Source organism: Chiloscyllium plagiosum, unplaced genomic scaffold (genome assembly GCF_037043375.1).
Source record: "Chiloscyllium plagiosum isolate Xiang-an unplaced genomic scaffold, Cpla_swu_hap1 HiC_scaffold_30, whole genome shotgun sequence".
In the NCBI taxonomy this organism is placed as follows: Eukaryota; Metazoa; Chordata; class Chondrichthyes; order Orectolobiformes; family Hemiscylliidae; genus Chiloscyllium; species Chiloscyllium plagiosum.
In genome coordinates, this window is record NW_028270168.1 from 20,408,411 (window position 1) to 20,480,499 (window position 72,089).

The 72,089-nt window shown below is 41.7% G+C and overlaps 1 protein-coding gene and 3 long non-coding RNA genes across 5 annotated transcripts in view; 2 read left to right on the forward strand and 2 right to left on the reverse strand.

Moving 5' to 3' along the window:
- Positions 1-4,419: 4,419 nt before the first annotated feature.
- Positions 4,420-7,927, forward strand: LOC122563595 (uncharacterized). 2 transcript variants are annotated; one of them, XR_006315665.2, is made up of 3 exons: positions 4,467-4,942; positions 7,105-7,250; positions 7,596-7,927. It is a non-coding gene; the product is annotated as an uncharacterized LOC122563595 (long non-coding RNA). The 2 variants fall into 2 exon arrangements; XR_015752137.1 differs by having other exon boundaries at positions 4,420-4,942; positions 7,105-7,927.
- A 2,022-nt stretch (positions 7,928-9,949) lies between these two features.
- LOC148142155 (uncharacterized) lies at positions 9,950-18,314 on the forward strand. The gene is made up of 3 exons (XR_015752138.1): positions 9,950-10,219; positions 12,599-12,693; positions 17,249-18,314. It is a non-coding gene; the product is annotated as an uncharacterized LOC148142155 (long non-coding RNA).
- On the reverse strand, positions 12,705-28,008 carry LOC148142156 (uncharacterized). Its single transcript, XR_015752139.1, has 3 exons — positions 27,942-28,008; positions 20,550-20,605; positions 12,705-14,316 (listed from the first exon to the last, which is right to left on the reverse strand). It is a non-coding gene; the product is annotated as an uncharacterized LOC148142156 (long non-coding RNA).
- Positions 28,009-46,601: 18,593 nt separating this feature from the next.
- The window catches only part of ythdf2 (YTH N6-methyladenosine RNA binding protein F2), a 26,562-nt gene continuing 1,074 nt past the window's right edge, over positions 46,602-72,089 (reverse strand). Inside the window, exons 3-5 of the mRNA XM_043717522.2 lie at positions 69,697-69,776; positions 61,831-63,396; positions 46,602-47,491 (exon numbers count right to left, since the gene is read on the reverse strand). Of these exons, the coding sequence (XP_043573457.1) occupies positions 47,468-47,491; positions 61,831-63,396; positions 69,697-69,776 (1,670 nt within the window). The 3' untranslated portion in view covers positions 46,602-47,467. The remainder of the gene's footprint in view (positions 47,492-61,830; positions 63,397-69,696; positions 69,777-72,089) is intronic.

Here is a 72,089-nt window from a genome sequence, read left to right on the forward strand (position 1 = left end):
CGATATATTCCAGTTTGTTGAGCGGTTTGCATGTCAGCGTCTTCGAAAGATTTCCCAGAGCCGGGGTGGCAGGCTGGGAATCCCGGACTGGCGGGGGGGGGGGGGGGGGGAGAGGGGGAAGGGGCTTCGAGTCAGGATAGTTCCCGGTGCATTCCTGCCGATGGGAAAGGAAGGGGACTGGCTTCACGAACAGAGCAATAACAAAATGTTCAAATTATGTAAACTGCAAGTGTGTGAAATAGTATGAAATAAAAATGAACCACTGTGCAGTGGCTCCATAGGGTGGAACGTGCCAATGGTGCAATGACGTAATGCGCAATTGTCGAGTGTGCAAATGGTGCAACAAGGTCAGATACAGTGGGTTCACTAAAGGTAATTACACAAGTGGGTAATGCGGGGTGGGGTAAAGGTACAGTGATAATTTACTTGGACGAGTGATGCATAACACAGACAAACGTTTTGGGGATGTGGGTGCAAATCTCCCCAGGGAAGATGGTCAAATTTCAATTCAGTAATTTCTAAAATTAAAAACTAATCTAATGTTCACCATGTGATCGCTGGCAATGATCGTTTCGAGTGGGCGGTGAATGGTCCAGTTCGAGGCGATTTCATGAATTGTGACCCCCTCGCCCAACCCGCCGTGTATGGGAAGCCGCCAACTCACTGAAACCGGGCTCCCAGCAACAGGGTTAAGAGAAGGCTTACATACGAAAGGCCGGGGTCACAGTTCACATCAATGCAAAGGGGGGAGGGGAGGGTTGGAATTTCCTTCCATCATTCTGGCTTGCTGGCCTGGCTCCTTATTTTGTTGGTGCTGCATATGAAAGCGCCAGCGGCCACCTTTCTGCAGTGGGGCAGCACATGGCTCCAGTGTTGGCGGCTCTCTGATAAAGGAGAAAGTGAGGTCTGCAAATGCTGGAGATCAGAGCTGAAAATGTGTTGCTGGAAAAGCGCAGCAGGTCAGGCAGCATCCAAGGAACAGGAGAATCGACGTTTCGGGCATGAGCCTGAAGAAGGGCTCATGCCCGAAACGTCGATTCTCCTGCTCCTTGGATGCTGCCTGACTTGCTGCGCTTTTCCAGCAACACATTTTCAGTTCGGCTCTCTGATAAAACCCAGCTAATTACTGGGTAGGCGACTACAGAGGCGGCCACCTTCCAGATCAATGCTCCTCAGCTCGCCCTCCCTTTAAAAAGTGGTCAGTTTAGCCGTGTTGTCAGGGTCTCAAGGCTTGTAGCAAAATGTTGTTATGGTCCCGTACAAATATTGAAACACTGGCAGAGACCCACAGTAATATTGACAAAAATGGTAAAATAAAACTTGATTTCTTGTCTATAGCTTACTAACTTGCCTTGTGTCACTGCTCACTCGGAACGGTCAATGCCATCGGTCACATGGTCAACATAGAACAGTATAGCACAGTTCCTCGATGTTGTGCTGACCTTTTATCCAAACTAATCTACATATCCTTCATTTTACTATCATCCATGTGCTTATCCAAGAGTCGCTTAAATGTCCCTAATGTATCTAACTCTACCACCACTGCTGGCGATGCAATCCACGCATCTGTGTAAAGAAGCGACCTCAGATATCTCCCCTAAACCTTCCTTCAATTATCGTAAAAATATGCCCCCTTGTGATAACCATTCCTGCCCTGGGAAAAAAAGTCTCATCATCTTGTACACCTCTATCAAATCGCCTCTCACTCTTCTTCACTCCAATGAGAAAAGCCCTACTCAACCTTTCGTCATTAAACATGCTGTCCAATCCAGGCAGCATCCTGGTAAAATCAACATTGGATTAATTTTTAATTTTAGAATTTACTGAATTGAAATTTGACCATCTGCATTGGGGAGATATACATCCAAATCCCCAGAGTATTTGGTCTGTGGTTTAAATTCATCGTCCAAGTAAACGATCGCTGCACCATCACCTCTCGCCCCCCACTACCCACTTTTATATTTACCTTTAGTTAACACTCTGTATCTGACCTTGTTGCACCATTTGCACATTACGTCATTGCGCATTGCGTCATTGCACCATTGGCACGTTCTATCCCATGGACCCACTGCACAGTGGATCATTTTCATCTCACACTACTTCACCAACTTGCACATTACATACTTTGACTACTTTGTTATTCCTCTATTTATAATTTTCGTTGCACAATTTACACATTACACATTATTGCATTAATGCGCCATTGGCACATGAGATCAGTGTAGCGTATTCCCTCATTGCACCGTTTGCACTTTGCATTTTGAAGGTATCTTCATAGTACAACTTACTCACTGCACCTTACCGTATTACAAAACTGCACAATGGCTCACTCCATCACTGTACTGACCTAATGTCTTATGTCCTTACCACTGATGCCTGACATCATTGCCCTGCTGGTATATTAGAACAGCATCACCGACTTTCCCTCATTATTATCTGTAATTTTCCAGCTTGCTATATCTTTTTCTGCCTTGAAAACCCTCAAGTCCGAACACCATATCCAATTCTTCTCCCAATTCTCACATTACACACTGACCTCAAACCACAACACCTTAAATAACTTCTGACCACATTAAAGACACATTATTCTAAGTTGTTGTTGCATCATTGTGACACAAAAGATTGCACCGCTTATCTCTTCCAACCAAAAACACATCTTGTCAAACTCAGAGGAACACCTTGAAACGAGAATATAGCAAAAACTCATCTCGAAGATGTCATTACAATCTGGACTGATTACGATCTTAATAAATAAATCTACCAGATAAGCTGTGATTTTTTAAAAAATAGGTTTGCAGATGACTTCAGTAAACACCACTTAGGGAACCTGCGATAAAGTAGCAGGTTGGGGAGGAAAGAAATGAACAGGGATTTCCAGCTTTCGTTATGTTGTTATTCCCTGTTGGTAAGTGCATGTTTGCATAAATACTGAGAACGCTGGAGGAATTCAGCAGGTCTGGCAACATCCCGAAGTTCTGAGGAACATTCAGACTGTAGTCGAAAGTTAACTCTAGATCTCTCTCCACAGACGCTGCCAAACTTGAGTTTCTCTCGCATTCTCTGTTTGTTTCAGATCGCCACCACCTGCAGTATTTCGCTTTTGTTCAAGTCTATTGGGAGTTCTTCTACTCTCTAATGCTTCCTCACTGTTGGAAAGCCTATCAGTGCTTACTGCCTTGATTCCCAGATGAAGAGTGGCCATCTGGTGAGGCAGGGGCGGTAGCTGTCAGTTAGTACCCAGCAAGATAAAAAGGAGAGAAAACTGGAGGTCGAAAAATATTCTAAAGTATGTTTCTACTTTCCGGTAATAGTGCCTCCTGGTAGGTCAGCTATCAACACATATGGAACTACATAAAATAAACACTACAAATCTGGGCCATTTAACCCCATCGATATTAATGTTTGTGTTACCTACCAGCCCACTCGCTCCCTCTACATCTTTCCCTATCAGTTAATCCTGTTTTCCCATTCTATCCCAGCTCCCGTCCCCACCCCCCAAAATATATAGATGCCATTTACCTAAATTGGCCCATGGGGTAGCAAGTTCCATGTCTGAACCACTTTCTGGGGAAATAGGTTTCTCTAACATTTGTTATTGTACATGTCAGCGACTGGCTATCTTTTATTCAGAACTCCTCGAATAGGTCTGCGCACAAGTAGAATTTACTTTCAAAGAAAACAACGTAGAACTGCAACGCGGGTATTATGGCAACGTGAAGGGGACAGAGAGAGTTTAGACCAGTTATGGAAACGAGAAAGAAAAAAAGAGAGGCACAAGTAAGATATATTAAACAGGTCGATGAACCGGACAGATTAGGAAAGATGGCAGGAATTTTCTGCACAGGAGGAACTCCCGTGTACTTTATTTAATCCAAACAAAAATGAAAGCGTAGTATGTTTCTTTTTGTATTGTCTGAAAATTCCACTGATACGAACAGCGGCTTTTTTTTGGGGGGGTTGGTATAAGGGATGGGAAAATGCTCATAAAACGTCCCTGCATCCCTGCCTCTCCAAAACAGTGATGCAAAACTTATTCCCCCTCTTCCATTAATAAGAACACAACCCCACTATTAACATCGAATGGAGTTTCAATTTTGAATGATACTGCCTTAATTTGTGTTCAAAGTGTATGTTTTAACTCCCAGGTGGGGGAGGGGGCGAATGTTTCAGGATAATGTTGACTGCAAGAGTCGGAATAATCTTAAATCTCGGATTCCCAAAGATATTTTCTCCTTCTTAACATCGAATCAATGTACATTTTTCTGGAATCGGTGTTATTATTGCTCCAACCCAACTCACTCCATTTTCTAACATTCGGGAATAAACACTGGATTGGGAAGATTTGGGCAGAGTGTGGGGTGTCAGCGTCTAATGAGGTTTAAAGGATTCACGACCGCTTATATTTTAGTTCTGTTTAGACTGGGACCTCTCATTGCATTTTAAGACGTCTCATTAAACCGAATATGTCAGGTGAGGTACCAGGGCTTGAATGGGGTTTGGTTTTGTAAACAGAGCACCCGTTCAAAACCTAAAGCTCAAGTATTCTGTGTTAGGAAGAAAAAGGGTTAATTAGAAATGCATAGCCCCCACCTCTGGGGAGGGAGAAGAACAGAAAAGGAAACGGAGATTGTGGGACCCGGCTCGCCTACCTAATCATCTCCTATCCCAGAACCCCCTCTCTGTTTCTCTACCCCCCGCCCCGTCTTTGTTCAGTGCGGAATCTGTTCCGCTCAGATTCTCTCCTGGTTCCAAAAAATAATGTGTTCAAGCTTTTACAGCGTGGAAAAAGAAAACGAAATACCCGAACGGTTGGAGCTTGATTCCTATGCACTGAGCCGCTGAGAGACAGTGTAATCACTAAAGTAGCAGTTTAAACAAAATACTCTTAAATGATGCCTGCTGGACAAGAAGAACTTCGTCTCGTTTGTTTCCGAGTCTGGCTGTAAGTACCACAAGTCTATTAAATGCATAAACGTTAAACGATAACTAATTCTTTTCGATGTTTTATTTCTCTCTCCTAATCTGCATTCATTGACTACATTCAAACGTATAGCAGTTATATTAATTTGATCCAAACATTCCGCCCCCTCCCACGAAGAAAAATCAGAAATTACCACGAAAAATTATTTTGTGCAGATTTAATCAATTGCGCCGATAAAGCGTTCTACAATGATTACCTTCTTAGCACTAAATTGGCAAATATGCCTTAATGCCGTTTTTCTTTGATTTGTTTTGCTTTCCATATTGTCTTTCAAACACGAGGAAGCAGCGGGGTTAAAACGTGCGGCTGAAAATGCAGGAACTGTGCACCTTCTGTCGCAGTGGGAATACTCACCACCCCAAAACAGATCAATGTGCCTTTTGTCAGCTTGCAGATGCTCATTTATTGCTCTGTGTGTTTTAAGAAAGTTTTCTTTTCTCTCACTTGGGTTTTAAAAACCCTAAACTGGAGAACAAGTGAAAGGTGAACGCTTGTCACAAACACTCACCCCCAATGTAAAGAGCGCACAATTTTAAAAGATAACTTTCGTGCCTATCCGCTGCCCTTTCATGAAATCTTGTCGTTGTTACAGTACAAGGTTTATCATTTAAACTTTCATTGCTTGTCTTTGAAAACAACCGGAGAGCTCTACACTCCTTGACTAAACAAGGTCAGTTTATCCCAGGCAGTAAAACAAAACAGATTTTGCTAACAAGTGTTGGGGTTGAGCTAAGTTTTAAGATTATTTTATTTTCACGCCTTGAAGTATCATTCGCGGCTTTTAAAAATCCCTAACCTTTCAGATTATAAAACTTTTTATCTGAACCTTGATACTCTGCTGGGTTTATATCTGAGGCTAGAAATCGTTAAATGTATTTCTTTCCTTTGAAATCATATTTCCCTTGCGTAATCGTCAAAGGCAATCTCATTATTCGGATGTAATTGAAGCTGCGGTCCGTTTAATAACTCAAAACATTCTTCTCAATTTCCCCTCTTTTTGGTTTGCATGGAATTAGCATCTGAAGAGAAGCCTCAATTTAAGTCATTGACATTGACGCCTATTAATATAAAAGATAGAGACCAGCTTGAATCTGTAGGTCTGTTGTTTGCTCTGTATACGGTGCTGTTAGTTTCAAAACATTACCTTAAATACTGGACGCAAAGTGTGTTCAAATATTGAAACAGTTTGAATTTAACGTTAAAATATTAAACGGAATCAATTGGAAAGAACCAGATGAGGTATGTGTAAACAAATTGTGTTTCGTTGCAATTTGTCCCTCGGATGTTCATATTTCCTTTTTATATACATATCAGTAAGAGGAACATGAACGTAGTTGGCGATTAAGTCATTATTTGAATTATCTTCCTCCAATGAAGTCAATACCATGTCGTTCCCAGCTGAACAGCCGGCTTGCTGCAGAATGCTGTTCTGCCCTGTGCACCAGTGCAGCTCAGACCTTGGAGGCTACAACGGTCCCCCGCCATTGGGATGGACGAATTTGTATCATCTCTGCTACCACCCAACAAAGCAGCAATGGACACAGTTTGGGAGGTGCGGAATGGGGCTTTGAGCCCGCGAGGTGACGGCAGAATTCAGTGCTCTGGAGTTGGACCATCTGGTGTCCGGTGTCAGATTTGTAGAGGACACGCGTCAGGCAGCTGACTGCAATTATTAGTCTTGTCTGAGCAACTCCCATCTCTTCCAGTATTGAAAAGACCCCTCAACCACCCAACCATTAACACCCCCTCCCCTCACACCCATCAGACTTCTGACCCGAGCTCAGCGCATCAATTTGTGCAGATGGCGAGAGCAGGCGATAGAATAAAAATTAGGAACAAAAGCGCAGTAGGGAGGTGGAAAGAGTGGAATAATTCAAAGAGTCCGCTTCAGTGCCATGACCCACAACAAACCGGTCTGTAATCTCTGGACCGGGATCAGAAAGGTGTCAAGAAAGGGGTGGGTGGGTTATGGGGGTATGTCATAAGAAATCTTAGAATTTGGTGCATCGGAATACCGCCTCCCGCTGTTCCTCACCAGGGCGCCATGACAAGGAAGAGGTCAGAGTCTCAATGCTGCAACTCTTCGATTTCTCAATTGGAAAATCTTGTTGTTATTGCGGCAGGTAGCTCTCGGTAAGGTCTTCGGCCGTTTCTACTGCGGATCAACCCGGCTTTGAGGTGGCTGCGCCGTTTGTACTGCACGGAGTGGACATTCCACGGATCTCATGCAAGTTGGCGAGGCGGTTATATTACATTCCTACGACAAGAGGTCAGTCAATAGTTCAATATTTTCAATGGACGATAAGGACCATTTAACTCGGCCTTAGTCAGTGGTAGTTTCAAAAATCTATATTGTGAAAATTTATTTGGGAGTGAGGGGATGCAGGGGCATTGAGAATGTTTCTTCCGTTTAATCGCTTTCTGTTGGAAATATAGAATTGTTACTGTTCAGAAATATTCTCCCTGGTTTTGCTCTAATCTTCACATCACTGTTTTCCTTGTTCAATATCATCTGTTATAAATGTGTTTGACCATCTATCTATTTCTTTTAAATTGTTTTGGGGACATGTGCCTCGCTAAAATGAATTGCTCACCTCTGGATGCCCTTGAGAAGATGATGCTGTTCCCATTTCGAAATGGCCCCGTTAATGATTCTTTCTGGTTCACAACTTGCAAGTTGCAGGGACAGTTTTAACACAGCGCAGTGAGCGTTATCCAGTGTAACAGCCCTCAGCACCACGGAGAGCGCACCGAGCACATTCTAAAGAACACGCAGGCCGAACAATGAGGAACAACTCCCGGGTAACCCCTGAGTGTGGTACATCAGGGGATTACACTTCTAGGATCGAAAGGGGGCAAATTATACTTTTTATAATCAAGTCGGAATGATGGATGACTTCCCTTCAACCCAAGAATAGAGTTAAATAAATTAATTGCATGTATCGATCCCCGCTTCATCTGCCTTTCTCAACTCTCTGAGGGCCGCAGGATAGAGGGTTAATTTGTAAAAATAATTGGCGTCAAGTCTATTCTGTTTTCAATCAATCATGACCCTGACACTTCGGTATACATCTATATATCTGATGGCGTGTATACATACACACACACACACACAATAACCATTTCCACACATTCAGCCACACACATGATGTGTGTATGTTAGCAAGGGAACATGCGCAATTTGTAGCCGCAGGGGTTGGGCCCTCTTAAATGCTTAGTTGGAGGATTAACAGATAATCGTTTCTGCTTAAATCCTTGCCGAAACAAAACATGTTTTAATCCTTGGTTAAAATTTGCAAAAAGAAAATGTCATCCCGCATCCTGCAGTCAAGTTGGAAATAACAAAATGCACCAGTTGTGATTAATTCAGGGGTTCCTGCAGCAACTGGCTGGGAATAAGTAGAAGGAGCAGATAAAAGGCAAAATCCTGGAGAGCTATATGACTATATTATGTATCTTAATGGATACATGCATTCCTACATTACAATTGATACCCTTCGTAAACTCCACTTAACTAAATATATGGAGCTGTACACTAACCGAACAAACTCCTCAGTAGCTCAGTTATAAACATCATCCGAGTTATTTATTCGGCAGTGTGCAAGGCTGTTTCTTGTTTACCCCGCTGAATCCTTTACAATACTTGACAATTTTCCCCCAACTATTCTGAGATTAGAAGCGATCAGAATAGGCACTATTGGACAGGTGAGAAATTAATGTCAGTCGGTTTTCAAAGGCGCCTTATTCTTTTTACAAAAAAAGTAGAGTTGTTTTGGATCATTCGGTTAACATTAGTTCTGGAGTCGCCGAAGATAGAGAGGAAACAGTTTCTGATCCAGGGTGACTGTCCTGAAATGTTAACTCTGTTTCTCTCCACAGTGGCTGGCTGACCCGCTGTGTTTTACCCAGCTTTCTTTTTGCTGGGGGTGGGGTGGGTGGGGGGGTATTTCTGGTTTCAGGAAATAGTTCCTGTTGGGTGAGAGCCGTCCTGCAAGAGACAGCACTGGTGCTGACGTCAGAAGCGCCCAATAATCCTTTGGGGGTAGAGTCTGATCCCACCAGCTGCGGTCCTGAGGCTCGGACCGAGCTGCAGTGGGATTGCAGTGAGTGGACGCGCCCCGCTTCCCCACTCAAAAAGCGACAAGCACAACGGACGCACTGAAGTTAGAAGGTCTCCTCCTCTTTAAAAAATAAGGCAAAAATGACCACCCTCTCCAAATGAGAATACTCTTCAAGATCCACATATTCCGTCAGCAACAAACGGCAAAATGATAGCTGACCACTTTCCACGCGTTGGCTTGTTATAAATGAGGGGAGCGGTGGTGGGCTCAGGCGCATTTTGGGAGGTGAATTTCTCGGGTGAATTTTGGAGGGTGGCGATTGAGATGAATATCTGCCGCTGCTTTCAATTGGATCTAAAATGATCGGGTAGAGGACAGAAGCGCCGTCAGTTACTGTGGGATCTTTTGTTTGGTGATTCTGTGTGTGTGCGCGCGCGCGTCTGTGTATGTGTGTGTGTGTCTGTGTGAGTGTCTGTGTGTGGGTGTGTGTGTGTGTCTGTGTGTGGGTGTGTGTCTGTGTGTGGGTGTGTGGCTGTGTGAGTGTGTGTCTGTGTGTGGATGTGTGTCTGTGTGTGTGGCTGTGTGAGTGTGTGTCTGTGTGTGTGCCTGTGTGTGGGTGTGTGTGTGTCTGTGTGTGGGTGTGTGTCTGTGGGTGTGTCTATGTGTGTGTCTGTGTGTCTGTGTGTGGGTGTGTGTCTGTGTGTTTGTCTGTGTGTGGGTCTGTGTGTGGGTGTGTGTCTGTGTGTGGGTCTATGTGTGTCTGTGTGTCTGTGTGTGGGTGTGTGTCTGTGTGTCTGTCTGTGTGTGGGTCTGTGTGTGGGTGTGTGTCTGTGTGTGGGTGGGTGTCTGTGTGTCTGTCTGTGTGTGGGTCTGTGTGTGGGTGTGTGTCCGTGTGTGTGTATTTCTCTGTAGGATATTGCGGAGCCGAAACGACCAGATGGACCGGGAACCACCTGGGACACTGCCCTACTTTCAACGCCCTCCTTTTTAAACCGAGAGACGGACGGGAGCAGTAAGGACCCACAATATTAGCTCTTCATTTCGCCGGGGCTGGAAAAAATGCGTTACCCGAAAACTAAAAAAAAAACCCTGCGCAATTAAACTTGCAAGAACGAAATCGGTGCAGCAGAGGAACAGCAGAGGCGCTTGCAGCCAGGGGAAGCTTATGCACAAACAGGTAACGGCGCAAGGGGTGGAAGCCTAGCCAGAAAACGCAATGCTCCGATGCCCAGGCGGGGATTGAGCCGCTAGCCCGGGGTGTGGAGAGAGAATTCGGTTCTCACCCTCCGTGTTCACGGCGGACCTTGATTTAATTTTATACAATTAAGGCACGCGGTGAATGCCAAGGGAGGAATCGGGAACAAAATCTGGACTATCCCATTAGTCTAAATTAGAAACAAAGTCCAAACTGGTAAGAAGATTTTACGCACAATATTGCTCCTCGAATGCACTCTGCATGTTTCTCGAATACAGAGGCCAAGCAATAAATGTATCAGTGCCAGGGCAAGCTGGAGATGTGTCTCCTGCTCTCGGTGATGCGGTTTCTGTGTGGTTTGTATAAATCTCCCTGTGACTAGATGTAGGTTATATACCCAGTATCCCTCCCAAAAAAAAACCATTCCTCCCGTGTAACTCCGAAAGCACAAAGCCGCCGAACTACAGTCTCCCGTAGCTCCCTTGCCCGCAGCATCTCGGTGCCTCGTGGGGTCCGGGATGGGAATCGAGGCAAGAGTGTGAGCGTTTCCCCAGTCCCAGCGAGTTCAGGCTCTGAAAGGAGCTTTTTCATATTAAAAAAAATCTCCGTATATATGTTAGAAGAGATGGTTATTAATTGGCACCGAACATTTTCATGTGGTCAGAGCGGATTCAGAATTAGAGCTGAACAGTAAAGCAGCAAATTAATTTGGAACTTGAATTATATTTTGTGGGTTTTATGTGTCAAATATGTTAAACCTGGAAGCTACCTGGCAGCTGAGCCCAATCAAAGTTTAATGGATTTTGTTGTCGTGGGTTTGAGATTTTTCCCGGGTCAGCAACAGACGGAGGCGCAATAGCGCACACTTGTACACAGACAGGAACACACACACAGAGGATCTCACACACACACACATACACAGACTTACACTCAGACTCTAGGCAACGACACACACAGACAGGGACATGCACACAGACAGGCATGGTCACACTTATACACAGACAGGGTCACATACACACGTACACATACCCAGGGATACACACAGGTCAACACACACGCACGCACACACACAGGCACAATCACATTTACACACAGATGGACAGGCGGACACAAATCCACACAGATAGACAGACACACTTACAGACAGAAGCACACAGACAGGGACATATATATACACACAGGCAGAGGGATCGACGGACACACATACACAAACAGGCACAACCACATTTATGCACAGATAGACAGACGGATACAAATATACGTACACACAGATAGACACGCGTAGACAGTGGTGCGCACACACTTCCACACAGACAGGGACACTTACACGAACAGGCAGGCACGTTAGACACTCATACGGACAAACAGACTTACAAAGAGGCATAGTCACAACGCTTACACACACACACAAACTTACAGAGGACGTGCGCGCACTCACAGACAGGGACACAGACAGGCACACATACAGAGGCACACAGTCAAACACGTACGTAGAGGCATACACAGAAGCACACGCTTACACGCAATCAGACACACACGGAGATAGAGGAACACGAACATATGTACAGACAGAGGCGCGCGCATATACATGCACAGACACACAGAAACACGTATCGTCTGCTGTAATAGTATAACTTCGTATTAGTAGTAAGTTCTTGGTAAATAGATAAATCCTCAGCCCAAGATCCCAGAGTCTCTGATATCGCTATCTGCTGCTTCATCACAACTTTGTGAACGAGGGGAAATTGAAATGTGCATTCATTGGGACGTTGCATTACGTTAAATTCGCTACATAAAGATGAGTTTTGTTGCAATCGAAATTATAATACAGCTGGTGTTACGAAAATGACGTAAAACATCTAGCCACTCTTTGATTGTTTCAAACATGTTCCTAGTTATTGGTACTTCCATCACCAGTGTCCCCTCACAGATACAATCGGCACTGGGTTTGCTAGGTAAGAGTACAAAACTAAAACGGAACATTTAACCTGAAGCTCCTCGGATGCTGCCTGAACTGCTGTGCTCTTCCAGCACCACTAATCTAGAACCTGGGGATTATGTCTGCCCCATATTATGGATTGACCACAGACAGTTTTGAACGGTTTAGCTCAGAGAGGTGGCTACGTTTTGAAATTAAACGCAGTGCTGAGACTCTCAAATACACAGTCAACATGTTCACACAGCGGGTACAAAGCGGACCGAATGCAGCCAAATCTTGCTCTGATTATACCTGAGCTAAAACATCCTGAGATAGGCAGGGCATGAGCTGTGGGGAGAATTTATATCTTCAAACCTCTTTAAAAATTAACTCGGCTAACTATGTTTATGATTAAATTCTTTGTGTACATGCGATTCTTGCAGGCGTGCGGGCGGACTGTGCCGGACTACGTTAAATCTCAGGGTAAATTCAATCACCGAGACTTTCCGGGGCGAGTTTATGTTCTCAGCGAGTTAACGTGAGTAAAGGTGGAAGTTATACCGAACCACGTGCTAATCTGGATTTTCTTTAAAAGGATCCGTGATGTACAAGGAGATTGACCAGATCTATAACCTTTTGTATGTTAATATTCAATTGTGCTCAGGGAAGTGTGGACCGCTTCCGCTAGATTTAAGTGTCCTTCAGAGAACTGCCCTCAATGACAAATCAAAGTCAAAGGTATTTGTTGTCAACACACGGCGCAATTTGAGTTTTCATCAAAATTACTGGATTTTCTCTGTATATCGGAGCACTACTAAAAGAAACACGAGTAAGTTATACTGAGTAGGACACGGGTCCCCTTTAGTAGTTGCAACAGAAATGCTGGATAACTCTGAGACTATTTGCCTTCGATTATTTTGTTCAAATTTAATCCTAGGAGTATGGCCCTAGTCCCATGGTTCAATTTGCCCCTAAAACCAACTCATCCAAAACAACAAACCAATCACTAACGACGCATTAATACGTTCCCTCTCAGTGCTAACCTTAATCCAAGCGTTCACCTAAACCCACATCTATCGGTAACCCTTACCTACATCTGTGACCCGAATCTCATGACTAACCCCTGCCCATCATCACTAGCCCCTGCCCTAATGTTAATCCCACCTTCATCACGAACCCAAATCCTATCAGTGATCCCAGAGCAAGTTTCAACACCGTTCCTCCAATTGGTCGAACTTTACATAATGAAGGTCCTCAAAACAGAGTCTGGCTTCATCATGCACTCAGCAAAACCGAGCCATTCATGACAATTCTCGCCGCTTCCAAGGAGAAAGTTTGCAGCGTATTATAAGGTGTTAATGACACAGGCACGGGCAATTCGGCCCGACATGTCCAAGCCAGTGTTTCTAGACCATACAATTCCGCCCCACCCCAACCACTCTAGTAAACATCCCTCCACTTCTTTCTCTCCCTGTCTGTGTCCAGATTCCCCGACAATCCCTCTCCCTGGAAGTGAGTTTCACGTTCCCTGGATGGAAAGGTCCTTACTGGATTTTTAAAAAGTGACTAGGTCATAGGTTTGGCGACAATAACACACCCCAAATCTCCGTCCGTAAACCTTCCGCGTCTCGCACCTTCGTTTTGTCCGACAACAGCAGTGCCTTAACTCAATGTGACGGACTTTCCAGGTTAGACTCGCCAATGTAACCTCTCAGGTGTGGGATTGAACCGCCAACCGAGTCCCTATTGGGTGGAGCCGCCATAAACTCCTGGCGGAATCTCCTGAGACAGCGCTTTCTGAATTCTGCAGCATATGCTTGGCCCGCTGCAGGATGCAGTCAGTTCGGTGTCCTTTTTAGTGGAAGTTAAGATCCTTTTGCGTCGGCCTTACGCTTGGATCTGTAAATTGTCAGTACTCATTCAGAGACCAATTTATATTTTGAACATCTGTGGGTATCTGGACCCACCGGGGAAGAGTATGTTTTCCCTCTAATCTATATTATTATTTCTGTACACTGACCTGTCCATAATCCGGACGATCATTCCTGGAGCCGCTTGTGCCTTCAAACCGAAGACTCCCATATCACCTCTCCACCCTTTTCCATCCGTCCCTCTGTCCCGACTTCCCCTCAAAACAGCCAGCTCCTTTCACCATTCTAGTCTAGGAGAGACAGAGGGAAAAAAGAGAGGTTGCAAGTAATTCGTTAATTAATAACAAACTTTCTAGTCTCTTACATAAAAGTGAAACATTGTGGATGCTGGAAATCTGAAATAAAAACAGAAATTGCTGGAGAAACTCAGCAGATCTGCCGGAATCTGTCGAGAAACAGAGTTAACGTTTCGAATCTGAAATAATTTCTCCAGAACTGAGAGGTTCCCAACAAGAGGTATAATGGACCCAAAACGTTCACTTTATGTGTGTGTGTCTTTCTCTCTTGTCAGAGCCGCTTAGGTTCTCCAGCATTTTGTTTTTATTTTGTTATAAACGTTTAAACCGCCCTCCTAGCTTTTTGACACACACCCAGGGCGAATATAAACATTGTCGTTCAAGGTTTTATGACCAGAAGGATGTATCAGTTTCAGGAGGGGACATGTACAATCAGAAGAGAAAAAAACATTCAGCAAGTTAAGGTTAGAATAGGGGCCAAAACTGAAATTGCTGGAGAAACTCAGCAGGCCTAGCAACATCTGTGGAGAGAAAGCAGGGTTAAGCTTTCGGGTCCAGTGATCGTTTTCTTTTAAATAAGGGTCAGTGGACCCGAAAACTCAACTCTGCTTTCTCTCCACAGATGTGGCCAGGCCTGCTGAGTTTCTCCAGCAATCTCTGTTGGAAAGGGGCGGGGGAGGTGCCGACAGACTGGACATTCTCAGTGCCCCATTTCAATGCACTTTCTTTCGAAGGGCGGGGGGAGGTGGGTGGAGCAGACAGGGGGAGCTTTCGCTGTTCCTGTGGAGATATTTCTTTGACTAGAGAAGGAGGGTTGCAGGGATGGTGAGAGATACGACATTTGATGAGTAATGGGAACCTTTATTCCTCCTGGGCTAACACGACAGGGGCGAGTTTTGTACTGTTTAATCACACAAAATGGGAAGGGGGAGCAGGCGGAGCTCTCCAACTCATGGAGCATGTCCGCTTCACCGCAGTCCAGTCAAAGGCCTCAATTCAACGTATTCAACGATAAAAACAAAACACCAATCTGGGATTCCAGACTGAAAAGCTCACATGAGATCCCCGTGAACGACCCCCTGAAATGTCTACAGAGAAAAAAAAAATCCTGGAGAGTAATTCTCATGTGCCCAACACACCTTGACAAGAAGAATTCTCCCAAATAAGTCTGTCAGAACATGTTTTTGCAATTTCAGGACAACCTTCCGGGGGGGGGGGGGGGGGGGGATGTTAAGGAGGAGGGAGGTGACTGGCATTAATTCCCCATCAACACCAAGCCCCAGCACGTGCTAAGTACTTCATCCAAACATTCCGAGAAGACTGAGGGCAGCAGAGAGGGTTTATTCATCTCCCTCGCCCTGTGTGTCGACGGCAAAGCCAGCAGTGTTTGTTATCCATTCCTAACTACCCTTGAACTTGAGTGGCCTGCTAGACCATTTCGAGTCAGTCAAGTTGCTGTGGGTCTGGAGTCACATACAGGCCAGACCGGGGTAAGGACGGCAGATTTCATTCCCAACAGGCCGTTTATGAACCTAGTGGGGCTCCCCCCCACCCCCACCCCCCCAGGATAATCGATAGCAGTGTCACGGCCACCGGGACGGAGCAGCTATGTACTCCATCACTTCTCTGAATTCATGCCCCACCAGCTCTCCTGGTGTGATCTGATCCTGTGCACCCACATCATTAGCCTGGGGCGTCTGGGTGACTGGCCCCCGTGACATTACCATTTCATCACAAGCTCTGCGAAAAATTCACTCACTTTGTTCCATTTGCCTCAGTTGACTGCAGAGGTCGGCTAAGGCTAATTCTGCAATCGGCAGTTCACATCCAGTGACAGGGGAAGGAATCTCCCTGCTGGAATGATTCCCACATTGCCCGAGACTGAGGTAATGTCCATAAAGGTTTAACTCCCATGCAATACGTTCACAAACGCTACGATGGAACACGCAAAAAAGGGTCAGCGCTCCCACACAACAGATTGCGGGCGATATTGTACTTAAGGGCAAGTTAACTAAGTGTACGAGAGAGAAAATATGTAGAAGGATGGGTTTGAGATGAAGCTCCTGTGGAAACTACTAAGCTGAATGGTCTATGCCTGTCCTGCAGTTGCTTCAGAGTCACGTACGGAGAAAAAATAAACCCATGGGATATTTTTAAATCGCTAAACTGTCACATCTACATCTTCCTTTGCCCGAAACAAGTTATTGGTAACATTCATGCTGCAATGCAATCAGCTCTGAGATCTGTGCAGTTATACCTACTGGGTGCATCTTTCTTTTCAACTTCTTCCATTATAATTGATAACGCTCATTTTACAATGGACACTGTCAATGTGTCAGATTGCAATGACCCCCCTTTGCTGCCTGCGCAAACGCTCCAGCGCGGCCACCGGCAGGAGGATGTCATTGCAAAATACAGCCTTTACACAGGCAGATCCCAGTAGGGAAGTGGACCAGAAGATTTCTCATTAGAAGATCAAATTCGGGAAACGTGCATCTTTAAAATGGAGATTGATCCAATCACCTCCACTCTCTGAGCACTGTTCCATTGGATTATACATTATGCAAAAAGAAAACACTGATTAACTGAGGCCGCAATAAATATATCTCAGATGTAAATTAACCCATTTGTAACGACGTTAATGGAATAGTCAGGAATTTTCTAAGCAAAAATGTTCGAGAGTTTCAGAGGTCAAAAGAAATCAGCGCGTGACATTGTTATTTGCGAATTTTGGATTTAGATTTCCATCAGAAACTGGATAAAAGCATAAACGTATAAAATTCATGATCGGAGGGGTGGGGGTGGGGGCGTTTGTACCGTCAAAGTCAGTCTAAAGGCAGAATGATCTTGCTTGTTTATGTTTTAATATTTGCATATCCAGTAATGGGTAGAGCTGTTATTTTTCATCCTCATATTTTCCCTCCAGATTCAGATTTTATTCTCCACCATTTGGGTCAAAAAGCATTGCTGATTTTTTTATTACACTCGCAGAAACAGGTGCAGACAACAAACGCCAGACGTTTTCGCAATTTCCTTTCAAAGCTTCATTCGCCGCGGTGGGTTTTCCATATTTATAACTGCGGATGTGTCCTGGGGTTTGATAGAGCGCATCCTCCTGGGGTAGTGTGTGTGCGCCTGCCCCCTGGGATCGGTTTAAAGTTCAAAATCACATCAAAACAGCTGCGTTTTGGGCCGGGGGTTGATTAAAATATATAACGCCGTCGTGGCAGTACGCGGACAATAAATCATCAATAGTGCTTCATTTCAAAATGGACTGACTTGTGGGAATAAAGAAAGCATTCTGGACACATGGCGGTCTCAAGCGTGCGACTCAAGCGGTTGTTTGATTTGTTTGATTCACGTTTTGATGGGGCAACAAAGGACATCGTGGGGAGAGCTGATAGAATTATAGAATGGCAAAGTAGAGAAATGGGCCATTCGGTTGGTCCTGCCAGTGGAAGTGTCTCGCCTTAAACTGTGCTTTTCATAGCAATTAGATTTTGGAATTTTTAAGGGGACCAAGCGATGCTTTAGTTCAGGAAAGCCTATGGCATAATAGCTATGTTCTCATATCCTATCTTTACCTCCCACCTATCTCTAGCTGCAGCAAGAATTGGGCACTAACACCGGAAAATGCTTGCAAAGCATATTTACAGCAGAGTTAGCTCAGTTATAGCACTCCACCCACATCTGATATGTAACCAAATGCAATGTGCAACCAGTACTGACAACTGGCTGCACTCCAAAGATATAGTTTCAAGTGTTTGACAGTTTAAGCTGTGACAACTATTACAGCACAACTAGCCGCTGGGTGATATACCTGCCTGGCAACAACAACAGTCATTTACACTGTACCTTTAAAGCAATAAAACATCCCAAAACTGCAAGAGTGCTAGCCAAAAAAATTGGCTAAACCAAATAAGGAGATATCAGGGCAGATCACCAAAAGCTTGATCAAAAGATTTAGACTTTAAGGAGTGTATTACAAGAGGAAAGAGATAAAGGGAGAGGTTGATGGAAGGAATTTCAAAGCTTCAGACCTCAGCTGCTGAACTCATAGACCACAAATTGAAAGAATTTAACATTGCAGATGGCAAATTGGGCCTTCATTGCCATTTTTGTGTCATTCTGCAGTCAGTGGAAAACAAAATAGTAGGGTTGATGACATACTTGTGGTCTACTATTCCAGTAGACCTGGGCTAATTGCACAGAGTTCAGATCATGCCACAGCAGTTTCAGAACTTCATTTCAATAATGAATTATGAATCTACTATCAGTAAAACCGGCTACGAAGACTTCATAAGAACCTAACTTGTTGACAAAGTTCCTGTTGGGAAGGAAGCTTCATCTGGTCTGACCTATATGTGACTCCCTTCCCAAGCACAATCTAGTTGCCTCAGAAATAGTCCAGTAGCCCACTGCCAAAACTGACTGCATTGAATGAAGACCGCACTTATTCCAGGGCAACTAGGGATGGGCAATAAATGCTGGCCTATCTAGCAATGCCCTGAAGTATGTTATGAACAGGATTGCTTACAAAATCAAACAGCTTAAAAATGAAATAAAACAAGTCACCTTCAGTTTGCCAGCATTACACATGTGATACATGGAATACTCTGCTTCAATGCAAAGCTAAATTTATTTTAATTTAAAGTGCAGTGGAGTGAGCATAACATGAAAGCATAAACATATTTTTAAAAGGCCTTAATAAGCTCTGACGAAGGATCCCAATTGTCTTTTAGTTTACAGATGCCCACAGACATTTCCAGCAATTATTATTTCCTTTTAGTTATTTTCAACCTATATATATAACAGGAGAGTTTAAACAGGGACACATTAGCATTGAGAACTTTTCTCTACAATTTCCCATTCTCCCTTTTTTTCTGACGGCATTGACTTATTCTGATTTCTGGTTCCAAGATTCAAGGATTCTCTGGTACTTCATCCAATTGTGTCATCTTCATGCTTGAAATTATTGAGCAAGTATCAATCTTAAATATGGAGGCTATTTGCAAATGAAAGGGATCATGCTCAATCCTGTTCTCCGCATTCACCTGTTATTGGTCAGCTCCGACTGGATCATCCTGGTCATTCTGGTCTCCTTCCTATCAGAAAGATGCTGTGAAACTTGAAAGGGTTCAAAAACGATTTACAAGAATATTGTCAGGGTTGGAGGATTTGAGCTATAGGGAGAGGCTGAACAGGCTGGGGCTGTTTTCCCTGGAGTGTCGGAGGCTGAGGGGTGGCCTTATAGACATTTATAAAATCATGAGGAGCATGGATGGGATAAATAGACAAAGTCTTTTCCCTTGGAGTCCAGAACTAGAGGGCATAGGTTCAGAGTGAGAGGGGAAAGATATAAAAGAGACCTAAGGGGAAACTTTTTCACGCAGAGGGTGGTACGTGTATGGAATGAGCTGCATGGACGAGTTGTGCCGAAGGGTCTGTTTCTGTGCTGTACATCTCTATGACTCTATGATTCTATGTATGCACTCACAGTAAAGTAGGGAGATGGAACACTACATCAGGCACAGAAATATTGCCCTTTATTGCCAGAAATGGTGCAATTATTTTAGGGAAATTAAAGTCACAAATTTAATCAGCTAACTCAACACAGACCAGGAAATAAACCTATAACTAATCTATATGAAACTTAGCAGTGAATAATTTTTCTTTTTATGAGATATTGAAGAATGCACTTCAGTATACTGAGAGATGAGACATACTGTTTCAGAGGGACCACTTGCTGATTACAGAGTATTGAAGGACTGAGGACAAGGAGATACTTGGTGGTTATGCGCATTGAGGAAAAACACTTTCTATCTACAGATTGTTGAGGGCTACATTTTAAAGAGGTCACTCCTCTCTTGGGTGCTGATGGTGGCTCTGTTGTATCTGCAAAGAATAATGGCACTCACTTGGTAATGGATCCTATTGGGAACACAGAAACCTGAGGCCATTGAGTCTGTGCCAGCAGGGCAGCAAATGGAAACACATTAACCCTGTAATCAGGTGAGCACAACATCTGCATTAACATCAGTCCTCTTCATGGATGATCAAAATACCATCAAAAGGATCAGACATTCACACACAAATCAAGTAAAACAGAATTTTCTCTCTGGTCCAATTCCACACATTAAAGGTTACTCTAGTTATTGCCAGAATATTATAACTGTAGCAAATGTTTTAATAATACATCTTGTAATAACACAAATGAATAGACCTACTCTATCCTGTGAGTTGCATTTGTACATTTTCTCTCCATGTGCAGAACAAGCAGAATCTGTAATATAACAGGACATAGGTGAAATTGATCATGCAATAAACTTAAATGAGAAGATTAACATTTGTCTTACAGCAAGGAGCAACAAGTTAGACATGTCTATTAGAATCCAATATTATTTCACAACTAACATCTCTAAAACATATTACCTGATTTGTAGGAACTTGCTACATGCAAATTACCTGCCAAGTTTCCAGCATTAAATTGGAGACAATGTTTCCAAAATACTGCATTGGCTGTGAAGGACTTTGTAACATACTGAGGTCTGAATGAAACAATATAAATGTAAATCCTTCTTTCTTTTGTACCAACATATACTTTAACAACCAATGGAACCGAAGCTAGGAATTAACACAGAACCATTGCAATACTTGTTAAATATATCAAAGCATTAATTTGCTTCAGTTTAATGTGTCATATCCAGCTCTTCGAATGAACTGTCTAGTTAGTTTCACTCTCCAGCTTTTCCACATAACCCTGCAAATTTATTCTCTTCAAATGCATATCCAACTACTTTTTAATGGTTACCATAAGCAAAGCTTCCACCACACTTTCAGAATGTGTACTTCACATGGTAATAACATTCTGTTTGAAGAACCTTTTTTCTTATTTTCCCCTTTGGGGGTTATGCAATTTCCTTTAAATTAATAGCCTCTCGTTACTGCCCCCTGTCCCCACCCATACACCCACACACACACACACACACCACCTCTTGCTAAAGGAAATAGGTTCCCTACTTGTTCTATTAATAACCTGGTGATGTTATGGAGCTGGAATTAGGTAGACTTTGTGACACATCTCATCAGGCCAGGATAGATTTAAACATGGATTTCAGAGGTTAAACAGCCTGCAAGAATTACATGTACAATGCACAATAAGGGGAAGAAACAATTAAACCTTAGGCACACCTTGCAATTTACAATGCATCACTTATCCATTTCAGTGCACAAAACCTGAGTTTGGGATTTGTTCTGTATTGGACTGGAGCTGTGCCAACTATCAAGAGAATCATAAATAACTGAGCAATAGCCTGAGATATGAACTTGTAGGGAGCTGCAAGAACCAAAATATAATGAAACATATTGCCACCTAAGTGATATTACAGTGGATCAATTCATGTGCTGCTCTTGTTTGGAAAACACCAATGTCTAGCTACCCGTTTTATCTATATGCAGGAAGAGGTGGGTTTTGATCCCAAATACCAGCATGGGCCAGTTTTACCAAGTGGTTTAATTCTGTCCTGTACATTCAATATAACCCAAATGCCAACTTCAGTGCATATACTAGCTCTAAGGAGGTTTTGTTTTTCATTCATTCACAGGATGTGGGCATCACTGGCTAGGCCAACATTTATTGTCCATCTCTCATTGCCCAGAGAGCTGTTAAGAGTCAACCACATTGCTATGGGTCAGAAGTCATACGTAGGCCAGAAGAATAGCAATTTCTTCCTTAAAGAACATTAGTGACTCAGATGGTTTCTTTTCCTTGACAATTGACAATGGATTCAAGGTCATCATTAGACTCTTAATACCAGAGTTTCTTTATTGAATTCAAATTCCACCACATGCATGGTGGGATTTGAACCCAAGGTCCCCAGAAATTATTTGGGTTTCTGGATTAACAGAGGTGTAGATAGCCCTGACATATTAAACATATATATTGACTTATATGATCATGCAAGTTATTCTCAACTGCATTCACCAAGAACACAAAGTTGATGGTTACAGTCTAAGTTGCATTGGGGTCAGGAGTAGATACCAGATATCTCATGACTTTTCTCCCTAACCTTTTTTTCCCTCTTCTGAGAAGTTATGTTGGAATAGGGTTCCATGGGTAGTATAAGCATTATTATTTTGTTATAAAAATGGCCCAAACATACATTCCATCTGAAGCAGTGACTCAGTTGTACTTCTTTAATTCTAGTTTACCAGATTTGCTGCTCACAATATGGTCTCTTCTACATTGACAAGTCAAAATGCAAGCTGCTGTCTGTTTAGCAGAAGACTTTTGTTGTGTATGACCCAACCTCCTAATTACTTGCCAGGTTTGGTTACCTCAGTTGGCTGAAGAGCTGGTTTGGGATGCAGGCTAATACCAAAAATTGAGGTTAAATTCCTGCACAAGCTGAGATTACTATGAGGGTGCTGCCTTCTCAGCTCCTTGACCCCCAACCTGAGGCATGGTAATCCTCAGATTAAACTCACCACCAATTGTCTCTCAAATGGGAGAGCAGCCCTGTGGTCTATTGGAACTACAGTGAATTTACCTTTGTACCATATTGCTCACATGCAAACATTTCTGTCCTAGGCCTGTTGCAGTGCTCCAGTGAAGCCCATAACAAGCATCTGATTTTCTGCTTAGACACTTTATAGCCTTCAGGAGTCAACATAAAATTCGACAACCAGGAACCAACTCAATCAGGAACATTGTTCTCCATTTCAATTACATCTCCTCACTCCTCCCCACCCCACATTTATTCTCAGTGATGCCAACCAACTTTCTCTTATTAACACCTCACATGAGCACCTCAAATAATGTTCTGAAGAAGTTCTGAAAAACAGCTCTAATAGTTCTGAAGTAGTCATATCAAAATATTAATTCTATTTCTCTCTCCAGAGATGCTGCCAGACCTGGTGAGCTTTTCCAGCAATTTCTGTGTTGGTTTACCATTATCACTATGCATCTATATTTCTCCATTACAGCCAAGAGCATCTTTTTTTTGGCTCTAGGCACGATCATCTATCTATTCCACACGGCCTTCCCATCCCAGTATCAACAGCATAAAAATCATCATTTCCAGCCTCCTCCAGTCATACTGGACTTGAAATGTAAACTGTTTTCTCTTCACAGGTACTGCCAGACTTGCTGAATTTCTCCAGCACTTTATGTGTATTTCAGATTGGCAACATTCACAGTATTTTGCTTTTAATGAATTTTCTTCCATTAGTTTGCCAAACAATTAGAAACAAATGCTCCTTGCCTTGCCTGAGTGTGTCCTGAAGTCACTTAGAGTGCTGTCCTGGCTGAGATGAGCTAACTGAACACAGTAATTGGAGGGGGGCAAATGACCCCTTTAGTCTGCTCAGCTATTAAATTAGATCATGGGTAATCTGTATCTTAACTCAGTTTACTTGGTTTGCCTCAGTCATCCTTAATACTCTTCTGTAACAAAAATCTTTTAATTCCAGTTTTGAAAATTTCCCTTGACCTCTACCCTCACCCTCTATTACTTGGTATGGGAAGAGGAAGAGTTTTGCATTTATATTAATTTTTGTGTGAAGAAGTACTCTATGACCTCACTCCTAAATAGCCTGGAATGTTTTGTTATATTTGTTCATGCTGGCAGTTTATCGCTTGCAAAGATGGTGCTGAGCAGCCTTCTTGAACTGCTGCAGTTTTGGGGATGTAAGTACACCTACAGTGCTGGTAGGAAGGGAGATCTAGCATTTGCCCCAGTGACAGTGAAGGAATGGCAATATAATTCCAGGATAGAAGGAGTGGCTTAGAGGGGATCTTGCAGGTGGTGTTCCCAGGTATTTGCTTCCCTGGTCCTTCTGGGTGGTAGAGGTCACAAGTTTGGAAGGTATTTGATTTCAAGGTAATGCCCTTTGGATCTGGACTTTGACTATAATGAACCAATTTCCACTATTAGCTCCATTCATCATCTCAAATAAAACACCCTGAAGGGAATATAAACTTTGTCCATACAACGTGTTCTCACAATTTACTCCTTAGCTATCATCTGCACAGGTGATTGTGTATGGTAGCCCTTCTTGTGTGACATCATTTAATGTGTTAAAATGGGTGATACTGCAGTTCCTACATAGCTCTGGCTGACCAGGAAACTCTCCCACTCTTACTGCCTACCATGGCATATCAGAAGAATTTACAGACAGGCCCTGTAGGACATACTTTCTATGGTCATCAAGTCTTGACATGGGATTTGAAGCTGGATCTTTTGGCCCAGACATAGTGATGCCATGAGAGCTTCTACTCATGGCTACTAAATAAATATCTTGAAATATGGTGCCCAGAACTGAATACAATATTCCAGACAAGTCTAACCTGAGTATTATACAAATTATACATGAACTCCATCCCAAAATCAAAGTACCTTGTGATGCTTTCTGCTTGCTGATGATTGCATCCAGTGTCTTCAAATGGCAGCAGTGTGTGCAGGCAGAGACAACACAGGGTTAATATATAGCCAGCATCACCCATTGGCTGCAATCATGGGATCAGGAGCTTGCTTACAAAAGAGCATGAGAAACTGGGAGCTGCTGTAGCACATACCTGGAGCCTGGCCTACTTTCGGTAAGATTGTGGCTGATTTTCTACCTCAATTTGTACTTTTCTGTCTTATTTCCATAATACTTGATTCCACAATTGTTCAACACTGTCAGTTGTGAATATACCCAAAGGCTAAGCGTTCACTGTCCTCTCCGGGAAAGTATTCTAAAGGTTCACAACTTTCAAGTGAAGACATCTGGCCTGGTGCATAATCTTTGGTCAACTATCTGTCCTGGGAATACAGCCTGCCATTCTAGACTCCTGGGAATACAAGGTAAAAATGATGACTGCAGATGCTGGAAACCAGATTCTGGATTAGTGGTGCTGGAAGAGCATAGCAGGCAGCATCCAAGGAGCAGTGAAATCGACATTTCGGGCAAAAGCCCTTCATCAGGAATAAAGGCAGTGAGCCTGAAGCGTGGAGAGATAAGCTAGAGGAGGGTGGGGGTGGGGAGAAAGTAGCATAGAGTACAATGGGTGAGTGGGGGAGGGATGAAGGTGATAGGTCAGGGAGGAGAGGGTGGAGTGGATAGGTGGAAAAGGAGCTAGGCAGGTAGGACAAGTCCGGACAAGTCATGGGGACAGTGCTGAGCTGGAAGTTTGGAACTAAGGTGAGGTGGGGGAAGGGGAAATGAGGAAACTGTTGAAGTCCACATTGATGCCCTGGGGTTGAAGTGTTCCGAGGCAGAAGATGAGGTGTTCTTCCTCCAGGCGTCTGGTGGTGAGGGAGCGGCGGTGAAGGAGGCCCAGGACCTCCATGTCCTCGGCAGAGTGGGAGGGGGAGTTGAAATGTTGGGCCACGGGGCAGTGTGGTTGATTGGTGCGGGTGTCCCGGAGATGTTCCCTAAAGCGCTCTGCTAGGAGGCGCCCAGTCTCCCCAATGTAGAGGAGACCGCATCGGGAGCAACGGTTACAATAAATGGTATTAGTGGATGTGCAGGTAAAACTTTGATGGATGTGGAAGGCTCCTTTAGGGCCTTGGATAGAGGTGAGCGAGGAGGTGTGGGTGCAGGTTTTACAGTTCCTGCGGTGGCAGGGGAAAGTGCCAGGATGGGAGGGTGGGTTGTAGGGGGACGTGGACCTGACCAGGTAGTCATGGAAGGAACGGTCTTTGCGGAAGGCGGAAAGGGGTGGGGAGGGAAATATATCCCTGGTGGTGGGGTCCGTTTGGAGGTGGCAGAAATGTCGTGGATGATTTGGTTTATGCGAAGGTTGGTAGGGTGGAAGCTGAGCATCAGGTGCGTTCTGTCCTTGTTACGGTTGGAGGGGTGGGGTCTGAGGGTGGAGGTGCAAGATGTGAACAAGATGCATTGGAAGGCATCTTTAACCATGTGGGAAGGGAAATTGTGGTCTCTAAAGAAGGAGGCCATCTGGTGTGTTCTGAGATGGAACTGGTCCTCCTGGGAGCAGATACGGTGGAGGCGGAGGAATTGGGAAAATGGGATGGCATTTTTGCAAGAGGTAGGGTGGGAAGAGGTGTAACCCAGGTAGCTGTGGGAGTCGGTGGGTTTGTAAAAAATGTCAGTGTCAAGTCGGTCGTCATTAATGGAGAAGGAGAGGTCCAGGAAGGGGAGGGAGGTGTCAAAGATGGTCCAGGTAAATTTAAAGTCAGGGTGGAATGTGTTGGTGAAGTTGGTGAATTGCTCAACCTCCTCGCGGGAGCACGAGGTGGCGCCAATGCAGTCATCAATGTAGCGGAGGAAGAGATGGGGAGTGGTGCCGGAGTAATTACGGAAGATCAACTGCTCTACGTAGCCAACAAAGAGACAGGCATAGCTGGGGCCCATACGTGTGCCCATGGCTACCCCTTTGGTCTGGAGGAAGTGGGAGAATTCAAAGGAGATATTGTTAAGGGTGAGGACCAGTTCGGCCAAACGAATGAGAGTGTCGGTGGAAGGGTACTGTTGGGGACGTCTGGAGAGGAAGAAAATGGAGGGCTTGGAGGCCCTGGTCATGGCGGATGGAGGTGTAGAGGGATTGGATATCCATGGTGAAGATGAGATGTTGGGGGCCAGGGGAAACGGAAGTCTTGGAGGAGGTGGAGGGCGTGGGTGGTGTCTCGAATGTATGTGGGGAGTTCCTGGACTAGGGGGGATAGGACAGTGTTGAGGTAGGTAGAGATGATGCTTCAGGCTCACTGCCTTTATTCCTGATGAAGGGCTTTTGCCCGAAACATTGATTTCGCTGCTCCTTGGATGCTGCCTGAACTGCTGTGCTCTTCCAGCACCACTAATCCAGAATCCTGGGAATACAGCCTGCCATTCTGGACTCTCCCGAGGGGTGCGCAATTCAACCCTCACATTTCAATCAGATCCGCCCTCACATTGCTCACTTCCAGCGACCTCAATCCAACTCAACTCCATCCCTTCTCCGGGGTGTACTGACTAACGCTAGCATATAGCTCTGCGCTTCTCTCGCCTGCTGAACAGTCATTTGTTGGCACTAGATTTTAGGCAGACTATTCCACTTCGGGGGGCAGCACAGCCACAGCAGGATTTCGACTCGCCCTCCCCAAATCGTATGAACTTCCAGCTGATTCCCAGCCCGGGTTACTGAGACGAATTGCTGCCCTTTCCGAATGCAAATGTAATGTAAGCGGAGGACGAGCTGGCTCAAGGCCCTGTAATTATCCCCAGTTTGTACCGGGCTGTCCTCCGTGATCAATGCACTGGCCCTTTCTCCTTAGCATCGGCGGCGCTCCTCATCGCCAAATTAGACAAAACAAGAAGTATTTTTTTTAAATGAACAATTCTTGCGCCGTTGGAACGCACGTATTAGAGATTATTGGAAACGAATACGGACAAGGTAAGATTGTGTGGACGGAGGAGGTGAAGGAAGGGACTTGAGGGAGCAGGGAGACATTAAAGGCTAGTTTTGTTTCCAGTAGAAAGTTGAACGGGTCACATTGTCTGGCTTCACACGAGGCCAGAGACCCGGGGAGTAACGTTGGAAATGAGCTCCGGTGGATTTATTTTGCCTCGGTTCCTGCAGTGCTTTTAAAACGACGCTTTTGATTTTAACTTGCGGCAGACTGGCTTCATCTTACCTTCGAGAAGTTGCAGATGTGGGGACTATTGTCACTGTCCAGTTCACGCTGGTTAAAACTCTGTTTGAGAAGAGGTTTGGGGAGGGGGGGGGGGGAGTTGCTTCTCGGTCTCGTATCTCCATCCTGTAGAGTCTGGTCAGCAATGGCGTGAAGTCTTGTATCTTTCTTTTGATAAAATAATCTTTCTAACGCCCTGGCTGAAACACCGCACACGCACCAAGTGCTGCAAACTTTGGTCTCTGTTCCCCCAGAGAATGAACGGGCGCTTCGCTGCTATCGTCAAGACAACGGCAGATCCAGTCTACACTCCGACTGTCTGACTTTGGAAACAAAAGAAAATGATGACTGCACTAAAATAAAACAAAAAAATAGGGCGTTTTAAATAAAACTGTTGTTTTCCCCAGTGTTGCAGATTTCTTATGGGCGTCCCAAACATTCTTGAGTTCCCGAGCAGCTTAAATCCCCCAAGGGGAGGAGGAATTAAATAGAGAAACTCAAGGAGTTCCAGCAACACCCACTCCGAGGAATAATGCCACCCGGTAAAACAGACAACTGTGACACACAGTACAGTACAAGGTTTATAAACACTGCCAACCGAATAAACAATGACTATTTTCCCTTCCTTGTTCAATTTCCCAAGCATTCCAATCCTGAAAGCTGAACACTTCTCTGTGCCTTCACTCCCCCTCCCCATCCCTCAGTCATATAGAGTCATAGAGATGTACAGCATGGAAACAGACCCTTGGGTCCAACCCGTCCATGCCGACCAGATATCCCAACCCAATCTAGCCCCACCTGCCAGCACCCGCCCATATCCCTCCAAACCCTTCCTATTCATATACCCATCCAAATGCCTCTTAAATGTTGCAATTCTACCAGCCTCCACCACTTCCTCTGGCAGCTCATTCCATACACGTACTACCCTTTGTGTGAAAAAGTTGCCCCTTAGGTCCCTTTTATATCTTTCCCCTCTCACCCTAAACCTATGCCCTCTCGTTCTGGACTCCCCGACCCCAGTGAAAAGACTTTGTCTATTTACCCTATCCATGCCCTTCATAGTTTTGTATACCTCTATAACCCTCAGCCTCCGACGACCAGGGAAAACAGCCCCAGCCTGTTCAGTCTCTCCCTGTAGCTCAAATCCTCCAACCCTGGCAACATCCTTGTAAATCTTTTCTGAACCCTTTCAAGTTTCACAACATCTTTCCGATAGGGAGGAGACCAGAATTGCACGCAATATTCCAACAGTGGCCTAACCAATGTCCTGTACAGCCGCAACACGACCTCCCAACTCCTGTACTCAATACTCTAACCAATAAAGGAAAGCATACCAAATGCCTTCTTCACTATCCTATCTATCTGCAATACCACTTTCAAGGAACTATGAACCTGCACTTCAAGGTCTCTTTGTTCAGCAATACTCCCTAGGACCTTACCATTAAGTGTATAAGTCCTGCTAAGATTTGCTTTCCCAAAATGCAGCACCTCACATTTATCTGAATTAAACTCCATCTGCCACTTTTCAGCCCATTGGCCCATCTGGTCCAGATCCTGTTGTAATCTGAGGTAACCTTCTTCGCCATCTACTACACCTCCAATTTTGGTGTCATCTGCAAACTTACTAACTGTACCTCTTATGCTCGCATCCAAGTCATTTATGTAAATGACAAAAAATAGAGGGCCCAGCACCGATCCTTGGGGCACTCACTGGTCACAGGCCTCCAGTCTGAAAAACAACCCTCCACCACCACTCTCTGCCTTCTACCTTTGAGCCAGTTCTGTATCCAAATGGCGAGTTCTCCCTGTATTCTGTGAGATCTAACCTTGCTAACAGCCTGCCATGGGGAACCTTGTCGAGCACCTTATTGAAGTCCATATAGATCACATTTACTGCTCTGCCCTCATCAGTTGGAAATGAAGAGATCGAGGGTGGGTAATAGGCCAGCACCGGGTGTCCAGGTGGATGCGGTGTGTTGGAGGTGGGCGAAGGAGTCCTCGGAAGGTGGGCGGGAGTCCTGATTGTAAAAGTAAGCTCGGAGGCGGCGGAAGAAGTGTTCGACGTCACAGCGTGTATTAACTTCATTGATGTGTGGGCGGAGGGGGATGATGGTGAGTCCTTTGCTGAGGACTGATCGTTTGTCCTCAGTGAGAGGGAGGTCTGGAGGGATGGTGAAAACTCGGCAGGGCTGGGAGCTAAGGCCTGTGGAGGTGTGGAGCTGGGAGTGGGCAGAGCCTGTAACTGGAGTGAGTGCAGTTGTGGGGAGAATGGGAGTGGAGTTATGAGCAGGGGTGGTGTTCCCCTCAGGGTTCTGGGGGGCGGGGATGGTGACAGTGGGATCTGTGGGGGGGCGTGTCAGCACACAAAGCCATGTTGACTATCTCTAATCAGTCCTTGTCTTTCCAAATACATGTACATCCTGTCCCTCAGGATTCCCTCCAACAACTTGCCTACCACCAACGTCAGGCTCACTGGTGTATAGTTCCCTGGCCTGTCCTTACCACCCTTCTTAAACAGTGGCACCACGTTTGCCAACCTCCAGTCCTCCGGCACCTCACCTGTGACTATCAATGATGCAAATATCTCAGCAAGAGACCCAGCAATCACTTCCCTAGCTTCCCACAGAGTTCTAGGGTATACATGATCAGGTCCTGGGGATTTATCCACCTTTACATCCAGCACTTCCTCCTCTGTAATATGGACATTTTGCAAGATATCACCATCTATTTCCCTACAGTCTTCCATATCCTTTTCCACAGTAAATACTGATGCAAAATACTTGTTTAGTATCTCCCCCTTTTTCTGCGGCTCCAAAGACCGCCTTGCTGATCTTTGAGATCTTCTCCAAATCCATCTCTGCCTGTTGACGGGTGGAGTTGAGCTCATGAGCACAGTGTCAGGTCTAAGAGATTTCCAAATACTCTTGCTTTTACAATGTTGCTGCAAAATGCCAACAAACAGATACTCACCCCCAGCCAGACTCTCTCAATCCTCCATGCTAGTTAATGTCACTACACACACTAGATGGACTGAAGGGCCTTTTTTCTCTGCTGTCGACATCTATGTCTTTATGGCGATGTGGTCATCAGCTCACGGTTGTTTATGGGAGCATGCCATGTGTTAATGGGTTGTGTATGCTTCTTACATTACAATAGTGGTCGCATTACAAAAAACAAACCTCTCAATGGCTTTAAAACACTTTAGTAAGTAAGGAAGCCCCCTGTGACATTACCGTAGACCATGAAGAAGGCCCCTCAGTGCTGCACTTGGGAGTATCATGCTTAGCTCATCTACCCAAGTGGGACTTAAACTTTCTGACCTTTCTCAACTTTGAAGGTTAAAGACTTAACAGCAATCCAGGTTTGTTCAATATATCGCATCAATTGTATGACATTATGATCTTTTGCTATAAATTCTGTGTCCTATGATCATTCCCCACCAGCTACCTGAGGAAGGAGCAGCGCTCCAAAAGCTTGTATTTCCAAATAAATCTGTTGGACTATAAATTAGTGTTGTGTGATTTTTACCTTAGCTACACCTCTCATGATTTTATGGACCTCTTTAAAGGTCACCACTCAGTCTCCCACACTCACGGGTAAAAAAGTCCCAGCCTATCCGGTCTCGCCTTAATAACTCAAACATTCCAATCCAGATAGCACCCTAGTAAGTCTTTTCCTGCACTCTGTTGAGTTTAATATCCTTTCTATAGTAAAGCTACCAGTACTCCAAATGTCTTACCAATGTCTTGTATAGCTGCAACAAAGTGTCCAAATTCCTATATTCAGTGCGGTGTTCGATGAGAAAAAGCATACTGAAAGTCTTCTTTACCACCCTGTCTAGCTGTGACTCTACTTTCAAGGAACTATGAACATGTACCCTTAAATCTCTTTGTTCTATAACACTCCCCCAGGCCCTACCATTGACTGCGTAAGTCGCGTCCTGGTTTGACCTATGAAAATGCAACACCTTGCATTTATCAAAATTAAACTCCATCTGTCATTCCTCAGTACACAGGCCCAGTTGAACAAGATCTCATTGTATTCCCAGATAACGTTTTTCACTATCCACTATACCACAAATCTTGGTATCATCCACAAACTTCCTAACCATACCTCCTCTAGTTTCATACCAGTTGTGTAGCCAGATCTGAGAACTGATGCATATTTTATTGTTAGGTCTGCCTATGACACCTGCATAATTAAACCCCCCACCCCCACCCCGCCACACCCCAGCACCAACACATACACACAGTGCTTCAGACAAAGTTCACAATTAAAGTATTCCCTTCCATTCCAAAATTTAACCATGGCAGATTGAAATATTCTCAGTACCCAGCAATGTTAACATAATATACTCTGCAAAGTGAAATTAACTGTAGTGAACAGTGTATTATAATGCAAATAGCGCTTGTCTTCTGAGGACGGTTATAATAAGATCCAAGCTGATCACCAAGGATAGTATCTTTGAGGAGAAAGTGAGGTCTGCAGATGCTGGAGATCAGAGCTGAAAATGTGTTGCTGGAAAAGCGCAGCAGGTCAGGCAGCATCCAGGGAACAGGAGAATCGACGTTTCGGGCATAAGCCCTTCTTCAGGTTTCCTGAACAAGGGCTTATGCCCGAAACGTCGATTCTCCTGCTCCTTGGATGCTGCCTGACCTGCTGCGCTTTTCCAGCAACACATTTTCAGCACCTCACTTCCCCTGTATTATCAAGTTCCAGACGGGGGGTTGTGTTGAGGGGATAGGAGTAGGGATTTCGTATATGGATGACGTATATCAACTTAAAGCTCAAGCCTATTTTTATATGTAACATGCCCCCACGATAGTTTTCCTTGGACCACGGCCTTACCTAACCGACAAAAAATGTTGTAATTGGTGATGCTGCTTCAAGCTAGTTTGGCACACATCCGAAAGTTGGAGTATTGGCTCCCTCTGGTGACAGAAAGCAAGCACTTCTATCTGTATAATGGATTCCTTTGTTCCTTTAGTTGCATTCAGCAAGAAGCTACAGATCAGTAACACCAAAGGTCATGTTTTATACTAGCAGTAATTTCAAACTGATTAGTATTTAGTCCAATATTCTCACTACATAAGATGCTAGAAAGTCCAGCAGTCTAATTAGTCCTATACTTCTGCCTTGCAATGATTTCCTTTCCAGTTATCTAATTCCCTTTTGGAACTTATTATTTAATTTTCTTCCACCACCTGTTCAAGCAAAACATTCCAGATCATAACAGTTCACTGCATATAAAAGAATCTCACGCTCACCTGGATTTGTTTCTTGCCATTTATCTTAGACCTGTGTCTTCTTGCTTACTGTCACGTGGAATAATTTATTCACTAGGAACAATTATAAATCTGTTTGCACAATGTTGATATATCCTAAATCAGAATCCCAAGCTCCTTTTAACATCTGCAGCTTGTGATAAATGGAAAATTAATGAGAAATGGGATTTAATTTCTTTGTGCAGTCCCCGAGACTCCACACTACACATTTAAACATTCCACAAAGGCAAAAGTCTGCAAGCATTCCATGCTGGAAGACACAGTTCCTGTGTGCAGATACTATCAGTGGTGTCCCATTTGGTAGCAGGTGTTACCTGCAGAAGATAAACTGATCACTTGGTCAACTATGGCACCATTCAGTTGTCTAGTGATGCTAGACACAGAACATATCATGGAACATTCTTAATACTCAAAATTGAAGATGAAAAGACCTTTTTAAGAAATGAGCTTGTCTTCTGAACAGATTGGAGTATCTTTACTGATTGCATCTCACCCATCAATTCTATGAAAGATTTTAGGAAGAATAGAGACACAGACTATTTTCTAAATTGGGAAAGGCTTCGGAAATCTGAAGCACAAAGGGACTTGGGAATTGTAGTTCAGGATTCTTTTACAGTTAACATGCAAATTCTATTGGCGGTTAGGAAAGCTAATGCAATGTTAGCATTCATTTTAAGAGGGCAAGAGCAGAGATATACTGTTGACGTTGTGTAAGGCTCTGGTCAGACCACATTTGGAATATTGTGAGCAGCTGTGGGACCCATATCAAAGGAAGGATGTTCTGGCCTTTGAGGAGTTCCAGAATGATCCCAGGGGTGAGGGGAACAGCATATGAGGAGCAGTTCAGAACTCTGGGTTTGTACTCAATGGAGTTTAGAAGGCTGAGGGGCATCTGATTGAAACTTAGAGAGTACTGAACGGGCTGGATAGAGTGGATGTAGAGAAGATATTTCTACTAATAGAAGAGACTAGGACCCTAGGGCACTGCATCAGAGTGAAGGGAAGTAGTTATGGACACATTTATATTTTAATTACAAGTTGTAATTTTTTTAAAAGGGGATATAGACCCAAAAGACAGTTGTTGATGCAAAGTTGGTGTCAGTGGCTATCTGGAGATTGAGAAACCCTAGAATATCACACTTGACAAGGCATCAAGAAAAATTCAAAGGGACAGCTTTAGTAGGGAGAATATATTAAAAATTGAACTGCAATCTTTTGGGAGTTATCTCAGACTGAATAAGATGGGAGCAAAGACAACAGTCTGGGCAAGAGATGTGTACATAACAGATGAAAAGCCAGTTCAAACATGATCTGTGGGTGCTAATGGAAGAGATAATTGTGTGCGCTAATGTGTTGAAATGCTTGCACATACTAGTCTAGTTCAAGCAGGAGTGTGCTGCGAACCTCACAGTCAATGACCTATCTTCTAATCAGCCCTGTTTTGCAAGTAAATGTCTCTTACACTAACGGTTAGCTAGCAAACCAGTCAAAAGGATATAGGACAACAGGATTTCAACCAATCCATGAAGTCAAGAAGCCTGAAACCAACAGTTTATCTATGAATGTTTCACGAAATACTCTTTATAGATGCATAGGGAATGTTCTGCATATCTTTTATCTTCTTTTGGACTTAATTTCTATTCTGTGTACGTGTTACATTGTTATTTCTTCTCGTGTTTATTAACTCATTAACTTTTTTGATAAATTGGGAAAGCCTGGTTAAATTGAATGCTTGTGAAACATAAATTCATTTTGTCTGGAGAAAGGTATCCACAAGGGAGAGGATCATTTATAAATTAACTCTGTGATCAAGTGATGTGGGTGATTGAATGAAAAAGGGGATCCGGTCCATCCCTCCTGACCTGGAAAGCTGATAGTTTGGAGCATCCCATTGGAACAGTGATAACGTGGGGAAGCTCATCTAGGATCTGGCCATAACAGCAATCAACACACCACCCTTTCTTTGGAGTAGTTTTTTTCAATTTAGAGAAACAAAATGTGTATACCATTCTATTACTTGCATTCAAATTGTCCAGAAGCAGTACTGAGGGCAGAGAAGCCCCTGAAAGCTATTGAACTAGCTGTAGGTCATCAGAGAACCAAGATAATAAATAGAAATATCTTGGAGATGGGAAATTCCAACAGAGAGAAAGACTGTACTCAGCCTTTTCAAAAACAGCCTCATCCGCCGACATTTCCGCCACCTCCAAAAAGACTCCACCACCAGGGATATATTTCCCTCCCCACCCCTTTCCGCCTTCCGCAAAGACCGTTCCCTCCGTGACTACCTGGTCAGGTCCACGCTCCCCTACAACCCATCCTCCCATCCTGGCACTTTCCCCTGCCACCGCAGGAACTGTAAAACCTCCTCCCTCACCTCTATCCAAGGCCCTAAAGGAGCCTTCCACATCTATCAAAGTTTTACCTGCACATCCACTAATATCATTTATTGTATCCGTTGCTCCCGATGCGGTCTCCTTTACATTGGGGAGACTGGGCGCCTCCTAGCAGAGCGCTTTAGGGAACATCTCCGAGACACCCGCACCAATCAACCAAACAGCCCCGTGGCCCAACATTTCAACTCCCCCTCCCACTCTGCCGAGGACATGGAGGTCCTGGGCCTCCTTCACCGCTGCTCCCTCACCACCCAGACGCCTGGAGGAAGAATGCCTCATCTTCCGCCTCGGAACACTTCAACCCCAGGGCATCAATGTGGACTTCAACAGCTTCCTCATTTCCCCTTTCCCCACCTCATCCTAGTTTCAAACTTCCAGCTCCGAACTGTCCCCTTGACTTGTCCGACCTGCCTAGCTCCTTTTCCACCTACCCACTCCACCCTCTCCTCCCTGACCTATCACCTTCATCTCCTCCCCCACTCACCTATTGTACTCCATGCTACTTTCTCCCCACCCCCACCCTCCTCCAGCTTTTCTCTCCACGCTTCAGGCTCTCTGCCTTTATTCCTGATGAAGGGTTTCTGCCCGAAACGTCAATTTTGCTGCTTGTCGGATGCTGCCTGAATTGCTGTGCTCTTCCAGCACTACTGATCCAGAGCCTATTCCAATGTTGAGTTCAGCTGGGAAGAAGCTCTTTGAAATTTCACAACATGAAACCTCACGTGCTACCGTGAATCTGCAGTTTTACATGACTTTCAATTCAATTTTAAAGTATCACTGTCATTTCTTAATTTACCCAACATAAAAGAAACTGAGACAATTATACACTGTAGTATTATTTCATCATTACCAGTATCTGGTCTTTGTGCTTGTGAGATTGCGAGTAAGACAAGTTAATAAAATGTCCTATTTTGGGGTAAGAATAATTTTTTTTTTAATTTTAAAGCTCATGAAAGGCTTACTGCTGCACTTATTATCTTGGGATATTCATTCTGAGGGTAAGAAAACACACACACCACTTACTTATCAAAATACTGATCATGGTCAGTACAAGGGAACACATATCTTCAGCCTCCAATAGTGCTTTGAGATATTTTATGATGTAGAGGTGCCGGTGTTGGACTGGGATGGACAAAGTTAAAAATCACACAACAGCAGGTGATAGTCCAACAGGTCTTTTGGAAGCTTTCAGAGTGCTGCCACTTCACCAGGTAGCAAGTGGGGCAGGATCATAAGGCAGAGAATTTATAGCAAAAAAATCAGTGTCATACAATTGATATGATATACCTAACAATCTAGGTTTATTCAATATATCACATCAGTTTGTATGACACAATGATCTTTTGCTATAAATTCTGTGTCCTATGATCCTGCTCCATTAGCTACGTGACAAAGGAACAGCGTTTTGAAAGTTATGCTTTCAAGTACACCTGATGGACCATAACCTGGTGTTGAGAAATGTTTTATATAAGTACATACAATTTCTTTTGTTATACGAGGGCTGGGAACATTAAAGTAAATTATTTGTGTTTTCCAGGGTGAACTGTCCTGAGCTTTCAACACCAACTCTACAATATCAGAATCTTTACCACAATTGCCTCTGATTCCAGTGTTTTGTTGCATCTCCCATTCTCTCAGTCAACCAAAAAATACAAAACACAATGGCTTTATTTTGAGGTTTTGATTACAATTAAAAAACGTTGCTGATATAGAGCTTAAAATGGCCATTCATCTCAAAACTTATTTACTCATACTGTGTCTCACATAAATTGCTGTTTGTCTGCTTTTAGAAATCAATAGCTGATGTCCTGTCAGATGAGTTTACTGCTTTCGAAAGTCCAAAGTAATTTGATGACACACAGTTCCTAAAATCTGGAACTCCTTTCCTAAACTTCTCCCTTAGTGAGACCATAAGAGTTAGGAACAGAATGGCTGGTCAGCCTATCGAGCTTGATCTGGCATTCAATGAGATGTTGGGTGATCAGATGGTCCTCAACTTCACTTTCCTTTCTTATCCTCATAGCCTTTGATTCCCTTACTGCTTTAAAACCTGTCCACCTCAGCCTTGAAGATACTTAATGCCCACATTGACAGTCCTTTGCAATAGACTTCACACACCCTACACATTCTACATCATCTGATCACAGATCATTACTTGCTATTGCCGTTATTCAGCCTCTTACCAACAAAGCTACCCCACCACTCTTTCCTTGCTGCTGTCCTTTCAAAAAGTCACATAACCCTGAAAGTTTAGTTCCCAACTCTGATCTTCTTGAAACCATGTCTCCATAATTTCTACATGATCATATCCATTAACCTCTGATTTATTTTGTTCCAAATACTACATGCATTTAAAGGAGCCATAAATTTAGTCTTTTTAACATTTTTTAAACAGTTCCCCCCCACCTTAGCCCCATTTGCTGCTGTTTTCCTGAGTTGCGTACTCTGTCCCTTCTTGCCCCACTCTGGGTATCATCAAAATAGTTCTTCTGTAATACCACCATATCTTTGTCTTTTTAAGCCTCCATAGCCCTCCCCACTGGTAGTTAGTTTTTGGCCTTCTCCGCAGCACTAGTTATTCGATTTGGCAAGACACTGGGCCTACCATAGGTCAAATGAAACCCATCCCACTGGAAGAGCTTCTTTCAACCCAGTGTTTGTGCCAGAATCCCATGAACTGAAACTCATTCTTCCCACACCAATCTTTAAACCACACTGTTTAATTTATTTACACTGAACCAGTTTGTTGGTGAATCCTAAGATTATCTTAAGATTCTGCACTTTAGTTCACCACCTAGCTGCTCAAATTCTTCCAGCAGAACCTCCTTTCCAATCATATCAATGTCATTAGTACAAATATGGACGACGACAACTGAATTCCTTCCATTCCACTCCAAGTTCCTGTCCGGCCTAGAGGAAATATTCTTAAATCTGGCATTGGGCAGGCAACACTGCCTTCATGACTCAGGTTCTCAGCAACCATGAGCATATCTGTCCCTTAGTTCTACTGTCCTCTACCACTACTACATTTCCATTTCCTCCCTCACATAAATGGCTCCCTGTAACGGAGTCAATTCACCCACCTTCCCTGCAATCCTCACTCCGCATCCCTCAGCTTACAAGAGGGACAAAGGCTTCTCAAGGATTGCCCCTAGAGTCTCCAAACCTGTCGCGCCTAATCACACTTTCCTGATCACAGAGCAAGTTTGAATGACTTAATTGAAAAGGTTTGTCCATCTATTGGACCAAGGTGCTAAGCTACCTGATAAAGGGCAAAGCCAAGCATAGATCTAAAGTTGCTTAAGCCACAACCATTTGCTCCAGATGTTTTGGTGTCCAGCAATTCTCACATGATGCAGCTGGACACATCTCTTTAATAACAGTCCTTATAACCTACCTGTTTGCCTGAACCTTTAGTAATGTAACCTTGCATCTCCTTGTGTGGTTTGGTGTCAAATTGTGTTTGAATAGCATTCCTATCAAACACCATGGAATGCTTTCCAACATTGAGCATACCATAAAACACAAAGGGATGGCCACAGACCTCAACTGAAGTGTTGATTGGGACACCTCTTTGCTGTTGACTCTGTCCCACCACTGGACTGGGCAACAGACTGAATTACTGATGCGCAACAGAGCAGTGTGTTACATCTTCCAATACCATGATGCTACAGTTGACAATCAACCAATTGTAACCATGATTACCGAAACCATTAGAATGTTTTCCATTAGCTCATTAACAGGTCACCAATAGGAACCAAGACTCTCACTCCCCATTCCCCCAAAAGAGAGTATCACCCCAGGTCAGTGAATAGCCATCTTACAAGTGTGTCAAATGTTGCAAACTCATGATCAATTCAATTCAATTTCATGTTATTGTGCGTTTGGAATTCATTTTGGGTAAATTGTCTATGCATTCAAAAATTACATACAAATGAAGAATAACAGTAAATAGAAAGAAAATTAGCCTATTACATAACAAAGAACAAGGTACAGTACAGCACAGAGACAGACCTCACCAAGCCTGCACTGTGATATGATGGCTTTTTAAACTAAAAACCTTTTGTCTCTATGTGATATGTATCCTTCTACTTTGACTGTTCATATATTTGTTATTGTTATATACATTGTTATTGTACCTACTTTCACAGCTTCCTCCAGCAGCATAATCCAGGTACTTACCATCCTCTTATGAAAAAAACTTACCTCTCATCTCCTTTAAAATTTCCCCCATGCACCTTAAACCTATGTCACCCTGTGAAAGCCTCCAACTATCTAATCTATCCATGCCTCTCCTAACTTTATAAACTTCTATCAGGTTGCCCCTCAACCTCCAACATTCAAGTGAAAATAAACCAACATTGTCCATTCTCCTCATAGCCAATACCCTCTAAACCAGGCAACATCCTGTTGTCTCTAGATTGCAGTTGAGGCTGGGTCATAGGGGAAGGGGAATGTGGTGGTGAGCAGTGGGGGAGAAGGGAAAGAAAATGACAGAAAAAATTGGATTGGATTCTTAACCCTTTTTAGTAACTTCACCACAGTGCCAATGAATTCAGTTCTTTCCTACACAAGATGGGCCCTTAACAACGGAGACATGATTGACCATTGTAAATTCACACAGATTCAGAGTTGGAAGGGAACAAAGTGAGTGAAGACACAGCGCAGAGTTAAAAACAAACTTTTCAAATTTGTAGATAGCAATTAGGCCTGTGAAGCAAGCCATCCGCTCTGCAAATGTCCTCCTCCACCAAACAATGAGTCCAAAAGACCTTCAACATTACTCACTTGAGATTCTGCACCCAGAAAATAGCAAAATTTAGGCCACTGCAGTTATTTTCTATAAGACTGTATTTGATATTCTTAGAGTGACTTTTTAAAAATAAATGCTGCAGTATAGGACATAGAACAGTACAGCACGTACTGGCCCTCGATGTTATGTAGACCTTTTATCCTACTCTAGGATCAAACTAGCCTAAATACCATTCATTTTATTATCAGCCATGTGCCTATCCAACAGTAGTTTAAATGTCCCTAATGTGCCCGAATCTACTACCACTGTTGGCAGTGCATTCTACGCACCCTCCACTCTATACGTAAAGAACTGACTTCTGACAACTTCCCTAAACCTTCCTCCAATCACCTTAAAATTATGCCCCCTTGTGATAGCCATTTCTGCCTGAGTAAAAAAAATGTCTCTGGCTATCCACTCTATCTATGCCTCTCAACATCTTGTGCACCTCTATCAAGTCGCCTCTCACTCTTCCTCACTCCATTGAGAAAAGCCTTAGATCTTTCAACCTTTCTTCATAAGACATGCGCTCCAGTCCAGGCAACATTCTGGTAAATCTGCTCTGCACCCTCTCTAAAGCTTCCACATCCCTATAATGCGGCAACCAGAACAGAACACAATATTCCAATTGTGGTCTAACCAGGGCTCTATAGTGCTGCAGCATAACCTCGTGGCTCTTAAACATAATCCCCCTGCTAATGAAAGCCAACACACCACATGCCTTCTTAACGACCTAATCAACTTGGGTGGCAACTTTGAGAGATCTATGGACATGGACCCCAAGATCCCTGTGTTCCCTCACACTGCCTTTAACCCTGTATTTTGTATTCAAATTCAACCTTTCAAAATGAATCACTTCCAGGTTGAACTCCATCTCCCAATTCTCAGCCCAGTTCTGTATCCTGTCAATGTCCCGTTGCAACCTACAACAGCCCTCCACACTATCCACCAACCTTCGTGTCATCGGCAAACGTATTAACCCACCCTTCCACTTCCTCATCCAAGTCATTTATAAAAATCACAGAGCAGAAGTCACAGAGCAGATCCCTGCAGAACACCACTGGTGACCAAGCTCTAGGCTAAATACTTCCCATCTACTTCCACCCTCTGATTTCTCTGGGCCAGCCAAATGCCTCTTTACTTTCTGAATGAGCCTACCAAGAAGAACCTTATCAAACACCTCAATTAAGCCACCCTCTTGTTCCTCATGTAAGTGTAGAATGCCTTAGGACTTTCCTTAATCCTACCCGCTAAAGCTATTTCATGCCCCTTTCTATTTTAAGAGTTGATGAATATGTTTGAGCCAAAACCTCATTCCAACAATGAATGCATTGTTCTGTCAGTTTTATATCAGGGTTGGGGTGTTGTAACTATCAAATGAATGAACTTGAGGGGTCATCCAAATAAAAAGCATTAATGTTATGACAGGGCCTGATCAGATGCAGCAGATGTATTTCAATGTGGAAGCTCAAAACTGGAGGCCAGAAATATCAGATCATTGCTAATAAATCCAAAGGACTCACAAGAAAAAGGGGAGTAACTTTCTAAATGGTGAAAAACATTGAAGGTTTAATAAACAGATAACTGTTGCCATGAAGAGGTACTAGAAATAATTGAAAAAGCTACAGAAATGCTGGCCATTGTAACAGCAATTCTTGAACACAAGACAGTAGAAGTACTGCTTCAGCTATGCAAAGCCTAACAGGTTAGATCATATCTGGAAAATTAAGTAATTCTGTGTACCATATCTTAGGATGGGTATATCTGCCTTAAATAGATCAGCTTGGGTTTATCAGAGATACTTGACCTTAAGGGTTACGATACAGGAAAGGATTAGACAAACTGAGGTTGCATTGCATGGAATACAAGTTAGGGGATGATGTGATCAAAATTGTCATGATATTGAGAAGAACAGAAAGTTTCTCCTAACCTGTCACATCTCATTAGATGGGGAGTCCAGCAATGAAAGTAAATCAAACTCAGGAAACGCCTCTATACAAATGATTAAAAAATGCAACATTTTTCTGTAAATTGCACTTGATGCTAGATCAGTTGTAAAATAAAAATCTGAGATTATTACATCTTTGGTATTCAAGAGATGTTAAGGCAAAATGGGTCAAATACAGATCTACACATAGCAACCATGTTCTCAACAAATGACGTAACAGGATTGGGAAGGGCAAATCTTGTTCCTATATTCTTCACCCATGTCGTGATAATTTGGAACTCATCAGCACATGGAGTGGTTGAACATAGATGCTTTTAAGTAGAAATTAAATATACACGAGAGTGAAAGAGTTAGGTTATGTAGGATTAGAGGAAGCTCATGTGGAGCATAAATACTGCATTGGCAAGTTCAGCAAAATGAACCTTTTCCATGTTATAACTTCTACATAATTCTAATCAAGAATTGGGTGGCATATTCCCAAATCAAAAATAAAATCTTATAACCAAATGACCAAGACTTCCACAAAGTGATTTTTATTTTAACAAAATCCTTTTGGATGCAGCACGTGACAGTAAAACGTCCCACAGTGCAACCAGCTGTATTTTCTTTGTATTGTTAAGTAAGTGAATGATTACGCAAGTCAAGATAAAACAATGGCCACAGGTCTTGCTTGAGTAGTTCACAGCAGGTAAACAGCAGCACAACCTTACTACAAATCAGCTAAAATTATGGCCAGCTAGTTTTTTTTGAAATAAAAATAAAATTGACAACTAGATTTTGTAGGGTCTATTTAAGTAGCTAAAATAAGTAGTTCATGTCCCGTGACATTGCATTTAGGGACTCAATACCAAATGTAGGCTTAAGGTGAATTGGAGTTTATATGTAGGAGATAATTAGATCAGCATGCAGAGAATTCAGCCCCCATTTTCAATCATATTCTCTCCATGTTCCTGTAGTCATTTGATTTTGCACTGTCTTCATAGGCAATTGGGCTTTTAACAGCAATTTGTAAAACAATTGTTTTGGCGATATCCCAAAGTTTGATCTTGGAAATGCTGATTAGAAACTTTGCATTTACTAGATGGATCTATACAAATGCACACATCCACTTTCAGCACAGATACTATATGAACCTGAAAAGCTTGAATAATCTTCAGACTGGACTTCCAACACAATTGTTTCTAAAAGCTATCTTTTAACCATTCAGATAAGTATCCTGGGCCTGATGGAGTACAGTCATTTCAATGCTCAGTTACCTCTACTATTGGAAATGTACTGACCTGTACCTGGGTGTCTCCCCATAGAAACCAAAGGACAAAACACAAGTGGCACTTCACAACCATCAAACATCAGTCTGTTACAAAGCAGCAACAGGAGGCCCTGGAAAAAATACTCTGCTTCCCAGCCACAATATGGAGGGGTGCAGGGTCAAATTTCTGATCAATAAAACTCTGTACTGCAAGCGAAATCAAAGAAAAGTCATGGGTTCAGATAATTTGCTCTCCTGCGCAAAAAAAAGTTTCCAGAAATACTCTGGCAAAAATTAAATTACATGAATGAACCCCAAATTCAAGAAATAAATAGAAATATCTTCCTCCCAAATATCAACTGTACAGAGCTTTTTATCCGTCAAATGTTTCAGTAGTCCAAAAATGTGCAGGTTAGGTGAATTGGCTGTGCTAAATTGCCTGAATTGTTAGGTGCAGGGGTAAAATATAGAGGGAATGGGTCTGGGTGGGTGCGCTTTGGTGGGTCAGTGTTGACATGTTGGGCCGAAGGGCCTGTTTCCACACTGTAAGTAATCTAATCTAATCTAATCATAATGGCCTATGTTACGGATATGTTGAAAGTCATTTAACCCTCAAAAAGGTTGGGTTAGAACTTGCTGAGACGTACCAGACAAGTCATGGTATAGAAAAAGCCCATTGTGTCTGTGCCATAGCATTGTTTTAAAGTGTCAAATCCAATCCGAACTCACCCACTTCTGGATTTAACAGAAGCATTTAACAGAAGAGGAAGGAGAGCTAACTAGCTCTCAGGAAGAGGGTCAGAAATTGAAACATTGAGACTGAAAACTCGCAATTAGCCCATATTACAGGGAGTAACCTGCCCAGCTGGGTTTCTCAGACTTTTGACTACCAGTAGTACAAGGGAGACAGAGTTTTCAGATGATGGGCCTTTCACTTCTTTTGGGACAGCAATAAATAGTTCTTCCCAGTTCTCCTCCAAGCTTTTCATTTTGCTTATATTGGAGTGCTGCCATCCTACCATTAAAACCACTGGGGTGGGGATTGGACACCCTTCATTATGATCCTTTTCTACACACAGGTTTCAGTTTGTTCCCAATCAGACAGCCAGCTATCAGGTATGTGGGGAAATCCAAGCATTCCGGTGACCTGACCAAAACTCCTTCTCGCCTCCATCAACAAATGCTTTGTTGCTCCTATCTTGCTTCAGCTGCTACATTCCTGTTTCCATTTCCCCATCACCACAACATTAAAATGGAGATTCATCCTCCCACTTACAGTCTTCAATTCCAGCTGGACACTAACTTAAGATTTTGCATTAAAATCTTTCATAAGATGTGGACCAACAGGCTTATTCACAAAGAAATTGCTTCACAGAAATCGAGGATGGGTTAATGCAGCTTCACATACTTTCACTATGAAAAAGGCATCTAGATTTCACTAATTAACATATATACAATACTTAGCTCATTGTTCAGTTTAATGTATGGACAGGTCAGGGAACCTCCTCTTAGGCCTGACTAAGAGTTAAAAAAAAACGGTGTTCGTGAGATTGTACTGTAAGGACTGTACATCACCTAATGCAGTTCCAAAATAAAAGTGATTTCAATGCTCAAAACACGTTTAGATTACAATCCTTTCATTTGTATTGTATGCTGCCTGTCGTACGCAACAAAAGTTAGATGCATAGTAGACCTGCCTCTAACCTGACCTGGCAGCAAATCATCATCCTGTCACTGCAACAGTTTCCATTTTCTGCAACAGCACTCAAACCAGCCCCTCTGTGCAAGACCTACAATGCTGAATTAGGTCATTGCTGCTGTGGAACTAGATTGTGACCAAATTTATTTCACATACTACTATTACACCCAACTAGAAAGAGAAAACACACTTTCAATTCATTAGTTTAGAACTGGACACATTTTACAAGATATTGAATATCCAGTTCACACAAATACCAGAGTTTTAATCGTGGGGTAAATGCAAAAATTTAACACATTTAAACATATATTTGCATTTATATTGCATCTTCTCTGGCCTCCATATATCCCAAAATGCTTTACAGACAAGTGACTAATTTTGAAGAGCTGTAATAGGGAAAAAGATGTAGCAACCATTATTTGCACAAGATTTCACAAATAACCTGCACTGGATCACCTTCTTGAGCAGTGTTTCTGGAGGGATTAGTATTGACCAGGGAATCTCATGCATCACTTCAAGGCCATTCAGCCAGAGTCTGATCTCCCATTCAATAAGATAATCTTCAACTCCACTTTGCTGCCTATCCATAACCCTCAATTTTCTTACTGATTAAGTGTCCACCTCAGCCTTGAATACACTCAAATGACCTAGTCACTAGACTTCTGCAGTAGAAAATGTTATTGATTCATTACCCTCAGAAGAAATTACTTTTAATGTGTTTTAAATGAGCGATTCCTTATGCCCTCTGAATCAAGACAACCTTTCCGCATCAACCCTGTTAAGTCCCTGACTAATCTTGCATGATTTAATAAGGTCACCTCCCATTCTTCAATATTCCAATGAATACAGGCCCGATGTACGCAACCTCTCCCCATAACACATTCCATCTATACCTGCGATTGGGCTTTTAAATCTTCTCATGACTACCTCCACTGTCAGCATAGCTTGCCTTCAAAATAGTACTTGGTATTTTTCATTTACCCGAGAGACAGACAGATTTTGGTTTAATATCTCACACCTGAAAGCTGATACATGTTGAAGTGCCTCCCTCAAATATCAAACTGGCCTGCATTTAGGTTTCTGGGAGATAGCTCCCTCAACAAACCCACTGTATCCTAAAAAAATTGTATTCACATTGAAGATTTAATGGATTTCAGGCACTTAAAAATAGCAATAAATCTTATGGTATAACTGCCAGAGTGCAACTTTCTCTAATTTTCCCTAACAGCCAGACACCAACATGAAAACAAATACAGGGAAGAGAGAAAGGACTAAAAATAAGCAAACACGACAATTTTGCTGAACAGGATATCACATTTATTACTGAGAAGTGATTAATAATGAAGAAAGGGCAAATTCCCAGCTTTTCACTGTTGATGAAGAGTGAAAAAGATTAAGCAGTTTTTGTTTTTCAAAGTTCAGTGTCCAAAAAAAATTCCATACAGTATTCCTTTAGTCCAGTCTTCTTTTTTAATTAGGTGGATGCAGACTTAATTGGCAGCAATTAAAAAAAAAGTTCACCATAACTGTTGTGAACAGTAACCATTTTAATTTTTTTTTTCAACGAAAGGAGGGACAACAGAGAAGTAACAGCTCTTTCCTGGAGCATTTTCAAAACGAAACAAGCAGCATTTGCAGGAAAAGGTGGTGGGGGTGGGGGGTGCAGTTCTTAAAACAAAAAAGGGCCTTGATGATTTGGACTCCATAAATTAAGCTCAAGTTGGAGAAGGAAATCTATCCACGTGGTGACCCAGCTGTGCGATTGCCTTTTCGATGCTGTGAGGCCACTGATTTCTTTTCCAAGGAAATATAATTTAAATGCAGCCCACGAACCATAAAAATCAAAAATTGATTTTAATTTTTTTCAAACAGAAGGAAAACAAGTTGTACCACTTTGTAAAGTCACAACTGAGTTGAGAAAGGACTTTTTAAACATTTTTCCCCACCTAGTTCTTGCTATCGTTCCCAAAGTCCTATAGAAGAGGATTAACGTCTGATAACTACAAGTCTGAAAGTCTTAGAATTCACTGAAAATGAAAGGTGGGGGGTGGGAAGGCAGGGGACGGGACAGGAAAAGGGATCTTCATTATCACTCAATTTCTTGAAGAAAATTCAGGACATGACATTTAGGTCGACGTCATATTTCCAGAGAATACATCGTTACTTGACACGACCTTGACGTTCCTGTAAAGAAAAGAAAACGGTTTAATCGACAGTTACCCAAGCTGGCTCAGGTTTAGTGACAGCAAAATACACAATTAGAAACTTCTGAGGGAAAAACCCCTTACAATGAGGATATTTAGAACAGAATGCTGCGCTGTTTAATTCAACAGTCCATAAGTTATTTCAAAGGGGCAGGTTCATAAACTTTAATATTCTCTTTCAAACAGCTATGGAAAAAGAGCTGAACGACATGACTTGCGCACAAAACCAAAGATAGCACAAATTTCATGGCATGTGTCTAGTTTGGTACAATCGTTGAATCCATTCATTATCAATCAGGTCAAAGCGTACCTAGAATCCAGTTCCCTGATCGACAGTGGCAATTAAAGTCTGTTAAAACCCCTTTTGCTAGAGTTGGTTAGGGTTAGTGCAAAAGTAATACATAGCCACAGGTTTAACATCTACTATGTTCTGTACCATCAACTGGCAGAAAGGGAAGTGCAAAAGTGTCCTTTTTTTCCAAATCGCCAAATACTTCATTCTATGTCTAAATACTTCTGACAGGCTGTCATCTATGTAGGAAAACATGGTGACAATTTGCATGCAGCATGTTCTCTCAAAACAAATAAGACCAATGTTCAGATTATCTACTTTTGGCATTTCCAATTAAGGAAGATTGTTGACTGGAAGAACAAGGACAGTTTTTCTAGCACTTTGTTATAATAACATAACAGAGTACTAAGTGTGCTACACACTCAGGGACAGGGATACAGAGAACAGAGTGAACGAAGGGGTGGGAAATTTCAGTCAAGAATTAAAATCCTAATTGTCCTCAGGGGTCCCTGCTGGGAAGTGGGTGTTGGCTGATAAGAACAAATGTAATGCTCTCATTGTAGAAAGATTGGCATTTGTTGTCTGACTGAACAACACAGTAGGAACCAGTGTTACAAGTCATATATGGGCAGACCTAGGTTAGAAGTCAGGTGACTTTTTTTAATATATTAAAGTGAACCTGTGGAACAGGTTAGCAGGTTATGTAATGAAAGTTGATCCACTTAATTCCTTTAAATTGAAAGCTGGACCTGTTTCTGGCTGAGGGAGGTTTCCTCATACAAGAGGTAAATACCTCATGTTGAAAATGAGCAGAGCAGGAATGGCTTAGATCAGTTAAGGGGATTGAAGATAAAATTGTCAGTGCCATTCTACTGACAGCATTTGTTTCTCCTCTCTTTGGAAATTATCTGGCTCAAAAGGTGTACTGAGGAATGTCTATTATTGTGATGAGTTAAAAATCACACAACACCAGGTTATAGTCCAACAGGTTTAATTGGAAGCACACTAGCTTCCAATTAAACCTTTTGGACTATAACCTGATGTTGTGTGATTTTTAACTTTGTACACCCCAGTCCAACACCGGCATCTCCGAATCATGTTATTGTGATGCACAAGACATCACAACTGTGTGGGACAACTGAGATAGGCCAGAAAGTTTTTCTCCCATCTTTCATTTGTTTTATGACCTTTTAAGATTATGCATGAGGAATCCTGGAAACCTTGCATCCAACCAAAGGGACATCATATTTAGAGGCAAATATAGACAGGAAAATAAACTAAATAGGGTCATTCCAAATGTCTAATGTTTAATTATTTCTTTAATCCTATGGATCATTAGTTTTGAGTGAGTTTACAGAACACTTTACCCACATTAAAATGTGTTTATACGCATTAATTATAAAACAATCACTACTGCATTTTGCCTTTTTATGCATTTTGGTGAGTTGCTACATAATCTCAACATGCTTTCTTTTTGCATGAGGTGTTAGGCAACTGCATCCAAGACAGAAGTCAACACCTTTGCAGGGGCCGGAAGATACTATCTGATTCACTGCACCTCTGCCAGCACCCTGAAAGAGCAAGTTTCCAATTTCCTGCTTTTCCTAATAGTTGCGCACAATCCCATTTCAAGTATTTATCCTTCAAAAATTACGAATGAATCGGTTTCCACCAATCTGTGTGCTCTAGATCATAACATTTCACGGAGTTAAAAATAAAACTTAAACGTCCCCGCCATGAGCCGTGTTATTGTTTTTAAATTACACACAAATGTGCAAAGATGAAGTTCATGAATCTTTTTTGTTAGATCACAGTTTACAGCTAATTACTACATTAAATTAACAGATTTATGATTAAACCTAGAATCATATCTCTTCTTATCCCAATCAATGACTTCTTCAGAGAAAGGGCAGTCATAGATTGATGTCTCATGAGCTTACTTCACATGTTTAAATATTTTTCTCACCTTTATTTCTGCATCATTGTGCACTGCAGCTCATTTAACACAGATTCAGACACCTGGAAATTGCAAACTGTCACTTTCCCAGGATATGAAACAGAAGTCACTGGCAATGTAATAGTGACATCACCAGCAGGCTACCCCACAAGACATTTATATTTCACATATACTCCAACGCACTCACCAGTACCAATTATTTGGGAAAAATGCAAATTACAGTCCAGCCAATCTAAGCTCAGAGAAGGACAGAGACTGTGTTGAAATTCTATCAGTACAACAGGAAACTTGGTCTGGAAGCTCAGAACATATGCTGCAGAACATACCTTGTGATAAGATATATGTCAATGTGACTGCTACTGAGTAGATATTGGGATCTAGATATCGGACGTTGGGGAGCACGGTGGCTCAGTGGTTCGATTCCAACCTCTGGCAACTGTGTGTGTGGAGTTTGCACATTCTCCGTGTCTGCGTGGGTTTCCTCCGGGTGCTCTGGTTTCCTCCCACAGTCCAAAGATGTGCAGGTTAGGTGAATTGGTCATGCTAAGTTGTCCGTAGAGTTAGGTCCATTAGTTAGGAGGGATTGGTCTTGGTGGGTTGCTCGTCGGAAGGTCGGTGTGGATTAGTTGTTTCCACAGTGTAGGGAATCTAATCTCATCTAAAATCAATATTGAATGAGCATGATTTAAATTTAGACCCTAGCATCATAAAACCACGTTGCCTCTTGCGTTCGGACAGATCATTGAAGCAAGAAATTGAGTCAGAGAGATATACAGCCTGGAAAAGACCCTTCAATCCAACTTGGCCATGCTGATCAGATAGCCTAATCTAGTCCCATTTGCCAGCTCATATCCCTCTAAACCTTCCCTATTCATGTACACACCCAGATGCCTTTGAAATGCTGTAATTGTACCAGCCTCCACCACTTCCTCTGGCAGCTCAATCCATATACGACAACCCTCTGCGTGAAAAAGTTGCCTCTTGCGTCCCTTTTAAATCTTTCCTCTCACCCTAAACCTATACCCTCTTCTGGACTCCCTGGATCCGGGGAAAAGACATTGTCTGTTTACCCTATCCACGCCCCTCATGATTTTATAAGACTTTATAAAAGTCACGTCTCAGCCAATTTTTCTAAACTTCAATGAGCATATGCCTAACCTGTTCAACCTTTTCTCATGGCCTTCCGTGCGTTTTGATAATTTTACAATCCTGTGATAATAACAAGCCCTTCATTCTAGTGTACAGTTCATCCTAAAAACACAACTGTATGCAATAATGCAGGTATGGTCTCATCAATATTCTGCACAGTTGTAACAAGACTTCGCTATTTGTATATTCTCTTACATAAAGTATTTGATTCTTGCGCAAGTAAGTACTACAGTACAAGGTCATTAGATTGAACTGTCTGAGAAGGGAATGACAAAGAAGCATTTGATTAGTTCTTGAAACGGGATTATTTTTTATCGTTGTGTTAGGAGATGCATATTTCTTTCTGTGAACACCATTACAAAAATAAGGAAACTGAATATCATATGTGGAGAGCAATAATATGTACAATTTGACTTGGATTCAATAAAATAATTTTTCCAAGAGCTTTAAGATGTAATATACTGATCAATCACTGGCAAATAAATAGCAACAATCTGATACACTAAGTGCATTGAAAATTGGAAAGTGTGATATAATTTATTGGTTTCCCTAGGTTTCAAGAAACCTAATTTCTTGGAATACTACAGACCACTTAAATATTTATAGACAGAAAGTTAAATTATGCAAAAGATACTTACACTCCAATGGAGATGCCGAAGATTATTGTTCATTCTAAAGACTGAGTGTTATTTGCTTTCTATAAAATGAACGCAATTCAAGTGCTAATTTACCAAAGATTGGTAAACTTTAGACACTCCTGTACGATGGCTGCAAAACTCAACAGGACATGCATAGGAACAAATCTTTTCCTTAGTTCCTAACAAACATCAGCAAGGCAGCCAGTGTGGAACTGCAGGAGATGGGGGAGATGCTAAATAAATATTTTGCACCAATGTTTATTGTGGAGGATGTGAAATACACAAAATGTGACATGTTAACAAAATGTCAATTTTACAGAGGTGGTGGTGCTGGATGTCTTTTAACGCACAAAAGTGGATAAATCCCCAGTACCCAATCAGGTGTACACTAGAACTCTATGGGAAGCTAGTTGTCCCTATTTACATGTCCTATTGAGTCTTACAGGCATCATACAGGAGTGACTAAAGTTTAACAATCCTTGGTTAATTAACACTTTTAAATTGTGTTCATTTTACAAAAATGCAAATAACACTTAAGTCCTTAGAATGAACAATAACCTTAAGCATCGCCACAAGACTGTAAGTACCTTTTGCATAATTTAACTTCTTTCTGTCTATAACTATTTAAGTGGCCTGTAGAATTCCAAGAAATTAGTTTTCTTGAATCCTAGGGAAAACCAGTAAATTATATCATACTGTGCAATTTTGAATGTATTTAGTGATCAGTTGATTGCTAGATTTGCCTGTGACTGATCAGCTTAAAACCCTTGGGAAAATTAAATATTTTATTAAATCCAAGTCAAATTATACATATTATTGCTCTCCACGTATGATATTCATTGTCCTTACTTTTGTTATAGTGTGTTCACAGCAAGAGAAATGTGCATCTCCTAATAATAATGATAAAAATTAATCTTGTTTGAAGACCTAATCCAATGTTTCTTTATTCTTCCCTTCTTGGCCAGATCAATCTCAAGACCATGTACTGTAATACCGACTTGCACAAGCATCAAATACTTTATGTAAGGAGATATACAAGTAGTGAGGACTTGTTACAACTGTGCAGAGTATCGATGAGACCATATCTGCATTCTTGCATACAGTTATGTTTTCAGGGTGAACAGTACACTAAGATGAAGGGCTTGTTATATCACAGAATTGCAAAATTGTCAAAGCACACATAAGGCCACAAGAAAACGTTGAAAAGGTTAGGTATGTACTCACTGGAGTCTAGAAAAATGAGGTGACCTTATTGAAATATCAGATTTTAAAAGGGTAGATAGAGACAACGATCTCCTCCTGAGAGAATCTAAAACGTGGGAGAAATTATTTCAAAATAAGGGGGTCACCCATTTTAAAGAGATGAGGGGGAATTTCTTGTGAGGATCATTAAACTTTGGAATTTACAAAACATTGGAGGGTGGGATGTTGAATATATTCAAAGCTGAGTCAGACAGATTCTTGCACTACAAGAGAGTCAATGGTTATTGGAGGCAAGCAGGAAAATAGAGTTAAAACCACAATCAAATTAGGCATGATCTCATTGAAGGCAGAGCAATTCAGAGGGTCCAAATCATCTCCCTCCTGCTCCTATTGCTTATTTTTTGTCAGTATCCATAACGAGCATCTGCAATCTTAGTTGGAGCGAGTGGCGTTCGAGGATACTCAGGTCTCACGGTATCTTCCCCTTTCACAACTTATCACCAGAAAGTAATGTCGACCTGATTTTGCTACCAAGTGGAGAGCCGTATATTTATCCATGCATTACTTCATCTGCCATGCATTTGCCCACTCCCTCAACTTGTCAAAATCACACTACATCATCGCTGTATCTTCCTCACAGTACACCCTCCTTTGTGATGTCTGTAGTTACTAACATATTGTGAATAGTTGGGTCTGAACGCCAACATCTGCAGTAACCCATAGACAAGGGCTCTAATCAGAAAAAGCCATTTTTCCCCCATTATTTCCTGTCTACCAGTTCATTCTCTATTCATGTCAGCATGTTATCTCTCAATCCCACATGCTTTAAATTTACATACTAATCTCTTACGTGGGACCTTTCAAAAGCCTTCTCAAAGTAAAGCACATCTATTGGTTCCCCATTATTGTCTGAGTTAGCTCCTGAAACAATTCTAATAGATTAGTCAAGTATGATTCCCTTTCCATAAATCCATCGACTCTATCCAATCCTGTCACTGTTTTCCAAATGTTCTGTTGTTAAATCTTGTTATAAATCAACACTAGCATTTATGCCATGATTGCTGCCAGGCTAACTAGTCTATAATTCTATTTGTCTCTACTTTCTTTCTTAAATTGGAGTTACAGCTACCTTCCAATCCACTGGAGTGGTTCCAGAGTTCTGAAAGATAACATACAATACACTAACTATTCCTAGGCCCCCAGTACTCTGGGATGTAAATTGTGTCCTGCTGATTCATCAGCATTTAATCCTAATTGCCCAGCAAGATTTATTTCCTAATTCTGATTGTTTTCAGTTCCTCTAGGTCCCGTTTCCCAATATTTTTCAGAAAATTGTGTCATCCTTTATGAAGTCAAAACCGAACTATATATTTAATTAGGCTGCCATCTCTCTCTGCCTTGTAACTTACCCTGTTTCTAAGGAACCTATATTTGTCTTCACTAATCTTTTGATCCTCATACACCTGTAGAAAGCTTTACAATCAGTTTACATATTCCCCAGATATAGTACACTCACATTCTATTTTCCCCTCTCAATCCCTTTGTTCTACTTTGCTGAAATCTGAACTGTTCCCAATCCTCAGGTCTGCTGCTTTAACAAATTTGTATGCCCCTTCCTTGGTTCTAATATTCTTCCTAATTTCCCTCATGAGCCATGGTCAGGCCACCTTCCTGGTTTTGTTTTGCTACCAGATAGGAATGAACAATTTTTTTTCAGTTCTAATGTGCTATGTAAATGTTTGCAAATTCCTATCCATCATCATCCTAAGTAACATTCTCCAATTTACTGCAGTCAGCTTTCACCTTTCCTTTATTTAGACTGAATACACAAAAGTAATTATTTCACTCTAGATCTTAATGAAGAATTCTATAATATTATGGTCACTCTTCCACAAGGGGTCTTGCACAAATAGACTGCCAATTATTTTCTCATTACAGAAAACTACTTAAGGAGAGCCTGTTCTCTAGTTGGTTCCTCAACACTTTTATCCAGAAAAATATGTTATACACTGTCCATGAATTCAATTTTCTACTCACATCTATTTAGATGGAGCGCTTCTCCACCAGGAGTACATATCCCCTCTAAAACCAATGCTAACATCCTTCATTCTTTCTTATCTACATATCATTTCCATCCATAGTTGTGTGTCAAAACATTTTCCTGGTTATCAATAATGGGTTCAGTTTAATCACTGAGCTATTGAGACCAAGGGCTGGCTGTTCAAGTACAAGGCACAACAGGGACAAAACAAAGGCTTCCATATAGTAGCTTAGGAAAGAGAACCCAATATTTGCTTTTCAGGGTCCAGGTATAAATTTGGGTTTTCTGACCAAAGTACAACTAGGAGAGGCTTCTTTCCGGACAATACTATGTTGTCTACCTCCTGCAGTAAAGTCAATGAAAATATTGACAGTTGGAAAGTTTTATTTTTATTGCTAAACATTTAAGAGTTTATTGTGGGTCAAAGGTTAATAAATATTATTTTGCTGTATAGAAACTCGCATTTCCTACATTTCAACAATATTTCATTGGTTGCAAAACACTTTGGACCAATAGTGAAATCCCAGTAAGTAATTACCAAAATATGAAGTACCAAATCCATGATGGCATGTCCATTTACAACACAGAGGTGAAAGGGGTTTGATGTTAGAATGATATCACAAACAGGTCAGTCAAATGGTCTTTGCTGGTGTTTATTCTCTCCAAGACTGTCATCCCTTGCTACCTCATCTCAGTCAGTATAATATTCTATTCCTTCTCGTTGCTGTACTTTATCTTTACCTTAAATGATTTTGCTATTCACAATTATTCCCTACATCTACCCTATCCCAAACCTTTCATAACCTTAACGAGTTCCCAGATTACACCTAAGTATACTCTTAGCTTTAGATTAAAATACAGACAATAAATGTTTAATTTATACAAATTGTAGAAGCTCATTCATTTTAATACTGGACTAGCATAGTATTGTTCTATTTTGTGTTAGGGTTCATGCATTGCAACACAATGAAGAATGTGTTTAGCAGATTACAAAAGATATCAAGGCAGATCACTAGTTTCACCAAAAAAAGTTGTTTCTGCTGCAGCCAGCTGTGTGGACATTGTTAATTTTGTGACTGACTCAAGGCCCATGCACCTGCAAACAACCACCTTTCAGTCAAAGTGTCTGAATTGTGTGTCCAAAGCGTAATTGAGAAGGTTGAGTAAGATGTTTGCGGAATTCATCAAACTCTAATAAACAATGCAGGACCAATATTTCTGCTCACATGTAAATATGCCTCAGGTGATTTGTGAAACAAATCTTCACTCAAAAAGCACATTGAAAACCCATTATTCCAACCATTTAGAAAGCCAAAGACAATAAGGACACCTCCAAGATATATTCCAGCCTGGTTTAGAAGTATGTTGCTGTTCCTTCAACATCACAGTCAAAATCTTGCAAATCCATCCCTAACTACACCATGGGTGTGCCTACTACAGATGCGCAAAGGTAATCCTTTCCCGAAAGCCATACAGTTTCTCAATCGGTTACTTTCAATATATTCCTCCAGTCCAGTCCTTTGTAAAATTTCATTAGCAGTCACTAAAACCTAAGTAGTCTTTCCCTGGGTCAAATTGGTCTTCTTTATTTCAAAAACAAAATTGCACATACAGTGCTTTCACCAACACAAACTCAGCATCTCAAATATTTTCACAGGCACAAGTTCCTGTGAAATTAGATTAGATTAGATCACTTACAGTATGGAAACAGGTTCTTCGGCCCAACAAGTCCACACCGACCCTCCGAAGAGCAACCCACCCAGACCCATTCCCCTACATTTACCCCTTCACCTAACACTACGGGCAATTTAGCATGGCCAATTCACCTAACCTGCACATTTTTGGACTGTGGGAGGAAACCAGAGCACCCAGAGGAAACCCACACAGACTGTTGCCTGAGGTGGGAGTTGAACCCGGGTCTCTGGCACTGTGAGGCAGCAGTGCTAACTACTGTATTAAGCCCTGTAAAATGTAATTTCCAGCTCCACAAATTCCATTCTAGGATTCACAGTTACTCAATGTGCTACAGTAACTGATTAGCAAGTCAACATTTTATGTTTTCCCCAAAGCAGATATAATAACCACTAACTGTATCATCTCCTTTCTTCAATGGCTTATTTGGGCTCAGGAGAGTGCTCAACACATTTTTTAAAAACTCAGGCCATTAATCAAATTTCTTAAGAAAACAAGAGGACATTATTTCTCTGTTGTAGCAGAAATCTTCCCCTTGTTTTGTTTATTTATTTGTATCTTTACAGTTTTCAGTCAGTACAAGCAGCTGAATTTTCAGTTTCCTGCAATCCAAATGCCCAACTTTGTTATTAGCACTCAACTTTATGTTACAAAAGAAATGCCTGTTTGCAATGTGTGCTTACACATTCGTTTACAGAAATAGTTTGGTGTAACCAGTTGCAACAGCAGGCACTTTAAATGGACACCAGATTGCCAAGGCTCTTGAATATATGCAATGCCAAAGGAATTCTCAAGGTCTCAAATTTAGATTTGGAAGGAAAGGAGGAATACATAATATAAAGTCTTGTCAGAACACAATTAAGAAAAAGGGTTAAAACAAGTGACTATGAATATGACCATATTGTTCTGGGATGTTCTGACATGACAGGTCACTATAGATACAGTTGATTTGTTTAGTTTCTTCTGTCCTCTATTAAAGAAGATGTGCAAATGTCTTCTGAGGCTGTGAAGCAGCAGCCTATTGGACAGGGCAAGAGAAAAATCAGGAAAACCCAGAATTGACAACTAGAGCAATTGTAGAGTATTTGCAAATCAGGATTAGGGTTTTAAATTCTCTAAAGATATCAGCCTAAAAAGAAGTTCAGCTCAAGAAGCCAAATTGGTTCTCAGAAAAAAATTTCAGACTTAGTGTCTCGCATATTTCCAAATCATGCAACTGCAGGAACTGCAAACTGCTTTAAAACAAATAGAGTACTTTTGATTTGGAGACGCTGGTGTTGGACTGGGGTGTACAAAGTTAAAAATCACAACACCAGGTTATAGTCCAACAGGTTTAACTGGAAGCGCTAGCTTTCAGAGCGCTGCTCCTTCATCAGGTGGTTGTGGAGTTTGAAAAGTAATCACTTTTACTTCATAGCAAAATTAAGCACTATTTTGCACGTAGCAAGCTTCCACAAAAAACAAGGCGATGAGCCATTAACTGTTTTGTGATGTTGACTGGCATACAAATATCAACCACGGTATTAAAGAAACATCAGGGAAGTCAACGCTAAAGTCATCCTAAATGAGGCCTTGGTTTAACCTCTCACCTGAAAGGCTGGCCTTTGGTTTAAAACCAGTCTCCTACGTCTGATGGGGACAACTGAATAAAATTAATTTTAAACTACTGCTGTTCCATTTTGTGCACAAACTATGGTATCCTCACAGAAGAGCTGGTCAGTTGAATGGCAAATGGCAGTCCCAATACATAGGAACACAAGGCTAAGCTTCAGACGTTTTGCTGGTCTACGTCCTTACGTAACGCATAAGTAATTTATTCACAAGTCTCAAGGAAGAAGGTATTTGATTCATAAATAGGTCCTCAACAGTAGAGTTTTAAGTATCCACAAATAGGGAAGATGGCAATCAAGTGATAAAAATTAAGTAACTGGCAAAGATGCAGGACAGTAAGTGATTACAAAACACACATGAAACAAGGGCACGTTTGAGATTACTCGCTTGCTATGTGACTGAAACCGTCGTCAAACTCTGCATTGAAAAGCAAACATCAGGTTCTTTACATAACGCTGAGCAGAGTTTTATTAACTATTTTAGTCTGAATCACCAGAAAATGCTTCCTAATTATGATTTCACTCAAAATATCACACTACTTAGGTTGATGATTCATGCTGGATAGTTCTTGGTGGAAATGTGTACACAGATTAAGGTGATAAATACTTGCATTTAGACAGAACTGTAGCATATCAAAGCATTGAACAATTTTTAAAAAAAGAATGCTGGTTGCTGGATTGATTTACACAGACTTAACAAATAGGGCATTTGGCTTAATTGATCAATGACAGTATTCATACGTGGCATTAGTAGTCTCCATAATTCCTGACCTTACTCTTTCAGACTATCCTTCTATTCCTTTCAGGATGCAGAGAACACTTTACAAAATGCTTTGCAAAACAATTGACTAATTTACATAGCAAAGTCCCACAAACAACAAGCGAGATAAATTTTGTACACTTTAAACAGTGTTATGGTACTTAAGTATCCAAAGAGTACATCTCTAACAATGCAGTACCCTCACACATAACAAGTGTTAGCAGAGATGAAATACAGAGGAACGTCCATTATCCGAATATCAATTATCTGAACATCGGATTATCTGAAGGAGATCCTGGGGTCCCGATAGAAACATTACAGCAAAGAGCTGCTTCAACCCTGATCGCATCTTTTGTTTACAGGTACAATGATTAAAAACTAACTTAACTGCTGCCAAGTAGTCCTGGACAGTCCAGGCACCATCTCCAAATGACTGACCTCATGCCCTCTCTTTCTCTCTCCCCCTGCACTTTCCCTGGGGCTCTACACAGGGGTGTACCCTAAATCCCCCTTCCCCAGATAATCTCTCCAACAATGCCCTGTATAGGGCAGAGGTGGAACCTGTCAAAATGTTACAGTAAAAGGTTCTGTGCGCGCGCTATTTAGAGACTTAGCGAACAAACGCAGCACCAGTCTGACAGTTGGGGTACAGTCGGGCTGCTCTGGGGTGGGGGAAGGGTGGACGATGGGTGACAGGGATGGTGGTGGATGGGTTGGGGGGGCAGGGTGGGGTTGGAGGGTGGACAGGGGGCAGAGTGGGAAAGGACAGGGGGCCGGGGGAGCTGACAGGGTTTTGGGGGTGGGGGTCATGCGCAGTGTCCTGCTGCCTAGTCTCCTGAACGGGGAGCACACTTATCAGAAAACTCCGAGCCCCAGAGTAAATCAATTAACCGAATAATCAATTATCCAATCAAAATTGTGTCCACCCATCTCGGTTTGAGACAATAGTTTCCAGTGCATCAGTTTAACATTTCTCACGGCAATCCTGTAACCCCCAAAACCCAATGTGACTCAAATTTTGGGGCACTTTCTTTGTGATGTGAAATTGGTTCAACCCAAAATTTCCAAAGCTGATTGCATCTTTCCTCAGAATGCAGTCTTGCACTGGTGCAAAATTTTTACTCAAATGCAATACAGCATGCAAACACCCTGTTACCCCAGAACATGAAAGACCATACAATTTTTAACTTGTTCAAAATACTTAATGGTTATGTATTTTCGAAAATGATTACCCTTTTGTGAATAGCAATCTTTTTTTTCCTAACAAGGTCAGTACTTGTTGCCATCCTCAGTCCTTGAGAAAGTTCAGGTGGCTGTCTTCTTAAACAATTATATTATACAATCTAGCAACGATGCTCCCAGCAACATAGTATTCCAGACTTTGGTTCAGTAATGTACATTCAAGTCAGGAGAGGAAGTGACATTGAGGTGATGCTGTGCCCCATCATCATAATGTGCTTATCCTTCGAAGTGATGCAGGTTGTAGATTCAGGAGGTACTGCCAAAGCAGCCTTTGTGAGATGTCACAATATCCCAATATAGATAGTACACACTGCAACCACAATAAGGAGATTGAAGATGTTCAAGTGCATAGATGGGATGCCGATCGTGCAGCCAGTTTTGCCCTGTAGAATATATGGAATTTGCTACGCAGTATTTCAGATAGCATCACAATAAACTGCTTACAATATCTGCATTTGACTTCCTGACCCAGCGCATCACCATAATTAAATGAAATATTCATCCATTTGAGATTAGATTACTTAGTGTGGAAACAAGCCCACACCGACCGTCCAAGGAGCAACCCACCCAGACCCATTCCCCTACATTTTACCCCTTCACCTAACACTATGAGTAATTTAGCATGGCCAATTCATCGAACCTGCACATTTTTGGACTGTGGGAGGAAACTGGAGCACCCGGAGGAAACCAAGGCAGACACAGGGAGAATGTGCAATCTCCACACAGACAGTTGCCTGAGGCGGGAATTGAACCCGGGTCCCTGGCACTGTGAGGCAGCAGTGTTAACCACTGTGCCACCCAAATTGGTGCTCTTGAAGAATATAAATACTGAGGGTGGGGACATGGCCCATGTCATTCATTGAATGCCAGGATTTACACATATACTGATCAGGCACAGCAGTCACTTTAGAGGTTATATATAATGTTTTTTATCCCTTCATACTATAGCAGCACTGTGGTTTTCACCAACTCTTTCTTTCGCTTCACAGTTGTCAGACTTGCTGAGCATTTCCAGCACTTTCAGTATTCATCAGTGGTGAAAACCCAGAGATTAATCCAATGCACCAATTCTGATCACCAGAGATTTTAGATGTCTTTTACAACCAATTGAAATGCATAGTTTGTTACATTTTCCTCTATCACAGAGAATGGAGAATAGAGAAAACAAGCATTTCAGAAGATATCTGCATGGGAGATATATTATTTAAACCTGGTCAGGCATCACAATCCTTCTAACAAATTTACCCACAGCATTCATTAAACTCTGCAAATGGCTAGTATTGTTACTAATCCTATTTGATAAGATATTTGCAAGAAGAAAATTCACATTTGAGCCAATATTCTTTTATTATATGATACACTTCTGCGACACCCAGAATTCATTCCCCTAAATTTTCCCACTACTTCAGCCTACTCTCAATTCAATAGTCTCCAGACTTCAGCTAAGTCTGAATGGGCAAAATCTATAATGTTAATGCAGGGAAGACAGTTTCTGAGCAAGTGGACATTAAACATTTCACATCCATTCCATAACCTTTACTGAAATTCTAGTGGAATTACTTAAGATAAATCTAATTCTATTATCCATCAATTCAGACAGAATGAGGATCAACAGGATGTTTTATCTATTAGAAAAAAACTTAACACTGTACTCAAAAAGTTTGCAGAGGTTTCCAAAGTTGACAATTTTCAGTGTATCACAGTCTTCGAATTAACATTTTTTAGCATGACCAACCTTTTTAACACACTCCTCCTCCTCTTGACGTTTTTCGTAATGAGAAAAGTCATCAAAGATAGAGGTTGTATGCTTGTAACTGGCAATAATTTTCAGAACCTGCTTGGCTTTTTCCAAGGGCACCTCTTGAGTGTCTCGGGAATTGGTGACAGGTTTATTCTCATTGTTTTCCAGGCGAATGTGCCGCAGTTGACTATTGGGCACGTCTTTCACAAATATCCACCTCACATCAAACCGGCCTTTCCACTTGTCCTGAGACCACACTCCAGCACAAGTGTTGTAGTCCACAGTTGACTTCATCTCTGCAACACCACAGAAGTGGCCACTCCCATTGACACTAAACAAGAGGTAAACAGGGCCCTTGCCGTTCATCGTACGGTATGCTGCATCCAGTCTCTTATTGCCGTGCTCGGTACTACACCAAATGGAATACTTAATAGAGCGATGGATGTCATCCTCAGAGTAGCTCTTAATGATGAAAACCCGTCCATGCTTGGGATTCCAGTCAAAATCCTTGGGGTTATAGTTGTTTACAGATCTCAGTTTCTCCAATACTGGATGTGCTTCCACAGAAGTGGAATTTGAATTCCCATGTGACAGTCCAATGCCCCCAGCATCCACTCCATTTTGGCCAAATCCAGCTGCCCGGTTGCGAGGTGCAACCCAGCGGTTTGGCTGTGGTTGCTGTTGCACCGGCTGTGGTGGCACCTGCTGCTGTTGGCCTGAGGAAACCTGCTGCGGTTGCATATTCACCACTTGTTGGTTCAGTGGCAGGGGAGGTGGCTGGCCTTGTTGCTGGCTACTGGTTTGAGTCGATGGTTGAGGAGTACTTTTGGCCACAGTTGCCTTGTTATCCCAGGTACCAATATCCATATTATGTTTAATTGGAGGTGGTGGAAGGGATGGCCCAGCAGCCCCACCTTTGGTTTTCTTGGGTTGGGGTTTTGCTGGCTTGCTTGCAATGTCTGCCCATGAAGTTGGCTTCGGGGGTGCAATAGTAGTTGGTGGCATGGGATTAGAAGGTATTGCATTACTCGAAATAGTCGATATAGGATTACTTCCAACAGCAGAACCTACCATTTTAGATACGTTATTCGCAACGTCACCACCACTTATCTTCAGTCCTGCCATACCTTGGTCAATGCTATTCATACCCGGTGCTTTATTCAGTGTCTCATTCGTAAAAGCTGATTGTCCATCCATCATAGCTCCGCCCAGAGAGCTGGGAGGATAGGCATAGCTGCTAGGACTATACCCTGAGCTCTGAGTGGACTGTCCCTGAGAACTGTTGGTCCCCCAAGCCGAGAAGTCCACACCACTAGGAAAGAAGTTAAACCCATGCTGGCTCAGGAAAGGAGTGTTCCCCAAAGTTCCTGGCTGTCCAAACATTGCATCAGGTAGAAAGTGATGCTCTCCATTACTCAGTTGTCCATATGACGTCAGATAGGGCATCGGTGGGTCCCCTCCTGTTGACCAGGCAGCCTCGCCTAATGAATACTGAAACCCTATAGATGGACTATAGTAACTTGGTAGGTAGGAGTCAGACATGGCAGTGTAGGTATTGTTCTGTTAAAGAGAAAACAAACATTCAATAAGCAACACTGCATAAAGAATAAAGAACCATGATGATTCTAATTAAAGTCTCATTACATTCCCAAAAATTAAGTCCCACTGCTACCAGAATGTGAGAAGTGCTCTGCACTATTACTTGAATTTCCATAATACATTTTAAAATGAGTGCGCACTCATATGCACATAACCATCAACACTGCAAAGAACATAGAAAAACTCCCCAGAAATCTTTGGACTACACAGTTTGGTCCCATGAACAAAACTCAATCCTGACAAAGATACCATCTGGAATTAGTCAGTAGCAGATTTTCTTTGCTTAAAATATCAGATTTTGAAATTTTAATACGAAAGGATGAAAACTTTGTACCTTGCATAAGTTGGAGGAAAACAAATGAATAGATTCTTGGGTTTTTCTTGCTTAAATTTCCCAAAGTTTCCAAGCTAATGCTCTAATTGAGGGGTAAAGGATTCCAAAGCCACTCCTTCCCAATGATTTCAAATTACTTGCTGCTCAAGCAAATCTTAAAGTTGGGAACTCAGAATGCAAGGAAATCATTTGCATGCCTGTATCATATTAAAGACCATAAACATATTGAATTTTCCAACCGAAATTTATCTCATTATTAGTGCCATCAATTTGAACCCAAGCTCCAGATTATCCTCACCTTGTTCCTCTCCATAAAAACTGGATCCATGATCAAGATTTTGGTCACCTGTTCCAATAGCTCTTGACGTAGTTCATTGTTATTTTTATCTTCTGAAATAATGCTATGAAAGTACCACAGGACTTTTAACTTATAAGATTTTATTTAAAGTTGTCAAGGGAATGACTTTCCTTCATTTGTACTAATATCCCTCAGCCAGAAAAGCGCGCGCACTGTTTAAAAACGTGAAATTTTTCTTCAGCTCTGTTCAGATCACACACAGGCAGCACTGTGGCTGAGTGGTTAGCACTGCTGTCTCACAGCGCCAGGGATCCGGGTTAGATTCCTGCTTCGGACGACTCCGTGTCTGCGTGAGTTTCCTCCCACAGTCCAAAGATATGCAGATTAGGTGAATTGATCATGCTAAATTGCCCATAGTGTTCAGGGATGTGTAGATTAGGTGCATTAGTCAGGAGAAATGTGAAGTAATAGGGATGGGGAATGGGTTTGGGTGGGATACTCTTTGTAGGATCAGTGTGGACTTGCTGGGTCAACGGGCCTGTTTCCACACTATAGGGATTCGACGATTCTAAACACAAACTTGATTCATTCCAAGGAAAATAGAAACAAAAAGCACCATGAACAAGACAAAAGGTTAAAATAAATCACTTTATACTGAATGAGTTAATACAAAGCAAATGGAACCAAACTTCATCTAATTATAAAGAATTTCTTTTTAAATGAATAGCTTTTAACAATTTTGCCTGATCAAGTGTTTTTATAATTCTGCAAAGTAATTTGGCCACAAACATTTCCACGGAAGTGCATAAATGTATCCTTTGTTCAGACTGAAGCCCAAACTATATGCACAATTATACTATATTCTAATTACAAGACTGTAATGGAATCATGGCACAACTCTTCTATTGATTCCTATGGACACAACTTCCACTAGGCATTCGTTTGTAAAGCTGATAACTCAAAAGGTGGCCAGTGGTTGCACCACTTACTGGCAGAACAGAATGAAGAACTGTTGCTTTTTTTTTGAAAGGAGGAAATGCTTGAGTATTGCAATTGTGATTACTAAATTGAATAGCACAATCAACTTCCAACAAAAAAATGTCAGACATTCAGGATGGGAAATTAACTCATGCAAACTTATTTTTGGTCTAATATGGCTCTCTATCATATCCTATCTAATCCAAGGTAACTGACTGGGGACAGGAACTAGGATTTGCTCAATTTCACCAAGGCATTTAAAAAATGACAGGGCGCTAGAAAATTACTAGAAAAGCCAACCCAAGCAAACTTGCAGGCAACAAGACCAGTGGCAGCATAAACAATTTGCACCAAGTGATACAATGATTAGGATACTTGACAAATAGCAGCCAACATAAACAGACATTGTGCCACTGTCATGTTTTCAGATTTTTGATCCTCTTTCTTCATGGAAAGGATTACTGAAACTCAATAACTTTGAAACGTCTTTTTTAAAAAAAAAACTGAATGCGTGTTGGGTTGGAAGGAAACGGTCAACAGATGGCTTGCATTTTGAGAGCATGTATTAAAGCCAGATTTGCTCCTTATAATGAGTGCTACCATGATCTCACCTCAGGTGCACTGAGAAGGTTTTCACTTGCCCAGAATGGAATATTCTGCCGAGCTTTGCGTAAAGTAGGTTTAGTGGGGGTTTGAGAGTCTGGTGTAGAATAGTAAAGGTAGGTTTGGTCAGAAGGAAAATACAGTAAGGTTGTCAAGTGGCGTTAAAAAATAAATAGCAATCTACTAAAGGAGCAAGATATAAGTTGTCAACTTTCCCAGACTTGAAGGTGGTTTGAACAATGGGGGTTGGGTAATCTAATTGAAACTTATATTGAATGGCCTAGACAGAACGGATTTTGGGAAAATGTTTCCTTTGGCAGGAGACACTAGGATCCGAGGGCACAGCTTTACAGTAATGGGAAGACTCTTTAGAATAGAGATAAGGAGAAATATCTCCAGCCATAGAGTGGTGAATCTGTGGAATTAATTACCACAGAAGGCTGTGGAGGCCAGGTCATTGAGTATATTTAAGACAGAGATAGAAAGATTTTTGATTGTCAAGGGGATCAAAGGTTATGGGGAGAAAGCAGGAGAATGGGGGTTGGGAAACTTATCAGCCATGATTGAATGGCAGAGCAAACTTGAAGGGCCGAATGACCTAACTTCTGCTCCTATGCCTTGTGGTCTTCCGATTTCTTTTGTAAAAAATGTTTGCCGTCAAAAATGTTGGAAGAATAAGTATACAAGACATGACAACGGGACATTTATCATCACTGAATGGAATTATCTGGGTACATGTCAGGCTGTACAAAATCTACAGCAGCACCCAAGACTACTGAATATTGATCACACTTAACCAAAGGAGATTTCCAGGGCAATGCTGAAACTTGAAGTCAGAAAAAGGATGCACGAAAGATTAACTGAAAAGATGAGAGGGGTTTTCTAGAAAGAGGAGGAAAGCGTCAGGCAGGGAATTTGAAGAAAAAGACTCTAAACAGTCAATATGCTCAGCTTTCAATCATTGCACAAAGATAACGGGTAAATAAATTTCAACAGAATGGGTCATAATTCTTTTGGTGGGGGTGGTTTGGGGGAGAAGAATTAGTGGAGGCAGCTACAGGGCCAGCTCAGCAAGAGCCCCTAAAAAGACTCAAGATTGGGGATTTTAAATTTAATGATATTAACAACAGGCCAGTAAGGAAAATTCTAATGGCAGAGACTAAAGCAATGTGGTTTATACACAATTATGTTAGGATTCAGATAAAGCCAAAAACATTATGGAGATGTAATTCTGTGGTCTTTGTAATAAACCGGAATGTAGGCCTGAAGCTGACCTCAAGTTTGAACAAAACTCAGGCACCAAATGATTTGACCTAAATGTGTGAACATTAAGAGGTATATGGATGCAGAGTCAATGAACAGAAAAAGGTGGCACTTGAGATGGCGGCTCAAGAACGACAGCCTTACTCTTCCTGATGTTGAGCTGGCAAGCTGTGAATCATCCCAGAGTTGACAAAGGATCGGAGTCAGAGCCAGATTTCATCAATGTATATAGAAACTGATCACATGCTGTTCCTGCTCAAAACAGAACTTCCACTAAATGTCCACAAGCAGGAGGTTGAATGGAGGAAAATCATTGTAAAGGAAATTCTTTCAGATCTATTCCCATGCGGAGGACACCATTAATTATAGCTTTTGAAATTCTCTGGATAAAATCAGCTAAGTCAGCAGAGTTGCATTAATGTTGGAGGCTTACTGCGGTCTAAATGGCAAAACACTGACCAATCTATTGGGGGGAGCTTTTAGAAAACATTTTAGAACGAAATATTTTGCTGAAATGTGCTCTCCAAGGATCCAGCCTCAAAAAGATAAAAGGTAAATAACTTCCATCCTAAGATTAACCAGCATTCTTGCCCTTTGCTTGTATTTTAATTCTCCTTATTCTAAGTAACCACAATCTTAATAGCCTGTCTCAAACAATTTGAAGTCAACATTTCATACATCTGGGTTCAAAACATATTTAGATCATTTTGATATATACTGAAGTATCTGTTTAAAAGCACAGATTGATTAACTAAAGTTAGTTTTAGTATCTTCTCCACAGGAGAGATTTCAAAATAGTTAGAACAATAAAGTATGAATAGGAGAAAGTGAGGTCTGCAGATGCTGGAGATCAGAGCCGAAAATGTGTTGCTGGAAAAGCGCAGCAGGTCAGGCAGCATCCAGGGAACAGGAGAATTGACATTTCGGGCATAAGCCCTTCTTCAGGAAAGTATGAATAGTCCCATCCAATAATGACAGTCATTATTTCTCCCCCTGCCAGTCACTGATTTCTTGCAATACAATTGTACAGCCTGACTGCAACAGTGCTTTTTCACAAGTCAATGTCTGATTAGCTCCCTGATGCTTCTAGTCTCTAGAAAGTCCAATTCTCCCTCCAAACAAACAAATCATTAAAGGAAATTCATGATGAACAGGTACAGATTTTTTTAAGGATAAATCACAGGTACTGAACTCCCCAAAGCCAAAGTTAAAAATGCTTGCATACGGGAAAAATCCTAGAATTGTCACCAGGAGTTTACATACAATATCACTGTGCAAACATTGGTTCTTATACTCTAGATTTCGCCATAACTTCTAATCAATGGGAAACTTTTAACTAGGAGGTTGGCTCGTATATCATTCTATTTCCAAGTCTATGTTGCATTAAGGCCTATTATAAACTTTGAGAAAATCTGAAGTATTTATCCTCAAAACAGCTTGACTCCATTAGTAGTTCTTGTATACTTGATCAGGAAAACACTGGCCCAACACTCATTTAGGAAGATAATCTCAGGTGCTCATCCAGTGCTGTATTGAAGGAGTGCTGCATTGCTAGAGATGCTGTCTGAAATTAGGTATTAAATCAAGGCCACACATTCCTGTTCAAAAGGAATTTTTTTTATTCCACGGTAGCACTTAGCAAATAGCACTTGAATAACCTTGGCAGTCATCTTCCCTCAACCGACAATTCTAACAGCCTCTGTTCTTTTGCCTTTTATGGGATCTTGCAGGTTATAAATTGACCATTGCATATGCTTGCATAAGCAAATTCATTTTAGAGCAATCCAGACAAACTGGTGAAATGTGAAGGTATCGCAATCGCTAGAGTTGCTAATTAATATGACAAACTTATGAATGAAATTTTGAAATATGCTGAGTATATTAATTGGATATGGTGAACTATTTTGCAGCAGGTTAGAAGAGTAAGTCCTGAGTGATTCTGCTAACAGAGAGAACAGATGGAGAACATGGTTTGATCCTATTAGTGTCCTTCACTCAGAGATATAATAATCTAAGAATCCCTACTTTTGGAAGTCAGCTAGAATCGCCAAGTCAACAAACAAAACCAGAGAGCACTGCAAGCAAGTAGGTGCATGGGTTTCAATAAGAAACTCAGGGTCAGTTGTGATATTCATTAGAATCAACTTCCAATATGGAGTGCCTTTAATACAAACTTTCAAAAATAGGCTATGAAGAATATGATTGAAATTGAAATCCTGCAAGGGTCAACATCTCCAAGAGGGAAAGTAAAGAACTGAAGAAAGTATTTGAGGGAAAAAAACTGGAGTGGTACTCTATGGAAAACAGTTCCTGTTTCTAAATCTTATACTGACATCCATACCTAGACTGCTCCTCTTCAGATTCCCATAAAATAAGGTTCCCAATTGTGGAACTGAACCGAAATTAGGCTGTGAACTGAAATACTGACCAAAAAAGGCAAAAACCTATAATATAGCTACATATAAAAAACGCATACAAGAACAATGATATTATGTCTAGACAGCAAATCCTTCCATCCTGAAAGGTATGATTCAAGTGCACAACTGCAAAAAAAAAGAATTTTTTTTTCTAATTCATCCTGACAAATTTCCACCTAACTGATGAAACCAGCCCACAAATTAAATTCATCACACATAGCAAGGCATTGCCAATTTTATTCTAGATACAGAACTCCCCCTATACTCATCACAATCTCCAATGTTTCATATTCATAAAATCAATGAAACATTATCCATTTCCTCAACTCCCAGCCCACATATTGTGAATAAAATCTTTACACACTCACCTGCCTGGTCTGAGTGCTCAAATAAGGCTCAAAGTCATCGTCATTTAGTGCATCCTTTTGATGAACAGCACCATTTTGCACTATAATAAAATTGGAGGGGGAAATATTGAATAAAAATTGGAAATAATAGACAATAAATTAGATAATTAATGCAAACTAGATCTGGAAAGCTTAAGCTTACATAGAATTCAATGAACAAAAGAAAATTCACTCCCTTGCTTCCCTTCCAGTTACATCCTCTCGAAGTCAAAGTCTAGGAAGCAACTGTCATCAAGTAGGGAATCAAACAATCCCACTCCAATCTACAGTAGACGCCCACTCCTGCACTTCCAACCAAGAGTCGAGTCAGTATGACTCACTAGCTCACCATGCAGTATATTTACTCAGTAGGCCAGACAAGCATGTGATGCAGGCATTCAAAGATACAGCATTCCTGCCAAGATAACAAACTCAGGGCCTATGAATAGCAGCCTGGCCTTTTCTTCACAAGTTTTCATTAACTAGGTATTTCTCAGTAATAAAACTGAGACATCTTAAAGTAATAAGTGCTTGCGATTTTTTGAGAGAAATAAGTGCCTCAACAACCTCTTCAAGTAGATATGGCCGCTGCAGGAAAATAGAGGGTGCTACTACATAGAACAGATTGCCAGTTTTTAATGAGGAAAATAAATTCTGTAAATGGTCAGCTGACAATCACACTGGTGTAGTGTTTAGTCAGGCATCCAAATGTTCCAATCTCGACTAAATTACCTAATCTCTGCTTGAGTGCTCATGATGGAATCTACAATTTTCCTCAGCAACGTTGGGTTACAAAGGGTTCAATTAGTCAAGATTTCTGAACAACGCTCCTGATCACTATTCAATGGCTCCCTAAATGGAAAATACTCAGCCTGGACATCAACTATATAGAGACTGCATTCAGTTGTGATGGCTTTCCCAGCTGAACAGCTTGCCAACAAAACATCTAGGTTCACACTTGAGTGGTAGCCAATTGGAATTGTATCCCAGTGAGTCAGAGCCTTATTAAAAGCAAGTTTTTTTGGCTTAATGGAAAGGGTGAAAACCAAAAGTAGAAATCAAGAGAAAACACATTTTAAAAATGAGTTCATATCTCAGACAAACTCAGGTATATGACATTATAAATTCTAAAATCTGACCAAGCAAGCCATTATTTTGGGAATGTCAAACTATTCTTTTTCAATAATCCAAAAGCCCTGTAGCAAGCATATGATCCACATGCTTATACAAACATGAATGTAGATCAACAGAAGCGTTGGCGAATCTGCTGGCCATGTGTTTATAGTTCAAACAGCAAAGCTATCAGAAAGTCCAGAAGGATCTTTCCTTAGATTTAGCATCACAGATCATATTAATTTACAAGAGTCTGGCATGATCAATCTAAAAAGGTCTTTTACTTTAATTCACTGTACGAATTGTGGCCCATATGAGATTTGCTTCTATATTTATACTTTCCTCAAATATTACACATTCAAACTGTAAGCTCAAGGCTTATGACCAGTTAGCATTTTAGTGCAGCAAAACATGGTTGTTTTTGGAATGGTCTCTAAGAGTGTTTTAAATTGCTCAAGAGGTGACTTAGCACTGAAGTAATGAAGTTGACAAGGGCAGGCAAGTGCTGTATGGCTGAAGATCACATCTCAAACAAACATTCCATATCAGGAACAGGTCTAGGAGGTACACATCTATGATTAACATGAATAGCATTGTCACTGAAAATGTTAACAGTGCCATTTGTCTTTCCAGTGATACAAATCGGTTTACACCTCAAATAAATATGCATGAGCTTGAGGCAAAAAAGTGAAAACAAAAATTGAAAATGGAAAACTTATAACTGAAAACAAAGAAGGGTAGTTCCAGGATCTAACAGAAGGCAGTACCAAAGCAAGTATCTACAGCCAACTAAAGTTCTGAAGAATGGTCACTGTGGCCAAAACATTAACTCGGGTTCTCCCCACAGGTGCTGTCAGACCTGCTGAGACATTTCCCCCCAGCAATTTCTGTTTTTGAATCTATAGCCAACCTTATTTACAAGTATAACTATCATGACTTTTTCATGAGTGAACTCCACATAAATTCAATACAAACTTGAGAGAATCACAAAAATATATTAGGTCTTTCATAATAGTGGAAAGTTTAAATTAATTTACATATGGGGCAATCTTCTTAATTAAGAAATGTGGTATAGACATTTGGTTGCAACACACTAAACTCATTCATCAAAAAATTGTGAAATGCTCTCTCCTACCCAATTAAGGGAGTGCCGTGCAAATACAATTGTACAAATCTTAAATCCTCGTTTAGTGTTTTCAAAATCTGAACCATCCAAAAGTAGTTACAACTAACAGTGCAATTTCTTTGCTGAAAAAAGAAAA